This window comes from Dama dama, chromosome 30 (assembly GCF_033118175.1).
Source record: "Dama dama isolate Ldn47 chromosome 30, ASM3311817v1, whole genome shotgun sequence".
In the NCBI taxonomy this organism is placed as follows: domain Eukaryota; kingdom Metazoa; phylum Chordata; class Mammalia; order Artiodactyla; family Cervidae; genus Dama; species Dama dama.
In genome coordinates, this window is record NC_083710.1 from 83,641,430 (window position 1) to 83,713,518 (window position 72,089).

Consider the following 72,089-nt stretch of genomic DNA (forward strand, 5'->3'; position numbering starts at 1 on the left):
GGGTTTCCATCCCAGTTCTGCCACTCATTCACTTTATGACTAGGACGAGTAACTTCATTGTTCTGGGCTTAGTTTGTTTATCTGAAAGAGCAGGATGAGAAAGAAAACCAACTAAAATGGGATGCTATATAATTAGCTGATTCAAACATGTATCAAGAGATACCAAGAACTTGCCTGCTTGATTCTGTTATCAGTAACACAATGTACATTTAATTGTTGCCTGAGATGATCTTCAGTCTTAATTGGGCAAATATTTCTGATTTTCAGCTTTCTGGGTACATTTTGGGACTCTATGTTCTGGCCCCCTTGGTGGAGAAGAGTGAAAAGTGAAAGCTGTTCAATCGTGTCCAGCTCTTTGCAACCCCATGGACTGTACAGTTCATGGAATTCTCCAGGCCAGAATGCTGGAGTGGGTAGCCTTTCCCTTCTCCAGGGGATCTTCCCAACCCAGTGACAGAATCCAGGTCTCCTACATGCAAGTGGATTCTTTACCAGCTGAGCCACATGGGAAGCCTTGGTGGAGAGTTCATAACTAATTCTGATCAATGAGCTACATGCCAAGCGATGGTCTGTAGTATTTAATTATCAAGAAATAACCTTTTTTTTTCTCCCCTGTGATCTACTAACCAACTGCCAGATTTACCTGAAATCTTGAGTGACTACAGAGTATAGGACCGCCTGCTTTCACAAGAATTAAAACTTCTTTTTTAAAATATGAAATTTCAGGGTTGTTTTACCACCCTAACAAACCTCTCTCTACTGAATCATTGCCTGACTGAATCGTTCAACTGGGCAAAAACCAGCCTAACCTGAATGATGTATTTAACAAAACAGGGAAAAAATAAACCTCACTGTAAGAAAGCAACATTGCTAAAAGTTGCTTCAGCGTACAGAAGAGCAGCTACAGTCTGCACTTTATGCTTTAAGAGACCACATTCATTTACATTGCAATTGCCCATTTGAAAAACACAAATGTGTAGCTGGGTGACTTTGGGGACAAATATGTAAACTAAGCTTTCACAGAGTTTTCATTGAATTTCAAGGAGCATAAACAGTGTAGAGTGATGCAAAAATTCAGGGAATCAGGAAGCCAAGGTGTATAAACATAACTTGGAAAACATAACTGCGCCCCTGACAATCAGATCTGCGCCTCTCAGAGCAGGAATCTTGTCTGTGGCTGATTTATTTCTTTCTTCTTTACTTTATATCTGTATGAAGTCGCTGACACTGAGAAGTCCAGATGCAAATTGAAACTCACAAATGTAAAACTGTCCCATTAGTAAGCTACACATTTATATTTTAGCCCAACATATTGTTTGAATTAGAATACAGTTGCAAATACAGGGGGTTAACTTATAACTTCTCTTTGGCTGAACACGCAGACACAGAGACATTGATCTTCATGAGATTTTAGAGTAATATAGAAAAACGGTTTTGCTCCAGAACAACTTGAAGTTACTCTACACTCAATCCAAAGTTGCTTTCCATTAGAAGGCTCTGTATGTTGTAACAAGTCAGCCTAATAATATTTTTAATGAGTTCGGTGAAATACTAACCTCAAATAATTGGGACTATGACCACAGCTGTGATAAAGTATGTATTTACACCTATGTGTCTCCTATCAGTTCAGTTACATGAAACACAATGAAAACTACTCTACCATGGGTATGCAGAAGCTGTATAAAAACCATACAACAGTAGGGAATTAGAAGTGAATTAGAAGTGCAATTACAGAAGGGAATTAGAAGTGCAAATGAAGAATCCAACTTTCTTCAACATTAAGCATAAATCTTATTTATTTTTTTGGTGCATCTTAGGAGCTTTGGAAGTTCTTTCTCATTCCAACTTAGATCTTTCTTAGTATTATTTCCCAAAAATTCTACCTGAGTGATTCTTGAGTTCCCTTGGTCAATAGATGGTGATAACACCACACGTTAGGTCTGAAAACTTCAATCCTCTTTCTAGACCTACCACTAATTAGCTAAATGTCTATGAGTTTATTGAAACCTCTTGAGATTTCAATTTCTTTCTCTGTAATGTGAGGGTATGGACAAAATGATTGCCAAAGGCTCATCAAGCTGTGATTCTGTTAAACTTCATTCCAGGTTCTTTGGTTTGATGTTCAAATGTCTGAATTCTGGACCATGTTGGTTTCCATTCACAATCAGCCTTCTCTTTCCACCAGATGTACCTTGGATTCAGTGTGCTCCTGGTCAGAATTTGAAGATTAAAAAGTGATTTGCAGAAGGTATTTTGCCAAGCCTAACTTAGGAAATAATCTTAGGAACATACTTAGTGATCTGAGAAGACTGGGACCCTGTGAGTCATACGAACACATCACACCCCACATCCCATTGAGTCAGCAGTTCAGGGGGGATGAGCAGATCTGAGGGATGCAGAGAGGAAATCGAGTGTGTCTGTGACTGCTCTTGTCATCACTAGATGGTAAGAGAAGGATGCTGCCTTAGGAGAAGGATCAAAAACTGGTATCAGAAACACACAGGAAACCCCTTATTAGTTCTTGTGCAGGGTACCAGTTTTCCTTCTGACTGTGTCATAGAACATGCATAATTCCCAATTTATAGTGTGGTTTTAGTTATCCTCAATTAATCATCATATTCTCCTTTCCAGTTGCACATTTATCGTGCCTGGCATCTGTCCTCTGATTCTTGCCATCATCAGGATTGACTTCTTCTTCAAATCTTGTTCAAACTACAAACAGATCATCCTAATTGTTTTTCTTCCTTTTTAGCTATCCTTGATTTCATTGATATTCACAGTGCTAAAAACTCAATGCACATTATGTTATTTTCCCAAGTAAAACATCAACTGTTTTTTTCACTTAAAATTCATGCAAACTACCATGGAAGTGGTTTATGCATATCTTTTCATCTTCATTTTTTTAACCACTGTCTCCCCACACCCATAGTCATGTCATAATGGACTGGATGAATTCTCCTCCTTCCCATCAACATACTTGACTGATAACTTTCCTGGGGCCTTGGTCATCCTGGTCTCTCTATTCCAAATGTCCTCTCTTCCTTGTTACACACCTCATTCAAGACTAAGCTACAAATGCTGACCTCTTTCCTAAGAATCTTTTTCTGTTTATCTGAGTTTTTATTTTTGTCTATTTCCTCTGTTATAGCCAATGTCCTAGCCACACATATGTCTATCACAGCATCTGTATTTTTATAGCACATATATGTCTACTACATCCAACCTATAAATCTTCAGAGATAAGAAAATATTCTTGAAAAAAAAATGTTTTTTGTCATTCCTAGCATCCAGCAAATTACCTGCAACATATTATAGTTTCATATACGACACATATTCAACACTGTTGAATGTTGTTTATAAATGTATTATTATTTCAGGAAACCCTGAGTTACATAGTTAATTGAGACTGAGTATATATGAGAGTATAGGTCATCTTATGGATAAACTGGGGCTTCCTTGGTGGCTCAGACAGTAAAGAGTCTGTCTGCAATGCAGGAGACCTGGGTTTGATTCCTGGGTTGGAAATGTCTGCCAAAGAAGGGAGTAGCTCCCCACTCCAGTTTTCTTGCCTGGAGAATTCCATGGACAGAAGAGCCTGGCAGGTTACAGTCTAAAGGGTTGCCAAGCGTTGAACACAACGGGGCAACTAGCACTTTCACTTTTCATGGATTAATTAGGAAAAGTCATTACACTGAGTAGTTCCTGATCACACAGATTTTTCTGAGCATGTTCCCTGTTACATTTGCTAGAGATGAAATATGTACACTGACTTTCCTTTAATCAGGATATATATTGTAGGAAAGATGAGATATGTGTCATTTTCACTGTGGAGGGCCTGACACATTCAGTAAGAAATTGTGTTAAAATCCTGACTTTATACATACTATTTTTGTGTCCCTAATTAAGTGAAAACCTCACTAAATTTTTGTTTTTCTATCCAGCTTCTAATAATATCCAAATGGTAATAATGTCATGAAATTTCATAAAAGTAAACATTAACAGGAGGTTTACCAATTTTTCGTGACTAAAAAAATAGTAAACACTAGTTTTATAAATAATCATAACAAGTTAGAGTAAAGTGTGTGTCCTAAATAAGAAACAGGTAGAACTCAAAAGAAAGGAGTTGAAATAACAATATGCAATCATTTTGCTTATCATTTGTCCTTTCTTCTACTTGCTATTTTGGGCTTCCGTAGCTCTGCAGTAAAGAATCTGCCTGCCAATGCAGAAGACACTGGTTTGATCCCTGGGTCAGGAAGATCCTCTGGAGAAGGAAATGACAACCCACTCCAGTATTCTTGCCTGAGAAATCCCATGGCAGGCTACAGTCCCTGGGGTCGCAAAAGAGTCAGACATGACTTAGTGACTAAACAATAAATACAACCTACTACTTTAATTCTTAAATTCCTTCTACTGATTCCACAGAGGGCTGACTTTTCCTGGGAACACATTTGTACTTGCCTGTATAGTTATGTTATTATTCCACATGAAAATCTCTGAATAAGTTTATGAAAGGGTCAATAGGTAATAATCTCTTTAAGAGATAAAGCAAGTCACAGACTTAGTTTATATATGAAGTATATATTTCACAGTCTTTGACATTTAATAGGTATTCAATAATTATTTGTTTTAGAAAAATTGCCTTAACTCTTTTCAAGGGCTAAAGAAAAAGAATCCTCCAAGAATGTTTCTCTATAGATAAATTAATTTGCAATACATAATTACATTTTATGTTGGATTATGTTTCCTCTGAGTCTATGGACATTGTTTTTATATAATTCTTTATATTTCCAATGAGACTTGTAAGCACACTTTTGTGAAAGAATTAGTTATTATTGCACATCCAAACCAAATAGGGAATATTTTATTCCGACAACTATACATATAGAACTATATACAATGTTTTGAGTGAATTAATGCTTAATTACCCATTACATCTCCCAAAGATGGGCTTCCCTGTTAGCTTAGTTGGTAAAGAATCAGCCTGCAATGCAGGAGACCTCGGTTCGATTCCTGGGTGGGGAAGATCCGCTGGAAAAGGGATGGGCTACCCATTCCAGTATTCTTGGGCTTCCCTTGTGACTCAGCTGATAAAGAATCTGCCTGCATATGCGGGAGACCCTGGGTTTCATCCCTGGGTTGGGAAGATACCCTGGAGAAGGGAAAGGCTACCCACTCCAGTATTTTGGCTTGAAGAATTGCATGGACTGTAGTCCACAAGGTCACAAAGAGTCAGACAGAACTGAGTGACTTTCATTTTCCTCCCAAAGATCATTAATTTGGAAATTTTCTTTAACTGGAATCTGTGAATTCTAATAAGCTCTGCTTTTTACACAAGAAATCAAATTCATAGATGATAAGCAAATATGGATAACTCATCACCTACCACCTTGATGCATATTTTTAATTATAAAAGAGCCAATTTTTATGTTCAGAGATAAATTTAATTATGATAAGCTGCACTTTAAAATATGTGAGAGATAATATAGCTTGATCCCAATAAATAATCTGGTTCTCAAAATCTGGTTCAGGCCGTTATAAATTCGCTGTGACCCTGAGCCCCTCCAACTTTCCTGTGTACACTGCTCACCAGGGAAATTGTCAGAATACATTAACATTTGGAACATGTTTTTAGACGTCTGTCTTAAGACGATTTTAGTGTGCAAAAATGTCATTATGACTGTGAAATATCTTATTCGACCCTATTAACCCTGCATCTTGATTTTGTCTTATACTCTTTTCCATGAAGACTCAATTTTCCATGAAGACTTGACATTCCACACATTTCTTGGTAAAAAGCTCCATTTGCCTATTCTTTCCTCCATTCAAAGTGGAACCTTATTTATCCAATAATGTACATTTCTCTCTTAATTACAGGTGAGCGTGGAGGAGGAGTGGGCACCAGCCTTGGGAGAGTTGACATGCTTTAACTGCATTGGCTGTTATGGAAGCTCAAATTTATAGAAGAGATCATCGAAACCCTCCTTAATCAGGTTTGGTTTAAGGGATCAGGAGGCCGAGTTTGACCTCCTTCTCCACCAAAAAACTCCTTACTTTATCACTTTTAGAGGAGTGTCCTTCCTTACTCTATGTGTGCTAGGGCTGAACTTTGGCTCCTGTGGACTGGTACTCCAGGTAGATGGATTATGTTTTCCTTTGGTTCTCTTAGAGTGCTGCCTACATCACGAGGAAAGTCAAAGTCAAAGTATTAGTCTCTCAGTCATGTCCGACTCTTTGTGACCCCACGGACTGAAGGCCTCCAGGCTGCGCTGTCCATGTAATTCTCTAGGCCAGAATACTGGAATTTCCTCCTCCAGGGAATCTTCCCAACCCTGGGATCAAACCTGGGTCTCCTGCATTGCAGGCAGATTCCTTACTGTCTGAGCCGCCAGGGAACATAAGAGGTTACATATTTTAAGTTTAAATATTTAACTATTATAAACACTGTCATTGAATGTGGCTGGTGCTCCCTGAGCACATGACTTAGCCTCTTTTATGGCCACATCACAACTCATAAATAATCAATTCTATTTAAACAAAATGGACTTTCCTACTCCATGTAGTCTTAGCAATACATGGAAAAGCTGTTAAAATATTCTCCATCAGATATGTTATCCACATAAACTAAGTGCTGGTTTATAATCTACACATTATGGTGCAAATTGATTTTGTTCACCTTTGGTATAAAATGCTGTTTCCACTCATCTGGAGAGTAACTGCTCTTGGTTGTATGGCATTGATATTTTGCCACTTCCAACAGAGTCATTTAATAGAGCAATTTTTGTCAACAGCTTTTTCTGATTTCTCCCTGAGAATGATATTTGTGTTAACTTAGTGTCTGGCTTTACAGTCTTCCAGGTAATCTGCTGCCTTGTACTTGTTTTTCAGACAAAAAGTGTTAATTTGAAGGATGTTTGAATGATTCTGTTCTCTTCCTTCTACTCTTAGGGGGGAAAAAAAGAAGTTGATTCTATAAATTGTGTGCTACACTTGTAATGAAAAAAAAAAGAAAACAATTACTAAGGACAGTGCATTTAAAAAATGAGGTCAATGATATTAGCTGCTGCTGCTGCTAAATCACTTCAGTCTTGTCTGACTCTGTGTGACCCCATAGACGGCAGCCCGCCAGGCTCCTCCGTCCTGGGGATTCTCCAGGCAAGAACACTGGAGTGGGTTGCCATTTCCTTCTCCAGTGCATGAAAGTGAAAAGTGAAAGTGAAGTCGCTCAGTTGTGTCTGACTCTTCGAGACCCCATGGACTGTAGCCCACCAGGCTCCTCCGTCCATGGGATTTTTCAGGCAAGAGTACTGGAGTGGGGTGCCATTTCCTGCAGTCTTATAAAGTTTAATGACTGACCACCTATTAGGAACTAGGTGCAGATGGATCAGGAATTAAAATAAATCTATTTTTCTCATGTTCACAGTACATTTGTTCACATTTTCTAATTTTGTTTTGCTGTTTATGAGAAACTGTTATATTCAGGGCTTCCCTGGTGGCTCAGCTGGTAAACAATCCACCTGGAACGTGGGAGGCCTGGGTTTGAACCTTGGGTTGGGAAGATCCCCTGGAGAAATGAACAGCTACTCACATCAGTATTCTGGCCTGGAGAATTCCATGGACTGTATAGTCCATGGGGTCACAAAGAGTTAGACATGACTGAGCCACTTTCAATTTCATAGTTTATCAGAAACTATTGTATTTAATATCACTTAATGCAAATACAAATTCATATTTCATTTTGCCCTAGAATTTGTCATTTTTATGTTCATGATGCTTTACAAGGTTGTAACATATTACAATTTTCATCATTACTTTGATGTGTCGCTGATTCATGTTTGAGTCACTCATCCAGTCATCCTCTACCTAAGCCTGATTTCTCAAGTCATCAGTCAGGTTCTTCTTCCAAGTTCTAGAGGAGACAGAGGACACCCCGCATTAGCCAGGTCAGGAGCACAGGGGACTCGCTGACTCTCTGGGGGAAAAAAGGTTTCATTCTCTTCCAGCAAGAGAATTATGGAGAAGGTAGAACAAATTTTGGATGTTGCAGGATTTATCAAATCACATTGTGATGATTGTAAATGACAGAGTCCCTTGAGAAGCTGAGTGGGAGGTGGCAGGTGAGTTATGTGCCTTTATCAGGGAAGAGAACCAGTTTAGTTCAGTTCAATTGCTCAGTCGTGTCTGACTCTTTGCGACCCCATGAACCACAGCACGCCAGGCCTCCCTGTCCATCACTAACTCCCGGAGTCCACCCAAACCCATGTCCATTGAGTCGATGATGCCATCCAACCATCTCATCTTCTGTCGTCCCCTTCTCCTCCTGCCCTCAATCTTTCCCAGCATCAGGGTCTTTTCAAATGAGTCAGCTCTTCACACCAGTTGGCCAAAGTATTGGAGCTTCAGCTTCAACATCAGTCCTTCCAATGAACACCCAGGACTGATCTCCTTTAGGATGGACTGGTTGGATCTCCTTGCAGTCCAGGGGACTCTCAAGAGTATTCTCCAACACCACAGTTCAAAAGCATCAATTCTTTGGTGCTCAGCCTTCTTTGTAGTCCAACTTTAACATTCATACCTGACTACTGAAAAAACCAAAGCTTTGACTAGATGGACCTTTGTTCGCAAAGTAATGTCTCTGCTTTTTAATATGCTGTCTAGCTTAGTCATAGCTATTCTTCCAAGGACCAAGCATCTTTTAATTTCATGGCTGCAGTCACCATCTGCAGTGATTTTGGAGCCTCCCAAAATAAAGTCTGTCACTCTTTCCACTGTTTCCCCATCTATTTGCCATGAAGTGATGGGACCAGATGCCACAATCTTAGTTTTCTGAATATTGAGTCTTAAGGCAACTTTTTCACACTCCTTTTACTTTCATCAAGAGGCTCTTTAGTTAACAAACTGGTTCCAAATCAGGAAAGGAGCACATCAAGCCTGTATATTGCCACTCTGCTTATTTAACTTTTATACCGAGTACATCATGCAAAATATAGGGCTGGAGGAAATGCAGTCTGAAATCAAGACTCCTGGGAGAAATATCTATAACCTCAGATACACAGGTGACACCACCCTTATGGCAGAAAACAAAGGAGAGAACCAGAGAGGATGCTAAATTTGCCTCCTTTGTGCGTGCCTGAGTCCCTATGCTATTCACACTACCACACTACTGTTAATCAGCTACACCCAATACAAAATAAACATGAAAGTGAAAGAAAGTGAAGTCGCTCAGTCATGTCGGACCCTCTGCGACCCCATGTACTGTAGCCTACCAGGCTCCTCCGTCCATGGGATTTTCAAGGCAAGAGTACTGGAGTGGGTTGTCATTTCCTTCTCCAGGGGATCTTCTCAACCCAGGGATCAAACCCGGGTCCCCCGAGTTGTAAGTAGATGCTTTTACTGTCTGAGCCAACCCATTTTGTATACTTTAAATACAGATAGTTTATTGTACATTAAATTCCAATAAAACTGTAGAAAAAATACAATAGAAGGTTTTTTCTTTTTTGGACTCCATGCAATTAAAAAAAAATTACCTTCCTCCTGGGATTTTAGACCATTATACTCAATGATATTTTTTCATTCGCTAAGTTTTCTCAATATTAATACATGCATTCAGTATAACCTCCTGGATAGCAGCAGACACAGTGTTGCTAATGCCTTGCTTTTCTTGAGAATACACAGAATACGTCCCACTGGTAAGTCTGAGGTAGATTGTGCGTGAGGTGGACTATACTAGATCCCAGCAAGCTGCTGCCCTCCAGTCTTGGGCTGGATTGCTCTTCCCGGCCATATTTCTTCCTCAATATGAGGTGGAGACATTTCATTTCCTTTTCCTCTGAAGCAGCAGTGAGAATAACCTAAGATTTCCTTCAGCAACCTCCAAAGTTGCTTTTTATTTATAGCAGGCAAAGAAATAGGTAGAAACACTATTTGTGACAAATGATAACAATTATGTCCAGTTTTCTCCAATGAAATGTACAATGTATATTCAGTACTGACTTGCCTGCATCTACATTTTGCTCCAAAATTGTGAATCTCATCCTCCCAGTCAGTCTTCAGCTGCCTACAGCAAGGGGAGGATGCCTCTTTCTAGGAGGGTCATTACTCCCCGGACTGCACCGTGATTGCCAAAGTTACCTGCAGCAATTTCAGAGCAAAGTGAAAGACTTTATCGTTTGGAACTTTGTAGAGTCTATTTCCAATAATTTGACTTTCCCATAACCTTCAAAGGTCTGCAAGTCCTTCAAAGGACTTGCTCTGTGGAAGTGTATGAGGAGAACAGTCCAGAAGAAATGCTGAGAAAGCTGTGTCACCATGTAACATACATCAGAGAAGATGCAACCTCTGCTTGAATACCGAAGTGAAAAAGCCAGGCAGTTCAAATGAAAGACAATAGAAGTATTTTTAGACAATCAGCTAAGGTTCCTTAAGGTAGTTAAGAAAGGAATATAGGCTTCATCTGTGCTTTAAAATAGGTGTTTTATATAGTACAGAAAAGCTAAAAGCTTTTCACAAATAAATACTATTATTTGGAAGAGCGTTACAGAAAAGCCATGTTCAAAAATGCAGAATTTTCTCCCCAGAGAAGGAAATGGCACCCCACTTCAGTATTCTGCCTGGAGAATCCCATGGACAGAGGAGCCTACAGAGGTGGTCTACAGTCCATAGGGTCACAAAGTGTTGGACATGACTTAGTGACTAAGCAACAATTAACCTTCAGAAACAAACAACCCCATCTGATCATGTGACCTATAATTAAATAAGCAGGGGAAAGTAAAATTTGCAATCATGGACCCATAAAAATATTTATCTAGCATCAGTTCAGTTCAGTTCAGTTGCTCAGTCGTGGCTGACTCTTTGCGACCCCATGAACCACAGCATGCCAGGCCTCCCTATCCATCACTAACTCCTGGAGTCCACCCAAACCCATGTCCATCGAATCAGTGATGCAATCCAACCATCTCATTCTCTGTTGTTCCCTTTTCCTCCTGCCCTCAATCTTTCCCAGCATCAGGGTCTTTTCAAATGAGCCAGCTCTTTACACCAGGTGGCCAAAGTATTGGAGCTTCAGCTTCAACATCAGTCCTTCCAATGAACACCCAGGACTGATCTCCTTTAGGATGGACTGGTTGGATCTCCTTGCAGTCCAAGGGACTCTCAAGAGTCTTCTCCAACACCACAGTTCAAAAGCATTCTTTATAGTCCAACTCTCACATCCATACATGACTACTGGAAAAACCACATCCTTGACTAGATGGACTTTTGTTGGCAAAGTAATGTCTCTGCTTTTTAATATGCTATCTAGATTGGTCATAACTTTCCTTCCAAGGAGTAAGCATCTTTTAATTTCATGGCTGCAGTCACCATCTGCAGTGATTTTGGAGCCCAGAAAAATAAAGTCAGCCACTGTTTCCACTGTTTCCCCATCTATTTGCCATGAAGTGATGGGACCAGATGCCATGATCTTAGTTTTCTGAATGTTCAGTTTTAAGCCAACTTTTTCACTCTCCTCTTTCACTTTCATCAAGAGGCTCTTTAGTTCTTCTTCACTTTCTGCCATAAGGGTGGTGTCATCTGCGTATCTGAGGTTGTTGATATTTCTCCTGGCAATGTTGATTCCAGCTTGGGCTTCTTCCAGCCCCACATTTCTCATGATGTATTCTGCGTATAAGTTAAATAAGCAGGGTGACAATATACAGCCTTGATGTACTCCTTTTCCTATTTGGAACCAGTTTGTTGTTCTATGTCCAGTTCTAACTTTTGCTTCCTGACCTGCATATAGGTTTCTCAAGAGGCAGGTCAGGTGGTCTGGTATGCCCATCTCTTTCAGCATTTTCCACAGTTTTTAGTTTTGTAAAGACAGAGCTTTCATGCATAGGGAAATGTGATTAATAATATACTTCTCATGTGGTTCAGATGGTAAAGAGTCTGCCTGCAATGCAGGAGACCTGGGTTCGATCCCCTGGAGAAGGAAATGGCAACCCACTCCAGTAATCTTGCCTGGAAAATCCCATGGATGGAGGAGCCTGGCAGATACAGTTCATGGGGTTGCAAAGAGTTAGACATGACTGAGCAACTTCAGTTTCACTTTTCATGCATTAGACATGGAGTTTCTCTGTTGGAAATATGGCATACATCATTCATGTAATTCCCTATATAAAACTGCAAGGTAGATATTGCAGCCTATCAATTGTTGTTGTTCAGTCGCTAAGTCCTGTCTAACTCTTTGTGACCCTATGAATCCAGCACACCTTGTTTCCCTGTCCTTCACTATTTCCCAGACTTTGCTCAAACTCATGTCCATTGAGTCAGTGATACTATCCAACCATCAGTTAGGAAGCCAAATGTACAGACTTTAAAAGAAGTTGCTTCACCTCACCGGGTTGGGCTTGAGCCTACTACTTTGTGCGGCTCTCAGAGTCCCTCTAGGGCCTGTGTTCTTCAGGCTTAGTTCCTGATCACTACCTCCTATGCTTGGTTAGCAGACATGCATTGCTCCATTGTTATCCTCCTGTTCAGTGTGTCTCTCTAAATGAAGTGTTAGTCACTCAGTCGTGTCTGACTCTTCGTGGCCCCATGGACTGTAGCCTGCCAGCCTCCTCTGTTCGTGAATTCTCCAGCCAAGAATATTGAAAGTGCTCAGAATGAGGGCAGGTTTCTACGATAGTCCCTGAAATCCAGCCCTGGTGCCGCCTCCCCTACAAAAGCTCCCCTTCAGTGTGGGTGGGACTGTGAGGGCTAAGCATCCTCTGAATTACTTGCTTTTAATAAGAGGCATTCCAGTGGTGACACTACATTACAGAAGTCCCTAGTGTAGCCTACGTGGTGAGGGTGCCCTGTCGACTTTAAAGAAGTGTGCTCCCTCTTGTGAGACGGTCACACTGCTGGGACCTGGGGGTGGCCTCCAGGAGCTGAGAGTGGTACCCTATAGAGCACTCATGAGCTAAAAGGGACCTCGGCTCTGAAGTCAGTTCAGTTCAGTTCAGTTGCTCAGTTGTGTCTGACTCTTTGTGACCCCATGGACTGCAGCATGCCAGGCCTCCCTGTCCATCACCAACTGCCAGAGTTTACCCAAACTCATGTCCATTGAGTCGATGATGCCATCCAGCCATCTCATTCTCTGTTGTCCCCTTCTCCTCCTGCCTTCAATCTTTTCCAGCGTCAGTGTCTTTTCCAATGAGCCAGTTCTTCCCATCTGGTGACCAAAGCATTGGAGCTTCAGCTTCAGCATCAGTCCTTCCAATTCAGGACTGATTTCCTTTAGGATGGACTGGTTGGATCTCCTTGTAGTCCAAGGAACTCTCAAGAGTCTTCTCCAACACCACAGTTCAAAAGCATCAATTCTTTGGTGATCAGCCTTCTTTATAGTCCAACTTTCACATCCATACATGACTACTGGAAAAACCATAGCCTTGACTAGATGGACTTTTGTTGGCAAAGTAATGTCCCTGCTTTTTAATATGCTGTCTAGATTGGTCATAACTTTCCTTCCAAGGAGTAAGCATCTTTTAGTTTCATGGCTGCAGTCACCATCTGCAGTGATTTTGGAGGTCCCAAAAATAAAGTCAGCCACTGTTTCCACTGTTTCCCCATCTATTTGCCATGAAGCGATGGGACCAGATGCCATGGTCTTAGTTTTCTGAATGTTGAGCTTTAAGCCAACTTTTTCACTCTCCTCTTTCACTTTCATCAAGAGGCTCTCTAGTTCTTCACTTTCTGCCCTAAGTGATGTCGTCTGCATATTTGAGGGTCACCAGCAACTAAATTCAGCCAGCTTGGGAGAGGACCTTGAGCCAGAGATGAGATCCCAGTGCCAGCCCACATCTTGCTTACTGGTTTTCTGTCTGGAGAAACACGGAACTGAGACCCCAGATCACCCCCAGCCCCATTTCTCACTGACAGAAAGTCTGATGATGGTAAATTTGTTTTGATTTGAGCTGCTAATTTTGTGATAGTTTTTACCCATTGATAGAAAGCTAATGGAACAAATTTCTCTTTTTCCCCTCTCTTCTATGCTCATCTCTCCCTCCCTCCCAGCCTCCTTTCCTTCCTTTTAAAAATACATATATTGTCTAGAGAAATGGAGGGAATGATAGAACACTTTTAGTTCAGTTCAGTTGTTCAGTCGTGTCTGACTCTTTGTGACCCCATGGACTGCAGCATGCCAGGCCTCCCTGTCATTCACCAACTCCTGGAGTTTACACAAACTTATGTCCATTGAGTTGGTGATGCCATCCAATCATCTCATCCTCTGTCTTCCCCTTCTCCTCCTGCCCTCAATCTTTCCTAGCATCAGGGTCTTTTTAATGAGTCAGTTTATCGCATCAGGTGGCCAAAATATTGGTGTTTCAGCTTCAGCCTCAGTCCTTCCAATGAATATTCAGGACTGATTACCTTTAGGATGGACTGGTTGGATCTCCTTGCAGTTAAAGGAAGGGATTCTCAAGAGTCTTCTGCAGCACCACAGTTCAAAAGCATCAATTCTTTAGCACTCAGCTTTCTTTATAGATACACAAATACTTTTTACCAAGGAAGTAAGATAGTAAGAGATGCAGGTTTGATCCCTGGATCTGGAAGATCCCCTGGAGGAGGAAATGGCTACCCACTCCAGTATTCTTGCCTGGAGAATCCCATGGACAGAAAAGCCTGGTGAGATTTGGACTGTAGGGTCGCAAAGAGTCGGACATGACTGAAGTGACTTAACATGTCACTTGGGGTGGAAATCTGTTTGGACAAATCAGAGAAAGCCTTGATTCTCATAGATTGATACTAATCTTTGGATTAAAAAATACATGGAGGACCTACTTGAACCCTTGATGTGTACTTACTCATAAAACAAAGGGACTCTGGCTGTGAGCTTGAGGACAGGGAGAACATTGGTGTTCTTGTGTCTTGATGCCACCAAATTCCTGAGAAGGAATTGTCATTGTCAATTGCAGTAGCAACTGGTAGGAGAGGCAGGAAGACAGAGTGTGAGAGGCAAAGACAGGCAGAATCAAACAACGGGAAGTATTCAACATGGACCTGAAAGTGTCAGGTTCCGGGACTAAATTATTTTTATCTCCGTTACCTGGAGGAGGGAAGGTTTCCTGAGGATATTGTTCCAGTATCAGAGACCTCAGAACAGCATCTGCATCACAGAGATAAAATTATACAGAAGAAATATGTGTCTAGGGAGCCCTGTTCATTTGTTGGGACAGCTTGAGCTTGAAATGGATTTCAGAAAATGTGGTCCCATTCCTTACTTTGTAATTAGAAATAATTTATACATGGCTGTTAAAATACACAAAAATCACATTTTAAATTGCCATCTACTTTAACCAGTAGACACAAAATATGATGCCGAATTCTGCACTCTTGTCTTTCCATTCTCTATCTCTCCTATATATATATATATATATATATATATATATATATATCTCATGAGTGAAATGAGATAATTATTAAAATACACCCTGGGGAATACTCTCTATAACACTTTTATGTTTGGGATTTTCTGTGTTTTGCTATTGGGACTCTCAACTGCTGATGAAAACAGAAAGAAATTGCCATCTCGGTGTTCCTTCTGAATGTTGTGAGCAGTTAAGATCAAAGTTTGACACTCGGAGCTTTTTAATTCTCTCAAGGGAAAGAGTAGTTCCCAGTTGAGAGACTTCGGAAATAAACCTCCACATCCCAAGGCTTTCTGAAACAAATCTAGAGCCTTTATCAGATTATTTTTAAATACCTTAGCAGTCATTCAGAAGTAATGAATAAATTGTTTAAATAAAGGGCCTCAGGCAAGGATTATAGCCCAATGCCTGTATGTTTTGTGTGTTTAGAAAACATCAAAAAAGCAGATATCATACTGCAGGAGTGCATTCTTTAACCAGTAGATATATTTCTAAGAAGGCTTCCCTGGTGGCTCTGTGTTAGAGAATCCACCTGCCAATGCAGGAGATGCAAGAGACTGGGGTTCAATCCCTGGGTCAGAAAGATCCCCTGAGTAGAAAATGGCAACCCATTCCAGTACTCTTGCCTGGGAAACTCCATGGACAAAGGAGCCTGGGGGTCTATAGTCTATGGGATGCACGAAGTGTTGGACATGACTTAGCAGCTAAGACCAACAACATATTCCTAAGAAGGGTATAATTTTTAAGTATACATTTGCACCTTTTTACCCCCGTTGATACATCATAACTTCTTCCCTTTGTGACTTGATGAGTTTAAATTTCCAGAATTCACATGTAATGTATCATATTTGCATACTGCTTTCACATATTACTATAGTTATTTACAGATTGGGAGACTAAAATTCAGCATAGTGAAATCACTACTCCATCATATGAAAGGTGTGGAAGGATAAATACAAAATTAAATAATTAGTTTGACCTTTCTTGGTTGTCGCAAAGAGTTGGACACGACTGAGCGACTGAACTGAACTGAGCTTCTTGGCTGTGGACTGACAAACACTACTGCTCAGAAGCAAGGAAGGTACTGAGGCCAAGTACTTTTTTCAAATATTGGTGGTTGAGTCCCTAAGTTGTGTCCACCTCTTGCAAACCCATGGGCTGTATCCTGTTAGACTCCTCTGTCTATGGGATTCTCCAGGCAACAGTACTGGAATACTGAAGCCATTTCCTTTTGCAGGGGATCTTTTCAAGGATTAGGAGAGTAAATAGTAGAGAAGTCTCCCCTGGTAGCAATCCAACCTGCCAGTGCAGGAGACATAAGAGACACAGATTCCATCCCTGGGTCAGGAAGAATCCCTGGAGAAGGAAATGGCTAACTACGCCAGTATTCTTGCCTGGGAAACCCCATGGACAGAGTAGCCTGGCGGGCTACAGTTCACAGTTCATTGGGTCGAAGAGCCAGACATGACTGAAGCGACTTAGCTCCCACGCACGAGAAGAACGTTTCTATTCCAGAGATTTCAGGAAAATAAGAATTGAAGAGCCTAGCTAGATGTGGAAAGGATCCTATTGAGAACCTATTAATAAAGGCATTTTTGGAGATTATATTGAAAGCCTTCCTGATATCCTCACAGAACTTGATTAGTTCAGTTTAAGATATTCATGCAATATTGTTAATTTAGTTTAAAACAATAGACATTCTTCTATATTTTTTTCGTATTTTATAAGCCTCTTAATGATCCTATGCAATAGGTAATATTACCTATATTTTATTTTATTATTTAAAAAAGTTTATTTATTAATTTATCTTGTAGTATGTTGCGACTTCTCGGATCTTAGTTCCCCAACCAGGGATTGAACCCAGGTCCACAACACTGAGAGCATGGAGTCTTAATGACTGGATGTCTGGGGAATTACTTATGCACATTTTAAAGTTAAGGGAACTGAGGAAAAGAGAGCTTCATCTCGCAGCTAATAAACGAGGCTGAGATTTCAATCTAGGCTGGATGACATCTGAATGTATTGATTTAACCACTAATGTGTCTCTTTCATAGATTAAGCCATAGAAAATTGCCAATATTCAGTGATGTTCACATATAAAAACAGCAATTTCCTATGGTTTGAAGGATTATTATTAGAATTTTTATTACTATCATTTTCCAATGTTAAAAGACAATTTGCTGTTTAATCTGTCTCCATATGATAACACTTGAATGTGAAGCATAAAAAATTAATGTATTTTTCATTCAATTTATCTTCAGTTTATTTAATTACAGTAAGTTTGTTATGGGTCATAGGATTAGACAATTCAAGCTGTATATCAGAGCTCAGTTTTATATGTTGCAGCATTTTCTGTTGCTGGCATAGTCTCAGATTCCTGTGTGTAATTTTCTCTTCTTAACATCAACAAAAGTAAAATAAAGACCAAGGTTCTTGCAGGTTTAAATTTAAACGTAATATAAATTCTTAGTTTCATAGTTAAAACAGGGACGTCTTTGATTGCAAGTCTTGAGAGTTCTTTCTTAAAATTCTATTCATGCTGTCATCTTAAATGTTTTGCCAATGCTTTTCAAGTAGAATTAAAACTTTTCCAGAAGAATTGTCATCAAAAAAACCCTTTCATAAAAGCAAAGAATCAGTCATGAGTCATTGCTGTTGCTATTAAGTTGCTAATTCATATCCAACTCTTTGTGACCCTATGGACTGTAACCCATCAGGCTCCTCTGTCCCTTTGATTTCCCAGGCAAGAATACTGGAGTGGGTTGCCATTTCCTTCTCCAGGAGATCATCCTCACCCAGGGATGGAACACACATGTACTGCATAGCAGGCAGATTCTTTACCACTTTGCTACCTGGGTAACCCCCATGAAACATAAATATATCTCTATTGTGGATCCAGATTTTGTATATTTTTCTCAGAGTAGTAAAAGATGAAACAATTTTCAAATTTTTGAAAAGAAAGTGGTTTTCAAAATATTAAATAATAAATGAAAATTAATTTAAACTACATATTAAAATGTATCAGTGCTTGAAATAGTGTAATACAAAAATTTTGCCTTGACTTAATTTTATGCTGTGTCTAATATTAATAGATACCTTCTTATTAATGCTAAATAAAATATGTAAAATAAAAAATGTCTTATTAATGTTAAATAAAATAGTATTCTGAAGTAAATATTATTTTACAAATCTATACTGGTTATTTTTGGTTGCATGAAAATGTATGTAAATAATATTTCATTTAAACAATAGATATGTGATGGCTATTTAGTCTTACCTTCACTAAGGTATAAACAAGAGAGAAATAACAGAACCGATTAATGTATTTGTCATGGTGAACTGAAGCAGGGAAGTTAAAGGATCAGCACTTGTCTGTTACAGAATATCATTGTGCAATTATAATATGTGGATTTAAAAGGGAGTCATTCATGATCCTCTACATAGAAAACCCTAAAGACTCTTCCAGAAAATTACTAGAGCTAATCAATGAATATAGTAAAGTTGCAGGATATAAAATTAACACACAGAAATCCCTTGCATTCCTATATACTAACAATGAAAAAACAGAAAGAGAAATTAAGGAAACAATACCATTCACCATTGCAACAAAAAGAATAAAATACTTAGGAGTGTATCTACCTAAAGAAACAAAAGACCTATACATAGAAAACTATAAAACACTGATGAAAGAAATCAAAGAGGACACAAACAGACGGAGAAACATACCATGTTCATGGATTGGAAGAATCAATATTGTCGAAATGGCTATTCTACCCAAAGCAATCTATAGATTCAATGCAATCCCTATCAAGCTACCAACGGTATTTTTCACAGAACTAGAACAAATAATTTCACAATTTGTATGGAAATACAAAAAACCTCGAATAGCCAAAGTAATCTTGAGAAAGAAGAATGGAACTGGAGGAATCAACCTGCCTGACTTCAGACTCTACTACAAAGCCACAGTCATCAAGACAGTATGGTACTGGCACAAAGACAGAAATATAGATCAATGGAACAGAAGAGAAAGCCCAGAGATAAATCCACGAACCTATGGACACCTTATCTTTGACAAAGGAGGCAAGGATATACAATGGGAAAAAGACAACCTCTTTCACAAGTGGTGCTGGGAAAACTGGTCAACCACTTGTAAAAGAATGAAACTAGAACACTTTCTAACACCATACACAAAAATAAACTCAAAATGGATTAAAGATCTAAATGTAAGACCAGAAACTATAAAACTCCTAGAGGAGAACATAGGCAAAACACTCTCCGACATGAATCACAGCAAGATCCTCTATGACCCACCTCCCAGAATATTGGAAATAAAAGCAAAACTAAATAAATGGGACCTAATGAAACTTAAAAGCTTTTGCACAACAAAGGAAACTATAAATAAGGTGAATAGACAGCCCTCAGATTGGGAGAAAATAATAGCAAATGAAGAAACAGACAAAGGATTAATCTCAAAAATATACAAGCAACTCTTGAAGCTCAATTCCAGAAAAATAAATGACCCAATCAAAAAATGGACCAAAGAACTAAACAGACATTTCTCCAAAGAACACATACAGATGGCTAACAAACACATGAAAAGATGCTCCACATCACTCATTATCAGAGAAATGCAAATCAAAACCACAATGAGGTACCATTACATGCCAGTCAGGATGGCTGCTATCCAAAAGTCTACAAGCAATAAATGCTGGAGAGGGTGTGGAGAAAAGGGAACCCTCTTACACTGTTGGTGGAAATGCAAACTAGTACAGCCGCTATGGAAAACAGTGTGGAGATTTCTTAAAAAACTGGAAATAGAACTGCCATATGACCCAGCAATCCCACTTCTGGGCATACACACTGAGGAAACCAGATCTGAAAGAGACACGTGCACCCCAATGTTCATCGCAGCACTGTTTATAATAGCCAGGACATGGAAGCAACCTAGATGCCCATCAGCAGATGAATGGATAAGGAAGCTCTGGTACATATACACCATGGAATATTACTCAGCCATTAAAAAGAATTCATTTGAATCAGTTCTAATGAGATGGATGAAACTGGAGCCCATCATACAGAGTGAAGTAAGCCAGAAAGATAAAGAACATTACAGCATACTGACACATATATATGGAATTTAGAAAGATGGTAATGATAACCCTATATGCAAAACAGAAAAAGAGACACAGAAGTACAGAACAGACTTTTGAACTCTGTGGGAGAAGGTGAGGGTGGGATGTTTTGAAAGAACAGCATGTATATTATCTATGGTGAAACAGATCACCAGCCCAGGTGGGATGCATGAGACAAGTGCTCGGGCCTGGTGCACTGGGAAGACCCAGAGAAATTGGGTGGAGAGGGAGGTGGGAGGGGGGATCGGGATGGGGAATGCGTGTAACTCCATGGCTGATTCATGTCAATGTATGACAAAACCCACTGAAATGTTGTGAAGTAATTAGCCTCCAACTAATAAAAAAAATAAAAATAATAAAAAAATTAAGTAAAAAAAATAAAAGCAATCTTATTGGAAAAAAAAATTTAAAAAAAATAAAAGGGAGTCATTGTTATTTTCATGATATAATCTAAGGACATAATGCACAGTTTACACTATATTGTAAAAATCATTCATTAAATTTGGTCTCGAACATATAATGTTACACAGGAAAGACACTTCTAGTGACAGAATCATGGCAATAGAGGATGATAAAAATGTTGAAGGATGGTAATTATTTACAGTGGGGAAGATGAGGCTAAGAAAGTATTTAATATAACATGATTGCAAGTAGATAAAAGATATTAAAGTGATTTGTCAAATAATTTTTTTAATTGAAGTTTTATTTGTATTCACCAAAAAGAATTACATGTGCAGAAATATTCATCCATGTCTCTTACTTTTAAAATATATGTGGTTCTCAAAGTTCATAATTCTTACCATAAACTGTATAATTAGAAATAGTCAAGGGTAGTTGGATATTAGTTAGAATTGTGCTTTAGTTTTCTCAATAGCAAATTATATGAAATTTAGTTGCTGAGAGAGGAAAAGCAAAAAAAGGAACTAGCAAAAAGTAACCAATACCATAAGTCATTTTAAGGAGGTACTGGCTGTACTTTTAAAACAAATTTTAAAATGCCCAAAGTTTTTCCCACAATTGAATAACTTTTAATTATCAATTAATGTTAATCATGAGTGCATACAGTTATATATTTTTAATTCAATGTTATTAAGAACAAAGCAAATATGCTTCTAAAACTACCTGGTTTTTACTTAAAGAACTATTCCTTTAAAGTTTTCCAATAAAATACAATATATACATGAATTAAGAATATAAAAATATTCAATGAATACCAATTCATTGAAGCCTATCAAAAAGGCATGAAAGTGGTCAAGATGCTTAAAATCTAATGTAGGGGTAAGAATTATGTATGTAAAAGTTAAACAACAATGTAAGAAAATAGGTATTCAGTGCTTATGAAGTTGAAAATACTTTTAGATAACATGCATTTAATGCTAAAATTTTGAAATTCTACTAATGTCTTATTATAATTATACAATATGGAAAAAATAAATCAGAAGACAGGTAGAAAATTTTACACCCAAATGTGATGATTTTATGTACACATACACAGTTTTGCTTCCCTGGTGGCTCAGATGGTAAAGAATCTGACTGCAAGTCAGGAGAACCTGGCTTCAGCCTCTGGGTTGGAAAGATGCGCTGGAGAAGGAAATGGCAATTCACTCCAGTATTATTGCCTGGGAAATGCCAAGGACAGAGAAGAATGGCAGGCTACTGTCCATGGGGTCGTAGTCAGACACGACTGAGCGACTAACACACACAAACAGTTTTACATTTAACTGAGGCATATTTGGTTAAAAGGAGAGCATCTAAGATACTTACTTCAATTAAGGTAAATTTTGTACACGAAATTTGTGTGAGATTTGTTATGGGATTATACTTTACTAAGATTTCCATGGAAACCAATGGTTTGGGTGTTTTTTTTTCCTGTTAACAAATTATTCCTGTGATCCCAAACAGTAGGGCTTGTTTGGTTGAATTCATTCCTCAGAAATGGAAACCTCAGGTCAAAACTACCAGTTTCCACTGGACCGTGGTAAGGAGGTAATTCTGGCCACTTCTGCTCATGGTTTCCTCTCTGTCTTTTATTTCCTGCCACACCAAGGAGGAAAAGGGAAATCGGTCTTAATACAAATACATGAACCTCAGCTTCTTTTTTTGCCTAATTAGTTTTCTGAAACCACTTTCCATGTAAGATCGTGGTACCAACTCAACTGTACTGTCTAAAATGTGAAGACAAGGGTAGAAACCCATCAAGGGATTCCATCTGCTTAGAACCCTGAGCCTGAACGGCGCCTTGTAGCTTAGCACCTCCCACCAGGCAAAAGCCAATCGCAGTCAAGATGCCATCCAGTTCACCAGCTTTACCTCTACCTGTTTCCTTTGATTTCATATCACTGTTCCTTGCCTGCCATCCATTCCCCACTATCCATTATATTTCAGAGTATTCCTTTTCAGCAAGCCCATCCTGTTACTCCAAATTTAAAGTTCCCTTTCCCCTCTAACCATGGCAGAAAACCACAAACATTAGGGCTAAATATGAAAAAAAAGTAAGTGAGGATATTTTATGGGATAATTACTGTGATTATTACAATAGGAAGGTATTCCACGAAAGGATGTACCTTTTGGTATTATGGATTTTTTGTTTGTTTGTTTTTTACTAAGTATTTTTTCCTTCATTTTAAATTAATTAATTTATTTTAATTGGAAGCTAATTACTTTACAATATTGTAGTGGTTTTTCATCAATGTATGACATTATGTTTTTTTTTTTTAATATACAGTGTGTTTATTTTTTTTTTAATTTTTTTTTTTTTTAATTAGTTGGAGGCTAATTACTTCACAACATTTCAGTGGGTTTTGTCATACATTGATATGAATCAGCCATAGAGTTACACGCATTCCCCATCCCGATCCCCCCTCCCACCTCCCTTTCCACCGGATTCCTCTGGGTCTTCCCAGTGCACCAGGCCTGAGCACTTGTCTCATGCATCCCACCTGGGCTGGTGATCTGTTTCACCATAGGTAGTATACATGCTGTTCTTTCTAAACATCCCACCCTCACCTTCTCCCACAGAGTCCAAAAGTCTGTTCTGTACTTCTGTGTCTCTTTTTCTGTTTTGCATATAGGGTTATCATTACCATCTTTCTAAATTCCATATATATGTGTTAGTATGCTGTATTGGTCTTTATCTTTCTGGCTTACTTCACTCTGTATGATGGGCTCCAGTTTCATCCATCTCATTAGAACTGATTCAAATGAATTCTTTTTAATGGCTGAGTAATATTCCATGGTGTATATGTACCAGAGCTTCCTTATCCATTCATCTGCTGATGGGCATCTAGGTTGCTTCCATGTCCTGGCTATTATAAACAGTGCTGCAATGAACATTGGGGTGCACGTGTCTCTTTCAGATCTGGTTTCCTCAGTGTGTATGCCCAGAAGTGGGATTGCTGGGTCATATGGCACTACAAAGGAAACTATAAGTAAGGTGAAAAGACAGCCCTCAGATTGGGAGAAAATAATAGCAAATGAAGAAACAGACAAAGGATTAATCTCAAAAATATACAAGCAACTCCTGAAGCTCAATTCCAGAAAAATAAATGACCCAATCAAAAAATGGGCCAAAGAACTAAACAGACATTTCTCCAAAGAAGACATACAGATGGCTAACAAACACATGAAAAGATGCTCAACATCACTCAGTATCAGAGAAATGCAAATCAAAACCACAATGAGGTACCATTACACGCCAGTCAGGATGGCTGCTATCCAAAATCTACAAGAAATAAATGCTGGAGAGGGTGTGGAGAAAAGGGAACCCTCTTACACTGTTGGTGGAAATGCAAACTAGTACAGCCACTATGGAAAACAGTGTGAAGATCTCTTTAAAAATTGGAAATAGAACTGCCATATGACCCGGCATTATGTTTTTATAAAAGCGTTTTCCTTTTCCTCAAGGCCAACTCCATCTTTCTTACCAAAAACATTGTATTACACTCACCTTGCTGTTAAGAAATCTTGTTCGCCCTCCCACATAGCGGATGGACCCACTCTACAGCCCGGCTGTGGTCATTTCCTGCTGGGATGAAGCTATTGTCCAAAGCTGCTCTGTTCCCTGTGACTTACCTCTGGACACTCCAAACTACAGACTGCTTTAGTAGTCTTGTAAAAATCACCCTTGTAAGAGGTAACCCAGGCTTCCTGTGTGGGCATGGGAGTGTCAAGGCCATCTGCAGACAGAAATCCTTGGTAACGCAATCTTGAATAGCGGAAGAAAGGCAAAGAGCTGGCTGAAGGCGTCCATTTAGCTTTCTAGCTGCTGTTTGGCTGGTCTCAATGGGATCTGTCAGAAAGCTTGAAGGCAAACGGTTCTGCCTGTCAGCTTGTAACAGTTTGAAGAAAATTAACTTCTCAGAAATTGAGCCCAACTAGTGATCACTTCTGATTTATACTTTGCCACGGCAGGCCACGACTATGCACTATTGCATTTCGTATCTGCATCATTTCATCAGGAAGGTTGCTCAAAGGAAAGAAGTAGTCCAAGTTCTGTAACACAGCTCTTTCTAATAAAGAACTATCATAATTATGTTACAAAGGGAAACACACACGCACACTGAGATATTTCTCTTCAGATATTAAGACAGGATATTGTAAGATTGTATCAATCATTTTACTTTAACTAGTAGATGTTGTACTTATTTACTGTGCCAGGATGACCAAGATGAAGTTGTCCAAAAACCAAGGTGCCCTTGGACTATCTAACAAACAAAATGAAATCTTCATTGCCATTAAAAATCAAGTTTATATGACTTGGGGTCGACATGGTAATCTAGTGTTTTGTTTTTTGGTTTTTTTTTCCCCTTTGACTATATTTTTAAAAAATCCTTCTTTCTTTTAGGTTGACATTCCTTTGGCAAATTTCTTATTTCTAAAACAGCTAAAAGTGTTTGATAAAATGTACTTTGAGAAAAAAATAATATAGCAGTTAGAAAAAAAGAGCAGAAACTTGCAGGTGAAAAACATCATTAAATGATTAAGATGTTGTTTATACAGAACTTCCAAGAAATGGAGTTCTAGATACATCAAATCTACATATGCTCAAGTCTTGAACTTTTAGCCATCTGTTCTTTAAAGATGCTCATTTCGTTATATATATGTATATTGGATCTTCCTGACCCAGGGATCGAACCTGAGTCTCCTGCATTTCAGGCAGATTCTTTACCATCTAAGGCACCAGGGAAGCCTATATATATATATATATATATACATATATATATATATAAAGTCTGTTTTTCATTGCCCCTTCTTTTATACAAATGCACTAAATCCTCCATATCAATATCTTCATGAATACTAGTTAGTTTCTAGATGGAGTTGAAATCTGTGATCTGATGTCTGAGAAGAGCAAGACTGTTTGCGTCTATAATTAATATGATAAGAGTTGAGTTCTTCAGATTATTCAGATTATGCTCTTCATGGCTTGTGACACCTCAATTCCAACAGAAGCTATCCATGTATATAAAAGTTAGTGTTCAATGATATTCAGTATTTTCAGATTTTTATTTTGCTTTGAAGTTTCTGCCTGCTCTCTTTGCTTACTTTGTTTCCTGCTATTCATGGGTTTTCTCCCATGACTTTTCCACTAGCGAAAGGCTGATTTTGATAGACACTCTTAGCCAACAGGAATGTCTGTCCATTGTCTTAGACAAGTGAATGAATCAGTCACATTGAATTCTCAATAACTGCACATCTACAGAGATTCTTGGCTATAGTGATCATCTTCCATGTTTGAAAAGTTTGCCCCTGCTATTAGGAGGGCGCTTTGCTAGAAGTTTGGATGCAGTACTTATATACTTAATTTGAAAAGTAGAGCCGTAGGGGTACATTTCTGCTGCTTGAAAATATGATGACATTTGCTGTTTTGAGGAGGAAGAAACATGACAAGAAAACATGCATCTTTAGAACACTGGGTCACAGCACCTTCTCCATGGCAGCGCGCGGAAGCTCCTAGTTAAATAATCAGCGCGCTTGGCAGTTTGGCTCTTGCACAAATGTCCGTCTCCCTCCTTCACTTCCCCTGGGAGTGGAGCCCATGTCTGGCGACTGCACAGTTGGCTGTCCCTCCCTGGATGTTCTTCAAACAGATGATGTGCTTGCTGGGACTGTGCTTCTTTTGTACAACCCCCAGAAAAGAAATGTCACACAGAACAGAACCAAGAGTGGCTAATGATAAGAAGGCAAGACAGGGTACGTTCAAAATCCTAGAACACATTCTTGCTAAGACTCCTAATGTTGACAGTTCTCTTTTCCTTTAACTAACGGGTTCTTCAAATATACCAGAAAGAATCACAGAAATTAGCCATAATATTCACTGAGAATGCCTAATGAATATACACACTAATATAGCACGGTGCACCTTATGGCATTATTTGCTCATCTATACATAATTTTGCAATCAAATATACTTTTAAAATATTCAATACTTTATATCTAATATTATATGTTCCCAGCTAAGGGATGGCAAACCAACTTTTGAATATTATTCATTGCCTTCCCTACATGAATTATTCTTCACCCAGGATTGCCCTAATACTTTCTCAGGTGCTTTGAATAGTACTTGGGACGGAAATGAGTCCCCCTTTGTAGAAACATGATCAACTCAAAGAGGCAGAACTTAGCAAAACATATTATAGACGACAGATACCAAGCCCAGGGAAATGTAGCAACGATGCAGGTGCCAGAAATGGTGCTATGATCTCAGCAGTCAGGAGAGCTCAGAAAACATGATTAACAAAGAAGTCTTTTTTGTTTGTTTGCTTTGTTTTCTTTTCAAAAATACATTTCAGGAAGTTGTTGGAATGGATGTTAGGAAAAAGGCTGAGGCCCATTTGAAAATGGGAAGCATAGACGGATTGCATACCATGAGAAGTGTTTCAATGGTTTCTTCTGGAATTTGTTTTCATATTAAATAAAATTCAGAAAAAATTAATTTGGGACAAAATTAGTAATCATTTTCAGAGCCTTCCTTTTAGAAACTTAAGAAACGATGTCAAGACTAGACTATGATTGTAGAATACAGAGAATGGGGGAAATGAACATGCACATAGATGAATAGATAAACTAGTCATAATGTGGGGGTTGCTTCATGTCAGTGATGGTGGTGACAGTGTGCAAAGAAGGAGATATCGGGAGCAACCAGCAGCTGGAAAAGAGACTTGAACTTGGCTACCTCTCTGAGTTGGGTTTTTTTTCCCCTTCCCTTTTTTACTGTAACAGGTCAATTCTGGAGATTTTTCCAGGTCAACATCTCCTCAAAGAATCTCCCTCTTTCCTTAACATGAAAATAAACAGAATTTCCCACTCCAGCCTAGGTTATTATTGATCTGTTTATAAAAATAATATACTGTTCAAAGAAAAAAATCCATAAAAATAACTTTATAATATTCTTAAAGGAATGAAAACATCAAACAAACTCACTAGTTCGACCTAGAGGTTTAGGACTGGAGGCTAACAAGAAAATATAATTATATTCATGTCTATGTGTTACTCAGCTTTCTCAGTTCCAGAATCAGAAACACATTCTCATAAAACTTTTATTTATTAAACCTAAAATAGAGATTCAGATTATATTCTTTCTTTTTGCCACAATTATAAACCTTTTGTTTTATAGAACATTTTGAAAAAACTTTTTATTTTGTATTGAATTATTAGCTAATTAGCTGATTAGCCATGTTGTGATGGTTTCAGGTGGAAAGCAAAGGGGCCCAGCCACACATATACATGTATCCCTTCTCCTCCTAACTCCCCTCCCATCCAGGCTGCCACATACCATTATCATTTATACCATATTTATAGTCTTTATGCAGTAGCAATAATAATGCTTGTGAATTTTTTTTACATTGACATTATAAAATACCAATATTTTATTCAATTAGAAAGAAATATTTTTGCCTTTTTTCTCATCATGCTAAGCCACTTCAGTTGTGTCTGACTCTTTGTGACCCCACAGACTGTAGCCCACCCACTCCTCTGTCCGTGGGATTCTCCAGGCAAGAATAGAGGAGTCAGTTGCCATGCCTCCTCCAGGGGATCTTCCCGACCCAGGGATTGAACACGTGACTTTTGTCTCCTGCATCAGCAAGCAGTTTCTTTACAACTAGCGGCACCTGGGAAGTCCTTCTTTTCTCGTCAGTTTCTAACAAAGATGAAAGAAGTAAAATAATGATGTTTAGGCACATAAATATGTATTTTTATTTTAAATTATCAACCATCAGATAAATCTGCATGGGTTTGGAATCACCGTAATATATGTACCTATGGATTTGTGTCCAGGCTCCTTAGTGTCTGTGAGGTTGCTTAAAATTCAGATCACACATCAAACACCTTTAACAGGAATGTTGCCATCTGAGGAAGTGTACTTTGTAGGAAGAGATGGAGTCCCAGGTGTCTCAGGCTCTTTCCTTGTCAGTATCCCCTGAACCCCATCAACCTCAGATTCACCAAACCTTTCTGGAAATGTAAGGCCAGTCCTCACAGTCTCCCTGCCTCCCAGAGTATGATGCTGATACAGGAAAGTCCATTCAAATGAAGATCACACAAATGAGAAGCCAGGCAGCTTGACCGTCATGCCAGCTTAATGTCAGTATCTATGCTTATTCACAACACAGGACACTTCTGTGCTTCACTCAACATCTCACAGAGTAGATGTGTTTAAGGCTTAGGGATTTTTAAAAGTCTACCTGATGCCATGAATGGTAATAATCATTTTATTTAACTCTCTTGCCTGTGGTCTGCATCGTTTCCTAGAAGTTACCAAGAACAGGTAGTTTAAGTTTAAAAAAACAAAAAAAAGGTTTTGATGAAAAATATAGATCACACTTCAATTCTCCAATTAGTAAAAATTCATGGTAATAGTAAGATATAAATCTGGTTATCTTACATAAGATGAATTAATTTAGTTATATTTGTTTTCACCTACTCATTATAACTCTGAAAAATTATGTAGTAAAAAACCCTGACAAATTTTTCTCACTCAGCAGCACAAATGTTAAAAATCAGCAACACTAAGGACTTCCCTGGCAGTCCAGTGGTTAAGAGTCCAGCCTCCCAATGCAGGGGCACAAGTTTGATCCTGTGTTGGGGAACTAAGATGTTGCATGCTTCATAGCTGTGGCCAATAAAATAAAATAGTCTGCAGATTAAAAAGATAAATAAATAAAAATAAGCAAAACTAATAAAACAAAGGCATTAGTACTGTGTTAACCTTGTACAATGGGAAGGTCTGGGACACCAGGTCTCTCAGCAGGGGAAAAATCCAGGTTTAACAGATAGTTTTTCTTTCATATCAGGGGCTTGCCCCTTAGTTCAGCAGTAATGAATCCGCAGGTTATATCCCTGGGTTGGGAAGATCCCTTGAAGAAGGAAATGGCAACACACTCCAGTAATCTTGCCTGGAGAATTCCATGGACAGAGGAGCCTGGGGGGCTACAGTCCATGGGGTTGCAAAAGAGTCAGACATGACTGATCCAGCATGCACACATACTATATCCACAGTTCAAAATACCTAGATTCAACCAACTGTGGTTTATGTAGTTCTACAGTATTTACGATTGAAAAAAGAAATCCATATATATGTGAACCTTCCCAGTTAAAACTGTCTTGTTCATGAGTCAACTGTATTTTGACCCTGTTTCAAATTTGACTGAACAAGGGAATTAAATAATACATTAAAATTTTGTGACTTCCTTGAAAAGTGTGTGTCTCTTCGGTGTTTATGTAAGACAAACAGCTATGCATATTATGCTCTTTATTACTTGGTGCTAACTGCTAGTGGAAACAGTGTCAGACTATTTTTGGTGGCTCCAAAATCACTGCAGATGGTGATTGCAGCCATGAAATTAAAAGATCCTTACTCCTTGGAAGGAAAGTTATGACCAACCTAGACAGCATATTAAAAAGCAGAGACACTACTTTGCCAACAAAGGTCAGTCTAGTCAAGGCTATGGTTTTCCCAGTGGTCATGTATGGATGTGAGAGTTGGACTATGAAGAAAGCTGAGTGCCAAAAAATTGATGCTTTTGAACTGTGGTGTTGGAGAAGACTCTTGAGAGTCCCTTGGACTGCAAGTAGATCCAACCAGTCCATCCTAGGGGAGATAAGTCCTAGGTGTTCATTGGAAGGACTGATGCTGAAGCTGAAACTCCAGTACTTTGGCCACCTCATGCGAAGAGTTGACTAACTGGAAAAGACCCTGATGCTGGGAGGAATTGGGGGCAGGAGGAGAAGGGGATGATAGAGGATGAGATGGCTGGATGGCATCACCGACTCGAAGGACATGAGTTTGAGTTGAGTGGCTGAACTGAATTGAACTGCTGTGTATAGCTAAATCAAAGACAAGGGTTTTTATTTTCTTGAGACTTTCATTATACAATATTTATAATTATTTTGCTAAAAACCATGAAAATTGGTGGGGGCTGGGCTTTAATCTGAGATAACCTCAGTTTTACTTATTTATCTTTTTCGGAGGAGGAAATATTTATTATTACTTGCAGCAAGTAAGGAGAACACCAGGGATCCTCCCCAAAGCAGTGTCTCCCCGAACAGCAAAATTGGGGAAGCTCTGAGCTCAGGGTGCTTGCATAATCATGAAGGGGCTTGAGCAGAGGAAAATTCAGTGTAGAATTGGGGCAAAGATTGATAGAGTCCAAGGTTTAGGTGATTAAAGCCAGGAGGGTCAACGTCATTGTTCACCCTCCACTTGGGGGAGGGCAGTAGGCCCTGCGGAGTTCACTGAGCATGGTAATCAGCAGCTCCAGTCATGTTGGTGCAAATGGCATTCTTTCCTTCTTTTTTATGGCTGAGCAATATTCCAGCGTATATATGTGCCACATCTTCTTTATCCACTCATCTCCAACAGATGATGCTGTAATCCAATGAAACAGAATAGAAGAGGTTTGGAAAAGACTCCAGTTTAGAGGTTTCACCTTGTATTTTAATATCTTATTTAACAAAATCGATTCTTCCCTTTTTTCTTCCTTTCTCCAGTTAATTCTCATCATTATCTCCTGGTCATCACTCAAGGGTCACTCACTAACCTTCTATTATTCATTCAATTAACTAACATATTAAGTCAGGATCTACTGTAGGTAACATTTGGGGATGATTTTTTTTTTTTTTTTTTCAAATGGGGATGATTTTTTTTTAAGCCTTTTAGCTCCACTCCCTGTACGGCATAGATATTTGCATCTTTCTGCCACGTTTCTCTTGGAAGGAGGTCTCCCCAATCACACCTCGGATTTGAGTCTCTGCTTGCACAGAGCTTTCAGAATTGAAGCTTTCACCATTGAGACACTGGAAATGTGCTCGTATTGAGACAAGGAAACACATAAATTCAGAAATTATTTCTAAAGGTAAGGACTCATTCTCCTTTCTCAATCTTCTTAGGATAGACAGGATATTTAAGGTTTCCTGGTCAATCTTCTGCTGGATCACATGTGTTTTGTTACTCTGAGTTGAGCTCAACAAGATGTTTATTACAAAATGATTCAGAAGGCAAGTTTGCCAAAATTTCTTTTTTTCTTCTTCTTCCCACCTGGACTGAATTTTAAGGATGCCTGAGAAGAATCATGCTTTAAAATTGAAATTGTGTCTAAATCGGTTATTGGAGCTAAAATCCTGTGCAAAGCACATGTAATGTAAATTTTTCATAACCCAAAGCCTGTAATTAATGCCATTTTTCCTACCAATATAGAGGAAAAAAAAACTATTTCCCATTTGTGCATAAGATACACATACACATAAAATTAAAACTAAGGGAAGAATTATACAAAAAATCTAAAATATGAATTCCACAGAGTATCACAAACAATATTTTGCTTTAAAAATAAAAGCTGCTTCTAATCCAATATTGACTGGGACAATCAATGATTTCCATAAAGTCAAAATCTTTTAAGCAGTTTTAAAAAGGGCTAGACAGCATATTAAAAGGCAGAGACATCACTTTGCCAACAAATGTCCATATAGTCAAAGCTATGGTTTTTCTAGTAGTCACGTACAGATGTGAGAGTTGGACCATAAAGAAGGCTAAGGGCTGAAGAATTGGTGCTTTCCAATTGTGGTGTTGGAGAAGACTCTTGAGAATCGTTTGGACTGCAAGGAGATCAAACCAGTCCATCCTAAAGGAGATCAACTCTGAACACTCAGTGGAAGGACTGATGTTGGGGCTGAAACTCAACCTGACGTGAAGAACTGACTCCCTAGAAAAGATCCTGATGCAGGGAAAGACTGAGGGCAAAAGTGGAAAAGGGCAACAAAACATGAGATGGTTAGATGGTATCACCAACTCAATGACATGAATTTGAGCTAACTCCAGGAGACAGTGAAGGTCAGAAGAGCCTGGTGTGCTGCAGTGCATGGGGTTGTAAATACTTGGACGTGATTTAGTGACTGAACAAAACAACAAAAGGGCTCTATAAGATGGAAATTAAGAAATACATGTCCTCTCAGTTCAGTTCAGTTGCTCAGTCGTGTCCAACTCTTTGCGTCCCCATGGACTGCAGTATGCCAGGCCTCCCTGTCCATCACCAACTCCTGGAGTCCACCCAAACTCATGTCCATTGAGTTGGTGATGCCATCCAACCATCTCATCCTCTATTGTTCCCTTCTCCTTCTGCCCTCAATCTTTCCCAACATTAGGGTCTTTTCCTCTAGTACTTTGGGTTTTATATTTATTTAATGAAATTTGTTTATTTATTTACTTTGTTTATTTTATTTCTCCTTATTTATTTTTGTTCTTTTTTTTCCTCCTTCACATTTTCTAAAAAAAGAAAAGAAAACTCTACAAATGATATGTACTACAAGCATCACAAAGGTAAAATATGTAGAACATGTAAAATATGTCAATGCAATGCAGTAAAAATTAAATACACTGAAAAATTGTTTCATACTCTTAAAAAAATGGCAAAAAACGATCTTAAATAACAATATAATGATAAGAATATGCATTTCTTTCTTTATAAGTATACCTTAATCAGGGAATTTGGGAACAAATATTAGAAAGAAGTTATATAGTTAACAAAAAATGCCTATGTAGCTAATGCTTGTTGGGAAGTGAGCTCTCAGACATAATCTAGTTCAGAGTCAGAGTTGTCCTCTTATGAAAGAGAAATATTATTGTAAGGGAGCACATAAGATGATGTAAAAGTTTATAGCAGGTGCTCAAAAAGGTCAGATAATTCTGAATAAAATGACTTTTATGAAAGTAAGTTTTTAAATACACAAATATAAAACCTAATTCATGTACAGAGTAAAGCTCCTATATGTAATAAAAAATTAGGAACTCTTTGCCAGGGCTTCCATTTGAAAAATTGTGCTTAGAATTGATTGCTATTTCTCCAGCTGAAAGCAGAGTGGTCTAGATAGAAATTCCAAAGCAAAGTGGATTTTGTTCTGCTATTTTTACAATAATGTTAGAAACTGTGCAAATTATATAATTTTCAAAATACAGGAAAAAAATTTTATGATGAAATAACTGATTATCTATGCTGAAAACAATGAAAGACATAAACATATTTGACAATTAACTCACTTAAAATTAATTTTTCTATTTCTCCTGTAAGTAAATACAAGTTAATTTCTCAAGTTGACTTATTTTTATTCAGTATAAAATGCTTGATTCTATGATCACAAACTACAGGAAAAATAGTGCTGAAAATATTATTATTACTATAGATAAAATTCTTAGTTTCTTTTTACTAGTCCATAAATCCATAAATTTATGAATCCATAAATCTGACTCGATGGACATGAGTTTGAGTAACTCTGGGAGTTGGTGATGGACAGGGAGGCCTGGTGTGCTGCAGTTCATGGGGTCGCAAAGAGTCGGACACAACTGAGTGACTGAACTGACCTGAACTGAAATCCATAAATTGGAGACTGCTCTTATAAAATAATGAATACACACAATTAAAAGCAATTTTAAAATGTATTTTCGTATATTCAAATGTACTGCTACAAAATTGGCAGATGAATTATGGTATTAAACGTATTGATTCTTCACCTCTCATTTTAAAATGACTTTAATGGAAAGCATAGGACTTCAGTTTTAGTTTTCTCTGTAATAGTCATTAGAAGACAACGTTTCGGTTAATCTGTCTTGATTTAATTTCTTTAAATGTATAATAAAGTTGTGAACTCTGTAGGCTAGCAACAAATTTAGAGACTAGGATCTCTGAATTCCCTGTGGTATATTCAAAACCATTTGATTCCATTGAGTAGTCTAAACAGTCCCATTGCCACTTGTTCACAGATTTTATGTATAAATTTCAGAAGGTGTAAACTTTCATACCCTCACAGTATTACAATTTCTTGTGTGCAACCTAGTAGGTACACGGGATTTTATTTCAGTCTTCTTATTCAAAAGAAAGGAAATGAGTTATCTTAGTTTAAGACTTCTGAGTCAGAAACCAAGTGGGTGGAAGCACATGAAGAAAGTCTTTGACAATCTTTCAGGGTCACTGTGCCCTGATCCATCTCTGGACACTGTCTTTGTTGCAAAGGACCAATTAGTACAGTTCTTTTAAGAGCTATAGAGGTTCTTATGTCCCTCAGTGTAAGCACAGCTGTTGCGGGCTGTTTTATTTTTGTCTGTAATATTGTCCCTATAGCACAGGGCACTTGCTTGAAAACATTTCTGTAAATAATACTTCATGTCACAAGTTTCTTAGAAATAAAAACTAAACTTTAAACTTTCTCTCATTAACTACCACTGAATTAGAAAGCATCAGTTTGAATCACAAAGATCAAAATGAATTTGACATAGAAAATAGTCTTTCTTCTTAAAATCCATCAAAAATAGCAAAATACATAGCACATAAATTAAGCATTAATTTCATTGGAAAGTATCTTATATAATTTTTTTTTCAAAAGAATCAGATCTGGATTAGAACCATATTGTTTATAAGGTTTGCTGCAGTTTTCCAAGATATACAGAAGGAGGACATTCAAGTATTTTCAAAAGAAATCATATGGTATCAAATAAAATATAAAATTGTTTAAATATTGTATTAATGTCTGAAGACTTCAGACTTCTTTTGTTAAGCAGAAGAAAATGACCTTTGCTTTATATCCATCCATGATAGACTTTCTGAGCATTTATTTAAAAACAAAAACAAACCTAAGGATAGAAAACCTGGCCAGGTACATCACTGCTGAAGAGCTAGGCTCAGCTTTGAGGGAACACTGCCAGGTAGCTGAAGTGAAAATTAAAATTGCTGAGTTCCTGAAGCCTACACATTCCTATACTCTCTTTCAAAGCTGCCAGTGGTGGCAAATACTTTTTGGCCTTGTGATATAATAAACTGCTTTAATTTCAGAAATCTAAAAAGCAAATAAGACTTTTATACCAATAAGAAAGAGCCTTAACAGGTGTCATTTTGTTTGAATAAATGTATGGAAAAAATAATCACAAATATGAACATATATTGAGTTTATTTCTGCCTTAAGTGGGGAATACAATAGCATAGTTAATAGTAACTTCCTGTTAAGCAGCTGTGGGTATTTTGTATATCAATACAATTTTAATTGAAGCACTCACAGTAATTTCTACTTTGGCAGAAACACACTGGAAACATTGTAGTTTTATGATGAACAAAGGGACTCTGAAAAGTATTTAAGTCCTCAATGAAAGCCTGATGTTAATTTTTTTTAATTCCCTTTAACATAGACCCTTGATGCTAAATATGCATCCCACAGACATTTTTTATAAGTAATGATATCAAACACAAAAAAGATAAATATTTGAAGTTGATTTACATTGTATAGCTAAAAGATGTATATGGTAAATTTGTCATCAACAATTGCAATAATATAGGGGAATGGTTTCGGCTCTATGAACATCCATGCAAATTTAACTTGGTCAACATTTAATAGATTTCGTCTTACTTGGTATGCTATTAACCATGAGCCCTTGTGACATCTTGGTTGCTTCCAGGCTTTTGTTATTATGCATAAACCTACTGTAACATCCATGCTCAAGTTTCTCATGTGGTCACGTTTTGATCTCTTTTGGGTAAATACTAAAAACATGATTGTTGGACGGGAGGGTAAGAGCATGTTTAATTTTGTAAGAAGCTGCCAAATTGTCTTCCAAAGTGGCTTACCATGTTGAGTTTCTGTCACCAATCTGTAAGAACTCCTACTGCTCCACATGCCCATCAGCATTTTGTGTTGTCCATTTTTCTGGATTTTGTTGTTTTAATTTGCCTCCCACTATTGAGAGATGAGAAGGACTATAATCTCATAGGCTTGATAGCCATCTATGTATCTTCTCTTTTGAGATGTGTGTTAAGGTCACTGACCATTTTTCTTACCTGGTTATTTTCTTATTATGAAGTCTGAAGAATTATTTGTGTATTTTGGAGTATAAGCCTTTATCAGATTGTCTGTGGCAAATGCTTTCTTCTAGTCTGTGACTTCCATTTTTGTTCTCTTGACAGTATCTTGTGCAGGCAGAAATGTTTAATTTTATTAAAATTCAGCTTATCCACTATTTCTTTCATAGGTTGTGACTTTGACACTGTATCTGAAAAGCTGTCTTCAAACCTAGGTCACCTATGTTTTAGAAAAGAAGTTGATTGTGCTAATATAGAGGGAGTTTGGGAATGCATTTTGGACCAACAGCTTAGAGAGTGAACATTATTCCTCTAATATAGAGAAGTTAACAAATACAAAGCATTCGGAAATGTTGGGTGCAATTACTGAGGAATTTTCAGCACTGCAGTTAGAAAAACATCTTCTCTCCCAATTAATTCCTTTTAATGAAGAAATAAAATCCTCTTTACATGTTCCAGTGCAGTATTATGATTGTAATTTTCTAACTACAAGTTTCACAGATTAAAAAAAAAAAAAAAGATGACATCAATGTTCAAAAATAGCAATGTTTTTCTTATCACAACACTATACATTATAATTTGAATCACAGACTTATTTCCTATTAGACGTGAAGCATCTTACTGATAAGTATATCCAATTTTTCTAAGCTGTAGATCTAAAACCTGAATTCACATAGCTAGTTAAGAACAGATCTAGAACAATAACTTGATCCAGTGTTGATCAAATGTCATTTCAAAACAGACTCCTAAAATTTTGCCCGTCTCATAATAACGTAGCTTTGATTTTTAAAAATTTTTGTGCATTTTTCCTAGTTAACATCTGCACAGACTACTGTTTATACACTGTCTACATCTTTTATTTTCACCTGAAGTTGTATAGGTACTCTAATGCAAGGCAGTGTTTTTTGTCAGTTGCTGTTGTTGTTGTTTTAACAGGCTTATCATTAGAAGGGAGCTTCCCTAGTGGCTCAAGAATCCGCCTGCAGTGCTGGAGAAGTGTGTTGGATCCCTGGTTCAGGAAGATCCCCTGGAGGAGGGCATAGCAACCCACTCCAGTACTCTTGCCTGGAGAATCCCATGGACAGAGGAGCCTGGTGGGCTGCAGTCCAGGGGGTCGTAGAGAGTCGGACATGACTGAAACGACTTAGCATGCAGCATGCCATTAGGAGAGACTAGATAAAGAACTCTTCTAAGGTAAAAATAGCAAAGACCTGTCAGGTCACTTAATCTCTTCAAAAATGCAGGGCTTTTTTCCCACTTCTTAAGTTATCCTTTTGGATAGATGACCAGTCTAATTTTACAGTGATTCCAGTTTGGCATTACACATATTTTCACAAACTCATTTCTGAAGCCTCCTAACCTCTCAGTTACAAACATTTCCTGAGTAGATGTTTTGGTTTTAAATTCCTTTCTTACTAACTTCACCTCCTTCTCAACTAGTATATCAGCTTAATCCATGTAATCAGTGAAACTTTCACTTACCTCTTCTTGGTTTAGTTATCTTTTCCCTTCCATAACCCTTGAGTCTCTGTATGTTACTAAAGCAGCTAAAGTATTCAAACCTTCAGTTTTTTTTTTTTTTTTTTGGGTGGGGGAGGGAGAGAAATAAAAAATATGATCTATATTAGATAAATAAAAGTTCTGTTCACTTTCTAAAAATTTTATACTGACTATAACATTATTGATAAATTAACCTACTCATTTTTTTTTATAAAGTGATAGATTAAGAAACATTAAATGCACATGGGAAATTATAGATCAGGCACAACCAAGTGCAAATTGACGAATCCAGAACACGGGCCAACTTCTAAGTGGAGATCTCTAAAGAAAACCCTGTGATTTATTACATCTGCTCTTATTAGATCTTATCTTCCAGGGAATTTATATGCCACGGTTCAGGCTTGCATATTTGACCAGTGATTTTGCGTTTCTGTGGTTGGATATTGCTGTAATCGAGGGAATAACAGAAGGTGACGAGAGGAAATGATGTATTGCTGTTTTGCCACAATAATCTGAGGGGTTTGATTGAAATCCAACTCGTTGTCTGTTTTGCCTGATATTCCAAACAACTTTGCTTTTATGACAAGAAAGAATTCAGCAGAAACAATGGAACAAATTGTACACATTCACAGACGAGAAACAAAATAATAGAACTTGGACCACCTTTGGTGTAAAAGCAGATTTGGAATTCTGACCGTTGCTTTGGGACAGATGAACAGGTTATACGTGGTCCATCACGTCTAGTAGGCAGCTGAGACTGAGGGACTCCGCCAGAGTCTGACCACGCTTAGACACCACTAAATTAAGAGTCGCCGGCGGCTGTGGGATGTTTCTGCCACAGTGATTCTTCAACAAATATATGACGAGGAGATACAGTATTGTTAGTCACTCAGTCATGTCCGCCTCTTTGCGGATTGCAAAGAGACTGTAGCCCACCAGGTTCCTCTGTGCATGGAATTCTTTAAGCAAGAATACTGGAGTGGGTTGCCATTCCTTCTCCAGGGGATCTTCCCAACCCAGGGATCGAACCTGGGTCTCCCACATTGAAGGCAGACGCTTTACCATCTGAACCAACAGGGAAGCCAGGTAAAATACATTACACACCAGGGAAGTATGCTAAACACGCACAGACACACACACAAGAACATTTTAAAAATCCTCTAGTTGTGCATTAAGAATTGAAGTAAAGAGACATATCACAAAAAGGATGATGGTTCAGCACTTTACAGAAAGGAGAATTAGATATTGTTCTTATATTTATTTTTTCTTATTCTTTTAAAAAATGTAGTTCAATTTGGTATTTTGCAATATACTTAAGAGAATAGTAGAGTTGTATATGCATATAATTTTTAAATATGTTTAGCTTAAAAATTTAGTGGGATCAATAAAAAGAAAACAGTTTATTCCTTTGCATCATTGTCCCTTCAAACCCATGCTTCCCTGTAAAGCGCTTGGGCGTGATGTAAGTTTCTGGCCACTCTTTATCTGGCATGTTGCTCAGGACTGTGTTTGCAGAGAGCAGGCCTGAAGGATAACGTGACGTCTCCCTCTGGGGCAAAAAGCAAGTTTGCTTACTGCTTGCTATAAAACAATCGTTCTGGGCTTCCCCGGTGGCTTAGTGGTAAAGAATCCACCTGCCAATGCAGGAGACTCGGGTTGGATTGCCTGGTCCGGGAGAATCCCACATGCCACAGAGCAGGTAAGATCTAGCGCCACAACTAATGAGCCCATGCTCTAACGCCCAGGAGCTGCAACTACAGAACCTACATGCTGCAACTACTGAAGTCCATGCAGTCTAGAGCCTGTGCTCTGCAACAGGAGAAGCTCAAACACTGCATAGTCCCCTTGCTTGGCAACTAGAGAAATGCCCATGCAAGAACGAGGACTCAGCACCCACAAGGAGAAAACAAATAAAATTAAAAGAACAACACTTCCCCAAACTCACTGATCCTCCTTAGTAAAGCAACCATCAGTATGTTCTGGCCACTACTTGGGCTCTCCACGTGGGCTGAGGTGCAGGGTAAGTGGATATATAAAATATCAAACACTTTATATTCATTATGGTTCCTGTGCCAGGAGTAATAAAGTCCTTCTGGTCTTCTCCCAGCGTTCTGTAAAGAGTATCAGAGGAATGTATCCATTTGTAACTAAGGCAAGTTCGAGTCAGAGATTCCGATATTTTTGGTGATGGACGTAGGAGGCTGAAAGAGGCATGGGTTTCTGGACAAGAAGGGAGGAAGATTCAGTGGGTCTTGACTTGGGGATAAGAGAAGACAACCCTGGAATCTGGTAGCTAATACACGGCCTGAGCATCTGGTAAAGAGACCAGAAGTTGGAGCTGCTCACTAGTTGGCCTGTAAGTGATGCTGAGTTGGAAAAGGGAACATTAGAACAAGCCATTAAATCAGTGACTTGGTTATTGCTCACTTCCTCCAAAAACAATGGAGACTTTTATAACAAAGGATCAGCAATTCCCAAGACCCCTTCTCTGAAAGGCAGTGTGACTGGGGCTTCTGAGTCAAAGAGCCCCCACACATGAAATGACCAGTCTCAGTAGAGAGGACTTTATCTTTGGATTCGTGGTCAACCAAAAACATCAAACATCAGAATGTTGTCCAGAGCAGCAGGTGGTTGCACAAAACTGAAAATAAATGTAGGATCTTACAGACCCAGAGCCCCTCTTTCTGCTCATGTCCAGAATGCCTTGCTGCCCTCTATTCAACTTCTGCTGATTCAAGGAAAAAAAGATGAATATCTTTGGGGTCTAGGTCTTTTTGTCCCTGAGGGAAATCACCCTGCTGAGGACCTTAGAGAAACTGGGGAAAGGGCAGGACCCATAACTGAGGTCTCTGTTGGATTCCACGTGTCTGGTCTGATGAGGAGTGGACAGACAGGTGGGCTGCAGCACCAAAGATTCAGGACAGAACCATGGAGGAATCACGAGGTCACAGAGAAAGGGACCTCTGGGTCTGGATGTTCACCGAACACAGTCAAATTAAACCCTGGAGTCAAGGGAGGAACAAGGGCCTGTGGTCCTCTCTTGTGGACCCATCAGACCACCCCCCACTCAGCCTGTGCTCTCCAGACCATGATCAGCATCATCCCTGGCACTTCCGGCTGCGGGGCGCCTGGTCAACATTCATGGGGGAAAGAGGGCCTCAAAGCAATTGACGATGTTTGGACAAGGCTTAGAGTGAAAAGGGAGGAAAATGGCCTTCAGCATCCTTTGCAATAATACACAGCTCCAAAGTGACCATGAGAAAACCCACACCGAAGGATATTCTACAAAAGAGCAAATTCACATTCACCAGCAGAGTCAAGGACACGGGAAACACAGCAAGACTGAGTGGCTGTCACAGACGTGAGGAGATTCAGGAGACAGAAAAACTAAATATAGTGCAGGTTCTCAGATTGGATCCTGGAACAGAAGAAAAGGAACACGAGTGGAAAAAATGGTGAAATATGAATCAATGTTTTGCATTAGTTAATAGTACAATACTGAGATTAATTTCTTATTTTTGATAAATGCTCTGCAATGACATGAACTGTTAATATATGGGGAACTTTAGTGAAGGACATATGGAGACCTATTTGCATCTCTTTTCTAATGTATCAAAATAATAATGAAATAGTAGATTTTTTATAAGCACCCAATACTTTAAAAAAATCATAAACTAAAATTATAGAAAATTTATAAAAACAATCAATGCAACCATAATTTAGAACCAAAGGGATAGGATAAGTAGCACCATAGGTTTTATGACCTGGAAAATAGCTACAAAGAAAATAACCAGAAGGTAGCAGTTAAAATTGATGCATATTGAAAGGAGACGGTAGAATACACAGATACAATGAGAAAAGCTAACAAGGAATTTTCTGTAGCCCCAGAAGAAGGAAAGATAGAATGTGAAGTAGCTGCAAGCTTTGGACAATTAATGGATGAGAGTTTTCAAAAATAAATGAATATCGATTCACAGATTCAGGAAGCACTATGAACCCTGACACTGATTACATTTTTGAAAAATGGGAAATTTGTATTGAGAAACATAACAAAACTGTAGAGAGAGGAAAGCGGGGAAGGAGGAAGAACAGCAGAGAGAGAATATGAAAAGCAGCCAAAGCAAAAAGAGATGATCTTCAAGAAAACAAAATAAGCCTTACAAAGAATTGCACAACGGGAACAGTCAGATTGGAGATGCACAGCTGAAAGAGATTTATTAACTCCAGACAGGATTCCATACCCAACAAAGTGTCTTCTATGAAGGAAGGAAAAACTTAGTTTAGGCCAATGAGAAATGAGAAAATTTACCTCCAGTAGATGCATACTAGTGGGGAACCTGAGGTGTGTTCCTGAAATAGAAGGAACATAATCTGAGATTAAATTTTAGAGATGCAGATAAAAGTAGCGTAAACTGAAAATGAAAATCTACGTTTGTAAATCTAACTGAATAAGAGCTGCGGAATATAATAATAATGCTTTATGAGTTTTGAAATATTACAAAGGATAAAATACAGAGCAACAATAAAAGCATGTAGAGCCAAAAACAAATATAATTAGTGCTGTAAGTTCTTTATACTCTGTGAAGAGAGCAGAAGTAAAACTTTAATTTAGCTTCTGGTAAGTTTAGGAAGCATATTTTTATTTCTAGCAATAAAATAGCAAGTTAGTACTTGTATGGTAGTGTGTGTGTGTGCAGTGTTTGGACAGAGAGAAAAAAAGAAAGTGATAAACTATAGTCATCAAGTGGAAAACTGTCAGAAAGAAATCCATTTAAATCCGTAAGTTTTACGCTGAATATATATGTGTAAAACCTTGCAATTTTTGAGTGACTGCATTCAGACTGAATTAAATTAAACAAAAGTATATATTGTTTACAAGAGACATCTGAAATATAAAGATGTGGATGTGGTGAACAAAATACTAGAGAAAGTGGTATCATAAAAACAATAACAAAGAAAATCTGAGGAAATGACACTAACATATCTCCTGCATTGCAGGGGGATTCTTTACCAGCTCAGCTACCAGGGAGGCCTGGAGATTATCACGAAGGATACAATATTTTAAAATATTCATTTGCCAGGGAAACATAATAGTTCCCGATACACATGCACCTAAAAAGCAACATCAGAATATTCAAAATAAAATGGGCAGCTCTGAAGTAAGCAAGGGTCTTGGGAGGTTTTAACCCACCTCTAACTGAACATACTAGGAAAAAGAGTGAAAAATTAAGTAGAAGTACAGGACTGTCCCCATCTAATATAGTAAACTCTAGGTGACTAGTGGGTGCTTAAAATTAAATCTAAATGAATTAAATCTAAAATTATACTTTCTTAGCTACAGTAGCCATATTTCAAATTCCCCTTAGGACATGGACTAAGGATTACCATGCTAGACAATTTAGAACACAAAACTTGTACATCATCACAGAGATACTATTGGACAGTGCTGAGACATTACTTGAAATGAGTGTTTCAAAATGTCTGACATGATGATATAATGAACATTACACTCAGCAACTTAAAATATGCATTCTTTTTGAGAAAATACTTTGCATTTTCAAAAATTGATGAGAAGATACCCACAACAAGCAAATTCACAACATTTAAATAACTAAGATTGTCGAGTTAGACAAGGCTGTGATCCACGTGACCAGTTTGGTTAGTTTTCCGTGATTGTGGTTTTCATTCTGTCTGCTCTCTGAAGGGTGAGAATAAGAGGTTTATGGAAGCTTCCTGATGGGAGGGACTGGCTGTGGGGAAAAACAGAGTCTTGCTCTGGTGGGCAAGGCCATGCTCAGTAAACCTTTAATCCAATTTTCTGATAATGGGTGGAGCTAGATGGCCAAAGATCCCACATGCCACAACTAAAATCTGAGCAGTCAAATAAATAGTAACTTATAAAAAAATAATGAAGACTGGAAACTAGTGAGCTAAATATCCATGTAAAGAAGTTATCAAAAGAAAACCCCCAAACAGGAAAAAAAAAAAAAGATGATGCAAATATGAATCTGTGAAATAGAAAGTAATTACACAGTTGAAAATATTGAGACAAAAATATGTCCTTCGAAGTAATAACCACCATTGGTAAGTTTCTGAGGAAGACAATGAAAACGAAAGAGAAAGCACAAAATAACTTAGATTCATGTAAAATGTGGGACTTCCTCACAGAAATTGCCAGGTAGGTACAACTCCACAGCGAAAAGCATGAATAAATTAGGTAAACTGGAAAAGTATTTGAAAAATATACAACTCACAAAATCAGATAAATAGGACATAGAAAATCTAAATAGCCATGTAATTATTTAAGGAAATGAAACATGAATTAATATTAACTTTCTCATATCCAGATAGTTTCACTGAGAAATTCTACTAAATACATAAAGCAGAAATAACCAAATGCTCCAATTTCTTTCAGAAACCAAAAAATGAGGAATCAATTCTAATTTTTAAAAGGTCAGAATAACCATTATTCCAAACTTAATAAGGACATCAAGCTTACAGAACAGTAAAGGCCAGACTCACTCATGAATATGATTTTTAAAAATGAAGAGAAAATACAACAGATGAATTCCATAAATATATAACTGGAATAATACATCATGGCAAGTTGCTTTATTCTCAACAATTCAAGGGTAGTTTAACCTTCAAAAATTCTATCAGTTGAGTTTTTCTTATCATTAGAGTAAAAGAGAAGGGTTATATGGTCATCATAATATATGAAAAAAAGCATATGTATCTGATGGAATATTTTAACAGACTGGGGAAAAATTGAAGCTTATTAGTTTCATTTTTAAAAATCTAAAAGCAAAATACAAACATAACACTTAATAATGAGATGCCAAAAGTGTTATTTGTGAGGTAATTGACATGACAGGTATACTTAATATATCAATGAGATCAATTTTGTCCTGATCAGTGAACTAAGATAAATAAAAGAAACTATTCATGGACAACATAATTTGTTTTTGTTGTTCAGTTGCTAAGTCGTGGCTGTCTCTTTGTGACCCCATGGACTGCAGCTTGCCAGGTCTCCCTGTCCCTCACTATCTCCCAGAGTTTGCCCAAGTTCACGTCCATTGAGTCAGTGATGCTATCTAACCATCTCATCCTCTGCCGCCCTCTTCTCCTTTTGCCTTCAATCTTTCCCAGCATCAGAGTCTTTTCCAATCAGTCGTCTGTTTACATCAGGTGGCCAAAGTATTGGAGCTTCAGTTTCAGCATCAGTCCTTGCAGTGATTATTCAGGGTTGATTTCCTTTAGGATGGACTGGTGTGATCTCCTTGCTGTCCAAGGGACTGTCAAGAGTCTTCTTCAGCACCACAATTCGAAGGCATCAATTCAATGTAATTTCCTACCTCTCGAATCCCAAAGCAACTAGAGGAAATTATTAGAATTAATGAGTAGTTTCAGCAGTTTTTTAGAAACTCTAATATCTGAAAAACACTTCCATTTCTATAAGGAAACACTAAAGAGTTAGTAAATGCAAGAGTTTCAAGAGATTCCACTTATACGATCAACAAAATACAAACGGCTAGGAATAGGCTTAATAAAGTTCGCGTGGTATTTCTACTCAGAAAGAAGTATTAGTCCTTGACAGCAATTGCTGACAACCTAAACAAGAGACAGAAGATGCCATCATCATGGAAGGGAGTTGATTTTTTAAACACATCAATTCTGCTAATATATTATGTAAATTAAACTAAACTCCAACTAGTATTTTGATAAGCTCTGACAAGCTACTTCTGAAATGCATATGGAGTTCAAAGAAAATCCTAAAGGAGATTAAACTGGAAGAACTTTCTCTACTGAGTATGAATATTTATTATAATACTATGATAATTAGGAGAGTATGGTACTTGTGTGAAGACAGACCAATGAACCAATAGGACAAAGATTCAGATATGCTTCTGCATATTGATTGATGGCAAATATGCACTGCAAAGCAGTGAAGAGAAAGAACAAACTTTTAAGTATATGGGAGAACTCGTTACCTATGCTGAAAAATAAACTAAAAAGTGTTTTTTTTTTTTTTTTCCTTTTATACTATGTTAAAAAATCTAGTCTAGTGGGTTGTAGTTCTAAATATGGGATAATAAGCTCCTGATGTCAGGGAAAATGAGATTTGTCAAATGAGACAGAAACAACAAAACATTAATCTAAATGAAAAGATAGATCAACTTCACCACTTTACCATTAAGAGCTTTTGATCATTGAGAGACACCATTTAGGGAGCTCAGCTGGGTGCTCTGTGATGACCTGCAAGGGTGGGATGGAAAGATGGGAGGGAGGCTCAGGAGGAAGAGGATATATACACACATGTAGCTGATTGACATGCAGTACAGAAGACACTAACCCAGCTTTGTAAAGTAATCATACTCCAATTAAAACTAAATAATAGAATGTGAGAAAAATGAAAAATCACACAGTGAAAGAAGGTATCATAAACAACAGGCAAGCTGCTCATATTCGGAATATAGAAAGCATGCCTAGCTATCAATAAGAAGACAGATAAATCAAAACAAGTGTACAAGCAATTCCAATAGGCACTTCAGAGAAGAGTCAATCCCATTGGTCAATATGCACTCAAGAAGCTGTTCAACCACAATAGTCATGAGGGAAACTCAAATGAAAACCAGAATGAGGCATTGCTACCCAGCTGTCAGAATGTTTGAGTGTGTGTGTGGGTTCAGTCCTGTCTGACTCTTTGTGACCCCATGGACTATATAGCCCACCAGGCTCCTCTGTCCCTGGAATTCTCCAGCAAGAATACTGGAGTATGTAGCCATTCCCTTCTCCAAGGGATCTTCCTGATCCAGAGATCAAACCTTAGTCTCCTGCATTGCAGGTTCTTTACCAACTGAGCCACTAGCCCACATCTATAGATATGAATATAGATATATAATAAAGTCAATAGATTACATCTATATTTGTCTTGAATATAAATTAGTGTACTTAATGTATATGTATATATGTACACATTGTTTTCTTTAGCATTTAAAATTAAATTTCTCATAGTAATTGCTAATCAAATATCATACACAGAAGTAGTTGGGAGTTTGTATTTTCAAGTGCAACATGAACTGATTTTCCCAAATATATGTAAATGAAAGTTGCTCAGTCATGTCCGACACTTTTGCGATCCCATGGACTGTAGCTTGCCAGACTCCTTTGTCCATGGAATTCTCCAGGCCAGAATGATGGAGTGGGTAGCCATTCTCTTCTCCAGATCTTCCCAACCCAGGGATTGAACCCGGGTCTCCCACACTGCAGGCAGATTCTTTACCAGCTGAACCACCAGGGAAGCCTGTAAAGGGCTTACTATGTACAGGTCATATATATATCGAAAGTTCATAACAATTTAATTGGAGATAGGAGAACAATTTGAAACTGCTTGTGTTCTGTAATAGCCAATGTCATGAATGCCTTGTTTGTGTCTCACTGAGCCCTAAATACATGAGCTCATCAAAACCTCTATGAATCACGATGGCTGCTTCCAGAATCTTGTGAATCAAGGTCACACATTGCCTTTACTCGGGAGGTCTAGGAAGATGTGTGCACATGTCAGTCACATTGAGCCCAGTGGAAGCTGGGCTGTAATTATATTCAGTGGTCCCCAGGAGAAGGCTCCCTGAAAATACTCACAGAAATCCATGCTAAAGCTTAATATAGCACTTCAAAAACCAAATGCCTTTAACACTTTTTGTCCCTCTCCATTCACATGCTTCACTGAAAACATAAAACATGAAACTTAGGCATTGATGAGGAAACACAATTCTCTTTCTTACCCATTAAAATTACTGCTAATAAGTCAACAATGCAGAATTAAAACAATATACGTACCCTTCTTAGCAACTAGGAGGGAAGGAAAGGGTTGATCTTACATTTTTACTCTCTTTGAACTTTTCTAGCAGGTTTTGACCTTCCATATATTACTTCCTTGGTGATTTAAATGGTTAAGAATCTTTCTGAAACACAGGGGACCTGGTTTTGATCCCTGGGTAGGGAAGATCCCCTTGGAGAAAAGAATGCCATTCCACTCCAGTATTCTTCTTGGAGAATTCCATGGACAGAGGAGCATGGCAGGCTATAGTCCATGGGGTCACAAAGAGTCAGACACTACTGAGTGACTTTCACTTTTTCATATTGCTCTTCATCAGTGTAAACAAGAATAATTATTTTCAGACAAAGTCTATCTCCATTAAAGTTCTCACTCTACTTGGGAAAAGGCAAGATGTAGATTTTTTTCAAGCTCCAAGCTATTTCAAGTGAATGGAAATTAAATTTGAAGTAATTTAGATATTGCATGTTTATTTGTAGCCTACCATGTTCCAGCTGCTTACACAAATTTGTGTGGCTCATCATGAAAAAAAAAAAAATTGAGCAAATTCAGACCAGAAAAAATAAACTTATGAAAGCAAGTTGAAGCTGGGGAAAAGTTAGACATTAAGTGCTAGCTGTGGATTTGTTAGGTGTGGGCTGAAATCTTGACTCTCTACTTCCTACAGATTGAGGCTAAAGAGAAACATACATACATGACTCATAATATCCAATGGGAGTAAAACAACAGTTTGTTTTGGAGGACAAAAGCTATTGCTGTTCTTTTTTTTTTTTTTTTTTCACATAAACAATTTTCTGCATGCCCTTCCATGGTGGCTCAGATGGTAAAGAATCTGTCTGCAATGTGGGAGACCTGGGATCAATCCCTGGGTCAGGAAGATCCCCTGGACAAGAGAACAGCAACCCACTCCAGTATTCTTGCCTGGAGGATCCCATGGACAAAGATACAATCCACTGGGTCACAAAGTGTCAGACACCACTGAACAACTAACATTTTCTTCATAAAAATAAAACAAAGATATGGATATGAGTGTAGATGTGGTTATGTGTATAACAATGTAGCAAGTGTCAACAAAAATATTAGTCATAAAAACAATGTAAGTGGGAGTGCAAAATGATGCAGCAGATATGGAAACTAGTATGGCAATTCCTCAAAAAATTTAACATTGAATCACCATATGAGTCAGCAGTTCCACTTCTGGATACAGACCCAAAATAAGTTTAGACAGGGACTTATCACAGCTATATTCACAAGAGCCAAAAGGTGTAAGCAACCTAAGTGTCTGTCAACAGATAAATGGATAGAATACATGTTTTATGCACACAATAGAATATAATTCAGCCTTCAAAAGGAAGGTGACTCTGACACCTGTTATATAATGGATGAGTGCTGAAGACATTATGCTAAGGGAAATAAGCCATACATAAGAATTCACGTACTGTCTGACTCCTCTTATGTGATGTACCTAAAAGAGTCAAATTCATAGAGATAGAAAGTAGACCAGTAGAACGGTGGTTGCCAGGCTCTGGGAGCAGTGTATGTGTGCTCAGCGGCTTCAGCCACGTCTGACTTCAGTCATGTTGTGACCCCATGGACTGTAGCTACCAGGTTCCCCTGTGCATGGGATTCTCCAGGCAAGGAGACTGGAGTGGGGTGCCATGCCTTCTGCCAGGGGATCTTCCCCACCCAGGGATCGAGCTCAAGTGTCTTATGTCTCCTGCCTTGGCAGGTGGGTTCCTTACTACTAGCGCCTCCTGGGAAGCCCCATGATATGTATATTTTACCAAAATAAAAGAAACAATGGATTTTGCAATGCTGTTTCTTATTAACATCCCTAAGATTTAAACAAATGGCATAATGTTCAAAATGCCACTCACTGGAAATATCTCTATGAAGACTAACATAATGTGATCTAGCTATTATTATAATAAAGTGGTAAAATTTAGTATAAATAAAGTATAATAAAATATAATAAAGTATAATAAAAATAAAGTATAATAAAGTGGTAGAATTTAGATGTTAGTTGTTTTCAAGACTGTAGGTGAATGTGTGTCTAAATGTGTTTATTTTTTATTGAACAAGTTTATTAAAGAATGTGTGTCTGAGCTCCACTGTGTGGGGGCAGAGGCAACTCAGAGACACACCATAATACTGTGGAAAACTTGAAGGACTGATTTATTTTTCTAGGTATCATGGTTGCATCATCTTGAGGCTTTTAGCATCAAAAATATCAATATAGATAGAGAGTCCATGTTCACTCTTTAGTAAGTTGGCAGAAATGACATTCTTGGACCAGCATGTACCAGCTTTCATCAAAAACAACTCTGAAATTCAGGGGTATCAGATTTCTAGCTGAATCACAAAGCCAAGGCCCCTTTTAATTTAACAGAAAAACTTTCCGTGAAGAAACTGAAAGATAACGGCTCCTTTATGATCTATACAACTCTTCGATGGGAGCAAAGGGAAGACATTTTTCTTTCCAAAGCACTAAAACTTGGATGACCTGAAATACATGGAGATGGCTTCAAAGCTGTAGCAGCATCTTTTAAGGAAGAAGTAACAGTTCGCCATAACAAAGTGAAACAAATAAACAAACAAAAAAGAAACAAACAAAAAACAGAAGAAACTTGATATGTAACCTCTCATGTTCCCCAAATAGAGGAAAACTAAAGCTACATTTCAAGACTGATTGATAACTTGAGCCACTTCCTTATGCATATGCTTTGATGAATGCTGTGGATCCTAAGAACTGTCCAAGAGATTAGGTAAAATGTTTTCCCCCAGTAAACACAATGTAATTCTTCCCCTAAGTCAAAATGGAACCTAAAAGGTTCTGTGATTCTGGAACACCGATTTCTCCTGACCCCTTTTCTTGGGACACTGTGTCATCTGCAATATGGTAAATTCCATTGTCCTGATAAGGCAACTATATTGCATGATTTTCAACAACTCTTCATGTAAATTGTATATTAAAATACTCTTATTTCTTCATTAGTTCTCTCTTGACCCCAGAATAGATTTTAGGAACCTGTTAGATTATTCCTACAAATTGCTCCCTACTCATCCTGTGAGATGTATATGTACATGATTAGTATAACCAGTAATTATATTTGACAGTGGAGCTCAATTTTCCATCCATATCTAGACCCCAATCTGTGGCACCTGCCATAGGAGGCAAATACTTTTGGTCTGTTAGGTATGACCTACTCATTAGACATACTGGTGTCCATCCACTTTCTTCTAGACTTGTGGAAACATTCATAAGTAATACAGAGGAATTTTCTTCAAAGGACAGGAGCCAGTGAAGGGGCTCTGAGCTTGGAATGTCTCATATACTTGATAGCAGTTTCTTTCCTTTGTACAAGCTTACCATCACATGAGCTGTCTCTTTTAATATAAAAATCTTCCACTTACTTATGCCTTGGCTCTGAAAAATGTATGCTATGGGGTTACTCCTCTACCTGTTCATCCAGGGAGTGGTGTTTTATTTATGCAATTCAGGATATGACTGTGGAATGAAAAGTATGCCTTAATACTGGATAATAGTATTATTTCACACAAGCAGCATCAATACTGATTAGTCACAGTGTCCTAAAAGCAATGTCAATATTTGCATTGGTGTAAATAAACTATCTTTATTGGTGCACCATAGTGCCACTCCCATCCACTAAAGCTTTGGTTATAATTACTGCTTCCAATGTAGGTTGAGTTTCCCATATTGCTACACTTCCTCTTCTAGGATGCAAGCTGATTAGCTGAAATAATTTTCCAAATCTTATTATAGCCAAATGATATTTATTTTTGAGCGTCACATGATCAGCTACATTCTTCTGCCCTCTTTTGATATAATACTAGCACTGGAGTCATAGGTTTATGAAGAAGAGAAAGCAAGGGAAATCTTCCTTAAGTTTTTATATCCACATTGCCAGATGAGGTTAGCCCCAGATGTCTGCTGTCTTAGTTTATCTACCTGATGTGCTAGGTAATAGCAATTCAGAATTCAGGACCTCTAGAGTCCCAAAGGGAGATGATTTGACCATTTCTTCTGACTGGACTGCAAACACTCACAAGTGGTTTTGCTGTTGTTCAGTCACTAAGTTGTGTCCAACTGTTTGCAACTGGACTGCAACATGCCTTGTCCTCCACTGCTCCCAGAGTTTGCTCAAAATCCTGTCCTTTGAGGCAGTGGCCATTCTCTGCCTTTCCCTTCTCCTCCTGCCCTCAGTCTTTCCAAGCATCAGAGTCTTTTCCAATGAGTTGGTATTTCTTTGCATCAGGTAGCCAAAGTATTAGAGATTCAGCATCAGTCCTTCCAATGAATATCCAGGGTTGATCCCCTTTAGGATTGACTGGTTTGATCTCCTTGCAGTCCAAGGGACTCTCAAGAGTCTTCTCCAGCACCACAGTTCAAAAGCATCAATTCTTGGGTGCCCAACCTTCTTTATGGTCTGAATCTCACATCTGTACGTGACTACTAGAAAAATCTTAGCTCTAACTATACAGAGCTTTGTCAGCAAAGTGATATTTTTCCCCAATATCAATCCTATAACAAACCAATCAAGTTCCCTGGTCCATACTGCCAGTGTCCTCAGATGAGGAATGCTGTCCCTCCTTTCTCCCTCGTGGTTTTTTCAAGACTTGGTTCTGAAATAGTGTTTGTGTGACTGTTCTTGATTGGTGCAAGGAGCTCAGTCAGTGGGGAAGTAAGGGCAGAAAGAGAAGAAAGCCTCTCTGAGCCAGACCAATCTCATCTTGTCTCATCAGTATCTGGATAGTTCAGGGCAACATACAGTCAGCTAGACTCATGTGTGTCTTGATGTGAACTTACCTCAATGCACAAATGTAAACCTGTTCTTTCACATGTGCATTCAGTGTCCCTGGGGCCGATCCTTATTAAATCTCCTTGCCTGGAGGTTCTGACCTCTTCCCATCTTCCCAACTCTAGTGGACTACAGGTATATTTACCAGTATCCCAGTACTTTTATTGATGGGCTTGGAGGCAGATGGAGCTTCACTAAATGCTAACTGCACTCCCATTGAAATTCTCACTTCCCTAGTTAGGCTGTACATCACCCTGATCTATTCCTGCCTAATATTTGGCTGCTGCTACACCTTTCCTGGCTTCCCTTGTGGCTCAGATGGTAACGAATCTGCCTGCAATGCAGGAGACCCAGGTTCGGTCCCTGGGTCTGGGAGATTCCCTGGAAAAGGAAACAGCAAATCACACCAGTATTCTTGCATGGGAAATCCCATGAACAGAGGAACCTGGCGGGCTACCGTCTATGGGGTCGCAAAGAGTTGGACACAACTGAGAGACTAATACTTTCACTTTCTTTTCACCACCCTTCTCACTCTGTTTCAAGCTGTTGTCTCCTACCAGTGCCTACATACGCACCATTGGCATTGTTGCCCCAATCTCTGCCTTATCCAATTATTTAACTAGCCTGTGATTGACACATGAGCCAGAATTTCTGTCTGAATTCCAGGAATCAGATTTCTAACTTTACTTCAGGCTTTAAAGCTTTTCAATTAACTCAGAAGATTTCTGTTAGGGGTTGAATTATGCCCCTCTCCCATTGAATTCATTCTCTTAAGTTCTAACCTCCAGCGCTTCCCAACGCGACCTTATTTGGAAACCAGGTAATTGCAATGCAATTATCCGAGGCCATACTGAAGTAGAGCGGGCCTTTAATCCAATATGACTGGAATCCTTATAAAAAGAGGACATTTCAAGTCACCCATGCACATGGAAGGATTGCCAAGTAAGGAAGACGTCAGAAATCGCTAGGATACAGCCGCAACCCAGGGAAACCAAGATTGCCAGAGAATGGCCAGAAAAAGCAGAGAGCAACCCCCACCCCATCCCTCAGCCACCTGGAGGGAAAAACCTTCCCAGTATTTGGGGCTTGGACTTCTAGGCTACAAAACTGAGACAGCAGCGTTTTGTTGTGTAAGCTAATCAGTTTGTGGTACTTTGTTAAGGCAACCCCGGCAAAGTAATACAATCTCCATGTGTTGTCATCTCAGCTGTGTGGTTTTCAGATGGCATGCTTGTCTATGGCTGATCACATTCTCATAAAGAGATGTAATAATCTGTACCCAACTCTAGTTTATGCTGCTTATATTCCTCCTTTTATTAAGCTATTATGTTCTCCAAGACCCTTATCACTGCATGACCTACCACTGTTCTTTAATATTTGCCTACAAAAGAAAAAATTCACATTTCAAGGTATAATTGAAGGGAAAATATTTGGGCTTCCCTGATAAATGTTTACCTGTTTTATAAAAAAGCAAGGATGGGGTACAGATGTATTAAATCTTCTTGGAGAAGATTTATGAAACCTGCAAATTTTGTTTATTGCTGAAATAATATGAAACACTATGCTTAACAGTTAGATTTTGCCATGCTTTTTACTCATGATGGATTTATATTTTTAAGTTCTTGACGTGATATAAATTTCTTTTAGGGAAAAATATAAATTTCAGGTTGATTCTGATAATACATATGCTCCTTAAATTGTCCAGCTTTTTCTTTTTTCTGACTAGTGATGCTATCCACTTTGCAAAGTATTCTGTAATGTGAGGTAACACAATTTCTCTGTGGTCAAAAAAAACAGTTAGTTGGGAATTCACTGGCAGTCCTGTGGTTAGAACTCAATGCTTTCACCACCGAGGAACCAAAGGATTGAATCCCAATCAGAGTGGGCTCAGACTCATGTCTATTGAGTCGGTGATGCCAGTCAACCATCTCATCCTCTGTGGCCTCCTTCTCCTACTGCCCTAGATCTTTCCCAGCATCAGGGTCTTTTCCAATGAGTTGGCTACTTGAATCAGAGGGCAAAGGTATTGGAGCTTCACTGGTAGGCAATTATTTTTCACTGTGCTTCCTGGAAGTTTCATAAACATATATAAATATATAAGAATGCATATTTATACATATATATATATATATATATGTATCCTATAAAATTATTGCTAGCAGTGATATCCCTCTGCTAATTAAGAAAAGTTCTTAAAAATATTGGATATCATATGGTTTCTCCAACCAATATTATTTAGTTAAAAAAACTTGCTTTTTAAAAAATTTTAGCTTTCTTCTTAGGAATCTCACTGTCATAACCAATGTGAACCCACACAAACACAGTCTTAAGCTTTTAACTTTGCATAATTATACTGTCAAGTTCCACATGGCTTAATTGCAATTATGACATGTTCTGGAAATACTTATAATGGTTTGTGTAACCAAACAATTTACATTGGAATTTTTTTCCAGAAGCAGATATGTTTAATTCATTTATCAAAACAGTTCAATTAAGTTCTTTTCCCCACAACAATTTTTTGCTAAAATTTTATTTAGAAAGTTTCCTAGAAAAATAACGTTTCCAGTGAAACATACTTTCTTAGCATGAAGAATTGCCAACATCCATTGGATCATAGGAAAGAAAGAGAATTCCAGAAAAAACATCTACTTCTACTTCAATGACTATGCTAAAGTCTTTGACTTTGTGTGGATCACAACAAACTGGAAAATTCTTCAAGGGATGGGAATACCAGACCACCTTATCTGCCTCCTGTGAAATCTATATGCAGGTCAAGAAGCAACCATTAAAACTGGACATAGAACAACATACTGTTTCCAAATAGGGAAAGGAGTCCATCAAGGCTGTATATTGTCACCCTGCTTATTTCACTTATATGCAGAGTACATCATGCAAAATGTCAGGCTGGATGAAGCTCAAGCTGGAATAAAGAATGCCAAGAGAAATATCAATAACCTTAGCTAGGCAGATGACATCACCCTTATGGCAGAAAGTGAAGACGAACTAAAAAGCCTCTTGATGAAAGTGAATGAGGAGAGTGAAAAAGCTGGTTTAAAACTCAACATTCAAAAAACTAAGATCATGGCATCTGTTCCTATCACTTCATGGCAAACAGATGAGGAAACAATGGAAACAGTGACAGACTTAATTTTGGGGAGCTCCAAAATCACTGCAGATTGTGACTGAAGCCATGAAATTAAAAGACACTTGCTCCTTGGAAAAAAACCTATTACCAACCTAAACAGCATAATAAAAAGCAGAGACATTACTTTGCCAACAAAGTCAAAGCTATGGTTTTTCCAGTAGTCATATATGAATGTGAGAGTTGGACCATAAAGAAAGCTGAGTGCTGAAGAATTGATGCTTCTAAACTGTGGTGTTGGAGAAGACTCTTCAGAGTCCCTTGGATTGCAAGGAGATCAAACCAGTCCATCCTAAAGGAAATCAGTCCTGAATATTCATTGGAAGGACTAATGGTTAAGCTGAAGCCCCAATAATTTGTCCACCCAGTGCAAAGATCTGACTCATTGGAAAAGACCCTGATGCTGGGAAAGATTTAAGGGAGGAGGAGAAGGAGATGATAGAGGATGAGATGGTTAGATGGCATCACTGACTCAATGGACATAGGTTGAGCAAGCTCCGGGAGTTGGTGATGGACAGGGAAGCCTAGCACATTGCAGTCCATCAGGTGTCAGAGTTGGACTGAACTGAAACATGGTAGAAGAGAAAGAAAGAAAGCAAAAACCTCCTAATGTCTCCATCAGAATTATAGAGGTTAACATTAGTTGCACTTGATCCTAAAGATATTTTTATAAATATATAGCATTATATAAAATTGACAAAGTTGACAAAATACACTTAAGATTATACTGTAAATGTTAGCATATCATGCATGGTTTTAAAATTATTGAATTGTGCTGTTAATTTTTCTTGAAATAGATGTAAACATAAAAGCAAAGTGTAAAAATTACTGACATATAAGGTTTCTGGAGTGAATGAATTGTTTTCTGATGTTAAGATACTTTTTTAAAGACATAGGAAGTTTAGGATTGTTTAAAAAATTTTAATTGAGAAAATAAGATTAGGTTGGTTGTGGTGTTTTTTATTCTCTCATCTCTGTATCAGACTTTCCACCAATTAAAAATATCAGCATTGATATATTCCACTTCATTGCCATATTTCAAAACTGTCCATTATGGTATATCTCAGTTCTCCAGGTCTGTAACACTGTTATTCAATTCAGTAACAATCATTCTGGTGGTTATTTCATATTACTTTATGTTTAACTGATGGGACACCATGTATAATTTTTTCTCAGTCTTGAGTTGCTTTTATTTAACTTTTCTTTGACCAGATTTCACTGACAAGACTTGTTTCTTTTTCTCCTTGCCAAGTTTGTTCAAATTGGACAACGTTAGCTAGTGTCTCTGTGCATGATGAACTTGGCAGAAAATACAGTTCTTGTTTCACAGCTACTTTTGCAGATCTGGGAAGGAATGCCGTCCCTTTGCTGGCCATTCTGTCTGAGGCAGCTTGCTTTCTGTGCGCTTTAGATGTTTCATCATTACTAACTTGGTGCGAAAAGAGCTATGAAAAAATAAGAAGCAAATATTTACACTTTAGATCTTAGAGTACACTTAATTGTCTAGACAATTATATCCGTGGTGTAATTTTCACTTGCCTGATAATAGGTCAAAATCAATTTAAAGCTTCTATTTTTAAAAGTTTTTACTACACTTACCTTTTTAACAGGAAATCTGCATGTCTTAAAATTTTTTGTACTCTATTTTTTTATTTCCTTGAAGGCACTAATTTTACTTTTGTTGTTTCAATTTGGCCGATTCATATATTGATTTGTTGCTTTTTTTTTCCTTTTCAACATCATTTCCTGTCCTTTTTCCTTGACCCCTGTATAAATAGGTCCTCACACTATCAACACTGGCAGCATCACATATTTATAAACATCTTGAATTATTAGTCTGGTACCACCATATAAGTATGTATTACTCATTTTTGTATATCCAATAGTTCCCTGTTTGTGACATACAACACATTTTGTAAAATATTACTGATTCATCAGTATCTGATTTTATAAGAAATGTTTGTTTGTGGATTGGCAGAGCGTGTAAACAATCTTCCCTTGTTTGTCCTTGTTGTAACTACGAAATAGCAGGCTTCCCTTTTCATGTAGTTGAGCAGAAGATAGTAAGGAGAAGGTAGCTTTTTTGTTTTTTACCTAAATTGACAATGAAGCTAGTAAATTCTGTAATTCAAGGCTAGTTATATTTTATTATCTGAGTAATTAGTTGGAGATCTTCACTGCTCAAAGTGTGAGCTGGCCTTGAGCCTGGAGTCCTGGCTAATGGAGCACCGAGACGACAGGCGCCGTCCGTGCCGTGGTACACTGCTCCGGCACCTCTGGATGGCCGTCTCTAAACTCGCTTAGTACGCCGGAGAAGTGAGTGTCTATCTCGTTTACACTGGCATTAATTTTTATATTGCTTGCGTGTGTGTGTGTTAGTCCCTCAGTCGTATCTGACTCTGCAGATCCGTGGACTGTAGCCCGCCAGGCTCCTCTGCCCATGGACTTCTTTTCCAGGCAAGAATACTGGAGTGGGTAGCCATTCCTTTTTCCAGAGGATTGAACCCAGGTCTCTCACGTTGCGGGCCGATTCCTTACCATGTCAACCACCAGGGAAGCCCTTATATTGCGTATAGCCTCATCTAGTCCTAAATTACACATTCTTCAATTTAGATGACACACAGGATTTCTTTTAAATCTTGCATTATCCAGATATTCCGCTTATGAGGACATAGATATAGAGCAATTGGGGGGAAAAAAAATTCAAAGTTAAATGATTTTGTTTCTGATTCTTCTCTTAAAGCAATCAGTATTTATACTTTTGATCTCAAAAGCCAGAAGCGGTAAGAAATCTTTAATAATTTCACTATTTTAAATAAGAGAAAAAGCAATGCCAAAATTAGTGAGGCCGTGCCAAAATCTGTTACACTCATATTAGAAAATATGACATAAAAGTCACATGTCAGACAATGGTGATTGCAGGCTTCTTTATAAAGACAATAAAATGTAGTGTTATGGGCACTGAGCTAATTAAAAAATAGAACAGATTTTTAAAAAAGCTTTCCTCTTATCATAATTTACTGCTTTAGTATGTAGGCTTTAACAATATTTTAAACCCTTTAACAATTTCTTCCAATGCATTTTAACAGTCATAAATTAAACAATTTGCATCAATCCCACATGGCAAAAACACCTTGGTGAATTGGCCATGCAACAGACTATTTTGTCACACTGCAGAATTGATTAGATTCAAGGACACTCTATTTGCATAGATAAAATAACCTTCCTCTATTTCAGTAAAAAAAAAAAACAAAAAACATCTTGCACATGCAAGTACGTCTTCACTAATCAGTTGATTTTAGGTGAAATCTCTTTGCTTCCTATAATCACTTGTATATGTATTTTTGGTTTAGCTTTTTAAAAAAGTTATGTAAATTTCCTCTGATATTTTTGAGCTGTTCCAAGATACATGCCTTTTCAGATGACTCATGTTGCCGTTGCAGTCAGCATCTGCTCGAGTTACCAGGAGGGCATCAAGTAAAAAGTGAGCACGCGTGCATCTTTAAGACATTAGGCATGACCAGCTGTTTCATATTCTCAGATCCCGTTCAATAATAAATGGCTCTCATGCAGCTTCCAGGTAAGGGAGTTTGGAGAGGCAAAGGAGGAATAGGAAGTTGGACATGTTCACAAGAAACTGCAGTACCACTGCTCAGCAGTCTTGAATTCTCTAAGACTTGCGGGTGGCTGGTGGCTGCTACCCCAGCAGGTGGGCATGCCTTAGGCCAAGATCTAAGTCTAGAAAGACAAAACAATCTACAGGCTCTGTTCAAAAATACCCTTAAGAACATAAAATATTTAGGTGCTCAATGTAATGCAATTCTAAATATAAAAAACGGGGCGTCTCTCCTCTGTTCAGGCTGTATTATAAATCATCTTGAATCAGCATAGAAGGAATCCTGTTGTGCTGCAGTAGAAAGCTGTTATACTTCTCTCCTTTCATAGTTGGCAATTAGAATAATGAATTAAACTCTTTTTGTATAATACCCCTCCCAGCATCACTTGCTAAAGCATTCTCTAAAATGGTCAATTATTCATTCACTCCCCAAAGACACAAGATCTTTATGGTCCTTGCTTTAAACAAAAACTTACAGCTAATGGGCTTCCCTGGTGGCTCAGCTGGTAAAAAATCTGCCCACAGTGTGGGAGACTTGGGTTCGATCCCTGGGTTGGGAAGATCCTCTGGACAAGGGAATGGCTACCCACTCCAGTATTCTGGCCTGGCACTCCCAAAATAATAATGATAATAATAATAAATTTGGGTTTCCCTGATAGCTCAGTTGGTAAAGAATCTGCCTGCAAGGTAGGAGACCCCAGTTCGATTCCTGGGTTAGGAAGATTCACTGGAGAAGGGATAGGTTACACACTCCAGTATTCTGGCCTGGAGAATGCCGCGGACTGTATAGTCCATGGGGTTGCAAAGAGTCAGACACGACTGAGCAACTTGCACGTTCAGTTTACAGTAAACACCGACTAGTGTTATAGACCCCATCAATACTCCTGAATTAAAGCGAGTCTTCATTTTCTGACTTGGTTACAGATAGAGATGAAGGGCTCCAGGTTGCGTGTCCTATGCTCTGTAGCATGCGGAGTGGACTTGGCTATTTGATCCAAGGCAGACACTTGGTTCCAATAGAGATGATCAGATTCTGGTGCCCAATTATCTGAAACTTGGGATGGGGCAACTCAAAGCCTGGAGTCATCTAGGTTGAACCTCAGCAAAAGTAGAGTTTCCAAGGCAAAATCAACAAACTCCTATACCTGATTTTCTAGTGTCATCCTGGTTTCTTACCTAGTCCCTGACTTCACTGCTGAATTTTTATTTTAATTCCACGAATTAACACAGTACCCAGTCCCCTCAAAAAAGTAAGAGTCAATTTCTGTTGCTTGCAATCAAGAAAACATTACTAACACATAAAGTTGTATGTGGCCTTACTATTATTTTGTATCACTCTACCACTAGTGCTGGGGTTGGTGTAGAATCCATATTTCATAAAATTCTTCATATTTCAAACATATATCATCCTAGCTAAAAAAACCTATTACCTAGATAATTATTTTGATTGTTTAAAGTTGTGCTTAGTCATGTCCAATGCTTTTGCAGTCCCATGGACTATAGCCCACCAAGTTCCTCTGTGCTTGGGGCTTCCCTGGCAAGAATCCTGAATTGGGTTGCCATTTCCTACCCCAGGAGATCTTCCCGACCCAGGGATCAAACCTGTGTCTCTAGTGTCTCCTGCATTGGCAAGAAGATTCTTTAGTACTAGTGTTAACTAGGAAGCCCCTTGTTTAAAATTACTCTTTTAAAATTTCCAGAGAGTCTCTTTTTAAAAGATTATGAATGGAAGGAAATTTAGAATTGATGGGCTATGAATTATGAGGGGTACATTGGCAAGTAAAAAAAGAAATGTCATACAGGTTCATGGAAGGCAGTTAAACCCAAGAGATTTTGGAAAAAAAAATGGAAGTATTTGAAGCTGGAATTATAGACATTATCAGGTTTTATTTACCAGTGAGGAAGGGTGAGAGAAAGAGCAATGGAGAAAGCAAGACAGGATGAGGATTTGTTGTGATTGTTAAGCTGAGGAAAAACAGTGGCTGGGAGAGCTGGATGTTAACAGTACAAACTGTGAGGGGCAATCAGATTTGAAGAAAAGTTGTTCTGCTGAATGTGAAGGACTTGACACGGGGCAGGGCCACATAAGGATGTGAGAACAGGGTTGCTCCATGGGTTTCCTGCTTGTACAGTTGCAAGTTATCATGGTCAAAGATGGAGGGAATAGTCATCTGGAGAGAGGGATCAAGGAGTTGAGGTGAAGAACTAAGTTTTAGATGTATTTAATTGGAAGGACTTGAAAGACCCAGAGTTGAAGATGATCGGGACGAAGAATAATGTGGGGATGAAGATACCAGGTTGCAAATGGTCTCCTTGCAGTTCCTTGTCCATCCATTCTGAGTATCCTTCCATTTCATAATCTTTGAAGAAGAGATGCTTGAAGTTTAAAGAGAGCAATTTTATATATCACAAGTGGTCTACTTAGAGATGGTGGCTTAAGTTTTGAAAGTGGAAGTCACCCCTTGTGGAGAAAGTGTGGAAACTGAGAAGAGATGACCTTAAACAGAACACTGTGAAATGTAATGCTTATGATATAGAAGGAGCAAGGCGGTAAGAGCAATGGTCTGGTAAGAAAAACTCTAGAGTGAGGCAAAGGGGACAAAGGAAATAAAGTTAGTAACTGGGAGGGAAAGAAGGAGAAAGTGTTCAAGGCTGAAAGAGAAACTAACTAGTGTCAACCGAAGTGTTGACAGTAAGCTGTCTAATTATGATGAAAAGGAGGTTAAGGCGGAGGTGAGTATGAGGGCTTCCTGGATGGATGGCTCAGTGGTAAATAATCCTCCTTTGAAGAAGGAGTTGTGGGAGATGCAGGTTCGATTCCTGGGTCAGAAAGATCCCCTGGAGGAGGACATGGCTACCCACTCCAGTATTCTTGCCTGGAGAATCCCATGGACAGAGAAACCTGGTGGGCTACAGCCCAAAAGGTCAAAAAGAGTCTGACATTGCTTAGCCACTGAGCGCACATGCTCTTGCTCTTGGGAACTGAGATCTTGTAAATAATCACACTCACCTTTGTGAGACAATGGGTTGAATATCTTTTGAGGGGTTTGGCGGGGGTTAGAGCTTTCACCTGTGTTTGTTGATTTCAGTTCTACCTGAACTGCTTTCTACCTGGTCCTGTGTTTTTCTCAGGGATGCTCCTAAGCCAAGTTTGGGTAGTGAAAGTGTAAGTCACTCAGTCATGTCCAATTCTTTTCGCCCCCATGGACTGTATAGGTATAGTCCATGGAATTCTCCAGGCCAGAACACTAGAGTGGATAGCCATTCCCTTCTCCAAGGATCTTCCCAAGCCAGGGATTGAACCCACGTCTCCCTCAGTATAGGCGGATTCTTTACCAGCTGAGCTACTAGGGAAGCCCAGGAATTCTGGAGTGGGTAGCCTATCCTTTCTCCAGTGAACTGCTATTAGGGGAGCTCAAGAATACTGGAGTGTGTAGCCTATACTCCAGTAACTCTTGGGCTTTCCTATGGAAGAAGGGAGAAGGGAATGGAAACCCACTCCAGTACTCTTGCCTGGAGAATCCCATGGACAGAGGAGCCTGGCAGGCTATAGGCCATGAGGTTGCAAAGAGTCAGACATGACTGAGAGAATAACACACACACACAAATTAGAATTACAGATATAAGATAAGCATGTCTAATAAAGGCTCTAAAGTGATTGACTCGCCCGATGCTGGGAAAGATTGAGGGCAGGAGGAGAAGGGGGTGACATGAGATGGTTGAATAGCATCACCGACTCAATGGACATGAGTTTGAGCAAACTCCTGGCAATAGTGAAGGACAGGGAAGCCTGGCGTGCTGCAGTCCGTGGGATCACAAAGAGTCAGACACAACTTAGCGACTAAACAACAACAAAGTGATTGGAGAACTAATGGTTGGGGACACATGAGATAAGGCATTAAGCTCTGTTAGACACATCACCTTATATTTTACCCTTCAATCGGGTTCTTGGAAACCCCGTGTAAACTCGCAAACATAGGGTTTGTCTGTTTAATTTGTGTTTTTGTGCACGTGTGCTCAGTCATGTCCAACTCTTTGTGGCCTTCTGGGCTGTAGTCTGCCAGGCTCCTCTGTCCAGAGGATTCTTCAGGTGATCTTCCCAACCCAGGGGTCTAACCCACACCTCCCGTGCCTCCTACCTTGTCAAGTGCATTCTTTACCACTGAGCCATCAGGGATACGCCAATAAAAAAATTCACTTAACATAAAGAAAGAATGAAAGGAAATGAGCTCTTCCTTCAGAGTTCCATTCCTTCCAATTAATTTCATCTCTCTTCCTTCCTGGTCAGTACGTTGACACTGAGAGCCTCTTTTACTGGAAGCAGTTAACGTTTATTTTCAGTTTGTGTTTTCAACCGGCTGAGCAAACCTAGTCCTGCATCTTGTCTGTTCTGGGACTCATCTTCTCTCACCCCAGGTCTATGCACCATGATTTTTCAAATGCCTCTTTCACAGTCTGGTTGGTCACACTTGGGACATCTACAGATCTCAGAATTTCTTCTGTTTCACCAATTCTGTGTAATCCGAATCCAGCAACAGTTTCTTTACTTTAAAAAAGCTTGAAACACATTAGTAAAAGGGTACGTTTGATGAAGATGTTGGTATTTTACATAGCTCAAATAATTTTTTTCTAGTGAAAAGGTCAAAAAACATAGCAGTGGAAATGGTTATAAATATAGGTCTTTGGATAGATGAGTCAGGAAGAAAGGAGATACTCAAGTAGGGATTGGTCATTTTAAGAAGGAAGCTTTCTCCGTTTTCCTAAAATTTTCTAAATCTGTACCCAGTCAAACTACCGCATTCCTTTTTCTCTGCTTTAACATGTTCATAACTCAGTGGAGATCACAGAAAAAATATCACAGCCCAAAGAGGAAGAGGTGGCATTCTTTCCTATTTGCTGTGTTTTGGTTTGTTTTAGGGCAGAAACACAAGTGCATGGACTCAACTGATGAAAACTGGTTTTGTGTACCTCACAGGGAACACCTGAATAGTGGAGGAAATACTTTTTAAAAAAATAACAAAACAGACATAACATTGCTTGCTTCTGTCAACTGCCTTTCATTTCTTACATTATAGGATTAGATCAAGCAGGCTGACATCAAGACTCCAGTCCCTTTGGGTGTTATGGTTCACACTCAGAACATGCTCTGGTATTCCATGTTAAGACTACTGGCCTTTCCACTGTTTGTTTTTTTTTTTTTTTTCTTTTTTCTTTTTCCTTTTCCTTCACTGTTACCTCATGTAGTATCCCTGAGTGAACAATAATATGCAGTCTTGGAATTTCAATTCCCGAACTAACTCTGCCCTTAAATACAATCTGTTTTTTATTAGTAATTTAGAGCTAATGTGCTTTGCAGAAAGTGTCCCTGTTCTGAGGTTATTCACACCTGGAATGAAATTCTGAAATATCCAAAGAGGGGCACTAATTCCACCAGCCATAAAACTCCTAGACCACAATATTCTACTTCTAATTATGTTCAAAATTCTTCTCCTTTTTCTTTCCCTCTTTTCTTCTTTCTTTCCTTATTTTCTTCTTTCTTATTTTTGGAAAACTAAGGATTTCTTCCTGAATAAGTATATTGCTTTGGATATTTATACATTCTGGAGTGAAACTATTGATCAGCTAATTCTTAACTGGGCTCAGATTTGGTTTCTGTATGTACAGACTTACTCTGAGAAAGTTAAATAGAAATTCTTTTATAAAATAATTACAAGGAAAAATCGCCCTCTAGTAATATTGCTTGTCATGGAAATTTCAAGAGAAAAACATATTTGCTAACATCAAAATTCTAGAACTTCTCTCTTGACACTAATTACCTATAAATATATGCATAACCTAAAGCCAAGATGCTAGCTTCAATTGACTTCTTTCTCTGTATATAGTGACTGAAGATGTGAACACTGTAGTAAATGTAGATCTCAAGTTCTTGGCTGCAGATTTGAAAGAAATAACTCAGAAAGCAATATTTGTTACATATTGTTCAGGCCAAAACTGTAAAAAAAGAATTTTTGAATGTAGTCACAGGACAGGACTGCTGTGAAATTGGTATCAGGTAGAAACATAAGTCATTCTTTACCAGCTGAGCCATAAGGGGCTTGCCCTGGTGGCTCAGAGGGTAAAGCGTCTGCCTGCAATGTGGGAGACCTGTGTTTGATCCCTGGGTTGGGAAGATCCCCTGGAGAAGGAAATGGCAACCCACTCCGGTATTCTTGCCTGGAGAATCCCATGGACGGAGGAGCCTGTGCAGGTTGCAGGCCGTGGGGTGGCAAAGAGTCAGACTTGACTGAGTGACTTCACTTTCACTTTTCAGAAACAAAAGCATGTATGATGCAGGATTACTAAGTATTGTAAAAAAAACTGAGTTGTTTAACCTAATTACATAGAGAATGAAGATTTTGAAGGGAGAAATGCTAAGATCAGGAATATATTTAAAATATAAATAAATATGAAGTATCACTGAATTAATGTGCTAACAGAGAAAATATATAAAACAATCACCCTGCTGTCCTTTTAAGGGTTGATGTTGTCATTAATGAGTCCCTGGTTTCTCAGATGGTAAAGAATATATCCGGACTGTGGGAGACCTAGATTCAGTCCCTGGGTCGGGAAGATCTTCTGGAGAAGAGCATGGCTACCCACCCCACTGTTCTTGCCCGGGGTGTTCCATCAACACAGGAGCCTGGCCAGCTACAGTCCTTGGAGTCACAAAGAGTTGGACAGGACTGAGCGACTAACAACCCCCCCCCCCCCCACCACACACACACACATTGTCATTATCACCATCACTTGTTATAGACAGTTTCCAGGTGACCAGGAAGCATAATTTCTTGCATTAAGCATGGGTTAGGATAAGGTGAAAAAAAATAAAAATAAGTACAGCAAAACAGTATATAGTCTTATGAAAGGATCTTACTGAAAAGTATATCTATTTCATTCATCTTAAGCAATTTACCATAGCCACCAGCCTAGGGCCACATTAGCAAGCTAACCTATGTTAACCTGGGGGACAAATGGACCTGGTTTCCACATCCAGGTTCACTAACTTAATAGCTGTGTGACCTCAGGCAAATGAAGCCATCTCTCTGGGTTCAGTTTTCTAATCTCTCAGTTTGTGTGAGTAATAGAAAACTGTTGAAAGTATTTTGTAAAGATTTTGTAAAATGTGGTGCAGAGTACTCAGTTAGAGCAACAACACAGCTTGTGCTTAGAGAATGGTTTTAGAATATATGTAAACAGAAAGGAGAATGTAGAACACGCTGGCAAAATTCGGCTTGTGCATGCATGCTCGGTTCTGTCTGACTCTGCGATCCTGTGGACTGTAGCCCTCCAGGCTTCTCTGCCCATGGAATTCCTAGGCAAGAAAACTGGAGTGGGTTGCTATTTTCTATTCTAAGGGATCTTCCTGACCCTGAGTCTCCTGCATCTCCTGATTTGGCAGGCTGATCCTTTACCACTGAGCCACCAGGGAAGCCCAAATTGAGGCTTACTCAACACTAACTCATATTAATCTTATGCTTTAAGATTTCTCCTAGCATCCAAAGAAATTATGGTTAAATTAACAAACAGTGCAGACTTTAAGAAAAAGTCCTGACATCTTTGTTTAAAAAAAAAAAAAATAAGGTACAAACCTACAGCTTGTAATTTCCATACTTCAGTTTAGTCGCTCAATCGTGTCCGAATCTTTGCGACCCCATGAATCACAGCACACCAGGCTTCCCTGTCCACCACCAACTCCCGGAGTTTACTCAAACTCATGTCCATCGAGTTGGTGGTGCCATCCAACCATCTCATCCTCTGTCGTCCCCTTCTCTTCCTGCCTTCAATCTTTCCCAGCATCAGGGTCTTTTCAAATGAGTCAGTTCTTCGCATCAGGTGGACAAAGTATTGGAGTTTCAGCTTCAGCATCAGTCCTTCCAATGAATACTCAGGACTGGTTTCCTTTAGGATGGACTGGTTGGATCTCCTTTTAATCCAAGAGACTCTCAAGAGTCTTCTCCAACACCACAGTTCAAAAGCATCAGTTCTTTGGCACTCAGCTTTCTTTATAGTCCAACTCTCACATCCATACACGACTACTGGAAAAACCATAGCTTTGACTAGACGGACCTTTGCTGGCAAAGTAATGTCTGGGCTTTTAAACATGCTATCTAGGTTGGTCATAACTTTCCTTCCAAGGAGCAAGCATCTTTTAATTTCATGGTTGCAATCACCATCTGCAGTGATTGCACCATCTGCGGTGCAATTTCCATACTTGGAGATCTTAAATTGGGATAAATATGAAGGTACATCTTTAACACCTTGGAGATTCATCTTATAATGAGGCTATGGAAAGACAGTCAAAACTCCAGGAAAGGCATTTTGTTCACCTTTTATCATCCTCTCCAAGACCCATTATTTCCTGACTCCTATACTTAAAAAAATAAATAAATAAATACAATAATGGGCAGAGGTAGATAATTGATTAGATACAGGTTGGTAGGCAGCTTTAAATATTTGAAATGACTGAAAGATAATAATTGGACAGGCATTTGTTATCAACAAACAGTATTGTTTTATGATCAAGTCAGTGAAAAACCTGAAGCCATTTTTATTGATAGCCCCAGACTTAGACCGTAGCATTAGCATATTGATATGAATTAACGGCTGGTGGAGTAGAAAAACCTGTGAGAGAAGTGATATTCTACTTTATTTTCCTGACTATTCTATTTGTTTGCTTTGAGACTTGGACAAATCAATTTAAATATTCTGTAGCTTATCCAAAAGTTTTTTCACATACTTGCTAAAGTGGGAATGTTCTTCATTCTTACCTCAAAGAAAGGCTTAGAGTATACATGAAAAATATATAAAGTGTACTGATCTTCACATTAGAAAACTTACCCAGACCCACTATGATTTCTAAATAGAAGATTCCTATTTCTAAACAGGTTTCTAAATAGAAGAAAAAAGCAAGACATTTATATGCATCCAGTAGGTTATGCTGTAGATTTGCTTTAAAGACAAGAATATCTGAATGAAGAAAAGGTAAAACTAAATATTTATAACTATTAATTTATTGTACCAAAGACAAATATTTGAGCTACTTCTTTTTTTTTTTATCAAAAGTTGTCAAAAGTTGGTATTTCATAACTCTAGTTGTCCTGTTTCATTCTGTTGGGTAAACAAAACAGTGGGAAATATAATTGGTCTACCAAGTATTGCATTAAAAATTCTGCCATTTTATAAGACAAGTACACTTTAGTTATACAGTGTAAAATTGTAGAGGGATTATATAAGAACTTAAATATAAGCATTATTTGTGGAGATTGTAAAAATTTTAGGGAAATTTTATTTATTTTTTCATTCTCTAAAACAGGAAAAAAACATTCATTCACTGATTAAAATACAAGATGTGTCATAGAATATTTGTTTATTAAATATTTGCTTGCAAGTTTAGAAAATGTATCTTGTAGGTGTTACATGCATTGTTATTAAGGAAGCACTATAATTGCTTATAGGTGCAATACTTTATTAAATTGAGCTAATAAGTTAATGGGCTTTATGTAAGTTATAAAGTCTTAATTTGCTACTTGTAAATAGCAATTAAGTGGGCCTTCTACCTTGCAGAAGGAAATGGCCACCCACTATAATATTTTTGCCTGGAAAATCCCATGAACAGATTCTCCAGGCCAGCTACAGGGATGAGCCTGGCAGGCTACAGTCCATAGGTCACAAAGAGTCAGACACCACTGAGAGACTCAGCATGCATGCACGTAATTCTTTTCAAGTCCATGCCCTTTATTGCCATAAATGCATTGGATCCTTAAAAAGTGTTGCCTAGTTGGTCAACAAATAAGGAAATCTTGATACACTCTGGTGGAGAAACAATGTAAGCTAGTTAATTAACAAAGACAAACATGAATTCTAGCAACAAATCCTTTGAACTTTGCGGTTTAGCAAATCAAAATTTGTGGAAAACTGTAGAATCGTATATTGCAATACTCAGCCAGTTACCATAAAATGCTATCTGCAGGAATGTAATTTCTGCAAACTGGGGACCTCATTCTGAAATTTATAAAGAAAAACATTATTTGCTTTTACTGAAAAGCTTGCCCCTTATCTTATGTGGGGAACATTTCACGTTGTTCTTCCATTTTATCCAAGTATTATGCCATAGCATCTTATATAACCCTAGTTTTGTAAAGAGTTTTATAGTTCTGCACAATCCCTAGTAAGTTTTTTTTTTCTCTTTCACGTTTTGCTCTGGTGTCAATTTTTAAGCCTAGTCTTCCTTTATTTTTGGCCCACACCTCACCCACCATGCCATCTGGAAATATTATTAGATGAGTAACAATTACGTTTCTGCTGAAAGACTGAGGATTATCTGAAATATTATTTGATGAAGTATCACCCTACAGGATGTAATACTAAAGCTGTCACATACTGTGTCAAACCAGCACCAGCTATCACGGAGCACCTGCAGAGGCCCCGCCATCAAGTTCTGATTACTGTCAACAAGAGGTTAGCAATTGAAAAAGAGAGTCAAATTTGCGGAATAATGGCATCTGACATGTCTCCACAGCTGGCAAAGACATGGAACAGATGAAAAGGTAGCACATCATATAACTTTCATTTCTCCACAAGGCACACACTCTACTGTGGGACATTTCAGCAACTGCTTATGACTTCTGTTTGATTCTCCTTTCTCTCCTAAAATGCAATTAAATGCGGGAAGGCTGTGCTATATTTTACATAAATATTGATGTCAATTCAATGAAGTCCTAACTATTCAAACTCAACTTAAATTTTCCTTCTTGCACAAAAAGCCATTAGCTGTAGTACATGGTCTGAGGTTCCAAGTTTGGGAATGAAATCTCCATCAAAAAAAAAAAAAAGAAAAATTCTCATTTTAGTCTCCCAACCTCCCTGTCTTCTCTTTCTTTGTACTTCCAGCAGAAGCTGTTTTTGCTTAAGTGAGAACTAAACTAAAAAAACAAAAGAAAATCATTTTGTTTCAGCAAGAAAATTGGAGAAATCTTGTTTACTGGATGCCTCCTGGTTTCTAATCATCCTTCTTTTAATGATCAAGCCTGTTGTTGTTTTAGGTGTTTGACTTTTGCAAGCCTATGGACTGTAGCCCTCAGGGCTCCTCTGTCCATGGGATTTCCCAGGTGAGACTATTCTGGAGTGGGTTGCCATTCCCTTCTCCAGGGGATCTTCTGACCCAGGAATTGAACTGGGGTCTCCTGCATTAGCAAGCAGATTCTTTATGACTGAGCCACCAGGGAAGCTTTAATGATCAAGGACCTCCCTTTTCACTATGCACTGAAGTCCCGCCCTGGTGGGACAGATGAGTTTCATCTTTCATAAGATCATTCATTCCTGTCTTTCCTTGTTATTATAGAGAAGAAGCTGAAACAGAATGAACTGATGCAAAACTGATATCTTGAACCTCATTTCCAAAGAAAGTCCTGAGGTAATATCCATGTCATATTCACATAGACCTGCAAGGCAAGACTTCACATCTCAACTGATATTACATTTGACCAAGTATTGGTTAGAGGATAGATCTCTGACCAGTATTTTATTTTTGTAATTTACTTCCAAATATATGGACTTTCTGCAAATGTATTCTCTCTGGCTCTACAAATTTGAAATACTGATAGTTTAATAAAAGTTCTGGTGGAGAGAATGTTAGGTAGAATCTATTAGCTAAAACAACTTCTAAATTATCAAAACCATTAAGGTTTCTATGTTGTATAAGTAATCTTAAGGAAATCAAGGGACTCACATTCTATGTGTTAAACCTTTGATGATGGACTTTCCATGACCTGGAATTTGATTCATTATAACACATAGCAGTTGAACAAAAATGTGTAAATATTGAGCTTAATCTCTTAGCCAAGTTTGTTATTATTCTGCAGTGCTTAATGAACATAAAGACATATACTAATTATAAGTACAAGTTGGGGGAAAATGATTTTTGTCAAAGCGTTCTGGAAAATGAGTTGCAAATTTAATACTGGAACAGACTTTAAAGTGAAAGTAAAAGTCACTCAGTCGTGTCTGACTCTTTGCGACCCCATGGACTATACAGTCCACGAAATTCTCCAAGCCAGAATACCAGAGTGGGTAGCTGTTCCCTTCTCCAGGGAATCTTCCCAACCCAGGGACTGAACTCAGGTCTCCCACATTGCACGTGGATTCTTTACCAGCTGAGCTACCAGGGAAGCCCAAGCAGACTTTATGCCTACAGCAATAACTTACACCAAATAGGTGTGCAATAAGGTTTGGCAGGTTGCATTCATAGAGTAAGACAATAGTTTCAATATTTTAAACATGGTT